General features: G+C 37.9%; 2 non-coding genes and 1 pseudogene across 2 annotated transcripts; 1 reads left to right on the forward strand and 2 right to left on the reverse strand.

Moving 5' to 3' along the window:
- Window positions 1–18,732: 18,732 nt before the first annotated feature.
- LOC112785937 (plasma membrane ATPase 4-like) lies at window positions 18,733–19,364 on the reverse strand (annotated as a pseudogene).
- An 11,824-nt stretch (window positions 19,365–31,188) lies between these two features.
- Window positions 31,189–31,296, reverse strand: LOC112788719 (small nucleolar RNA R71). The gene has a single exon (XR_003196072.1). It is a non-coding gene; the product is annotated as a small nucleolar RNA R71 (small nucleolar RNA).
- A 12,036-nt stretch (window positions 31,297–43,332) lies between these two features.
- Window positions 43,333–43,440, forward strand: LOC112787555 (small nucleolar RNA R71). The gene has a single exon (XR_003194961.1). It is a non-coding gene; the product is annotated as a small nucleolar RNA R71 (small nucleolar RNA).
- The last annotated feature ends 28,649 nt before the right edge of the window (window positions 43,441–72,089 follow it).

Consider the following 72,089-nt stretch of genomic DNA (forward strand, 5'->3'; position numbering starts at 1 on the left):
TAGGTAAATAACAATATACCATTATTTAATGGTATTTACTTCGGTATGATTGTAAATTTATACATACTAGTACGATAAAAACGTAGACAAGTAAAAATACGACGCAAGGATTATCCATGTTAGCATTTAATTTTTTAAAAAATATATATACCATTATCACTAATTTTACTAAAACATTTTTATAATTTATTTAAAAAAGACAAAACAATCTTTTACTTATTTCTATGTAATGTCTTAAACATCCTTTTTATTTTTACTTTGGACAAACACTACCCTTATAAACTTAACAAATATCAAAATTCACTCAACTTTAATTTTTGAATTTCAAATTTCAAATAGTTTAAAACAAAAGGGTCGATAAACGAGATCTAGAATTAAATAAAACTGCTCTTCAATCTTCATCTTTGTCCTCTTTCTAGCCTTGAGATGCAACCAGGATGATTGCAGTGGCGAGAGGTGGAAAGCGTTGGCAAGCGGACAACAGAGGAAAGAGGACAACCACTTTTTTCTCTCTCGTCACCATTTGTTCCTCTCTTCTTGTTGCCGCCCTTGCCCCTTGCCGCCACTGTCCCCCCTCATCTCCTTTGTCGCATCTCTGTCCAGATCCGTCTTTTGAAGCTGACTAAGCAAGGTTCTTCCTTGTTCATGGTGATCATTTTCTGTTTGTTCATGGTGATTATTAGAATAGGAGCAACTAAGTACAAAATTTTTAAAAATTTGGGGACATCGCCTACAACAATATCCTCATCAATGTGAAAGCTTTATCATGGTATCCCTATCACCCTCATATCCATTTATTTTCACAAATTGAAAATTCAGATTTTGTGTTTATAGAGAAGCTAATATACCTTAGGTCATTAATTAATAACAAAAAAGTAATTGATGTAAAAATAAAATAAGATAGAAGATTGTAAACCAACATGAGATTGCTTTGTCCCATACCTTCTTGTTAGATTCGATGGATCAATTAAGATCACCCATGCGAATGGTAGCGTCAGAGGGTGCCGCAGAGGAATTAGGAAAGGGCTTCTTCTTGTAAGAAAAGGGAAGCAGGGCCTTTTAATTAGAATGTGTGGTGTTAATAGTAAAAGTGAGATAGACATAAAGTGAAAGAGAGGATGAGGAGGAGGGATGAGTTTGATGAAAAGCATTGGAAAACCTAAGGAGGATGAAGAACAACGACTTCATTTTTTACTTTTTCCATTTGTTTTTTGTTTTCTTTTTTAAATTATTTAAAATTTGAAATATAAAATTAAAGTTAGTTGAATTTTGATATTTAATAAATTTAATAATAAAGCTCTACATCTAAGCAAAATACTTAACCAAGTCTAACCAAGTTGTTATAACAATTTTTCAAATCACGTGCTTCTTTCTCCTTCTCCTTTTCCTTCCTCATTTTCTTCTCCTTCTCCTACTCCTTCTCCCTCCCCTTTTTTTCTCCTCCTCCTCCTCCTCCTCCTTCTTCTTCTTCTAAATTCGCGCATGCAGGTTTTTCTTCTTTCTTTCTTCTTCTCCTCGTCTTTCTTCTTCTTCTTCTTCCAAATTCGCACACGCAGACTCTTTGTTATCGTCATCACCAATAATACCAATATTTTGTGAACATTTTATTAGTTTTGATTTTCTCTACTTCCATGATTAAATAATTTTGGTTCATTTCTTAATTTATTTCGGTTCATTTGTGTATTAATTGAGGTTCACTTGATGCTGCAGATAAGTATTGACCAAATTTTTTATTCCTTAAGTAATTTTGGTTTATTTCTTAGTTTAATTGAGATTCATTTGGATCTAGAAATGAATTCGATGTGCTTTTGTTAATGATTGAGTCTTTTTTTTAGCAAAAAAGAATGAAATTATTTATCATCATTTTATTCAATTGTATTAGATTTCATTCTATTCCATTCGATTTGTCTTGAAAGCCATTCCAACCATTGGGAAAAATTATTCATTGACAACACACCTGGACTGCAAATGAATCAAAAATATTATTAAAGCAAAAATATTGTATAATACTAAATGAACTGAACATTTGTCCATTATATAAATTCAATTTCAGAAACACCTACGTCTAGAATGAACCGAAAATATTATCAAAGCGAAACCATTATATAATACCAAATGAACCGAACATTTGTCCATTATATAAATTCAAATTCAATTGAAAATGTTAGTTTTTGTTAGCAAAATATTGGTGTTTTTGGTGATTACGATAACGAAAGAGATGAAGAAGAAGCGAACCCGAATTTGAAAGGAGGAGGAGGAGGAGGATGAGGAAGAGGAGGAGGAGGAGGAAGAAGAAGAGGAAACAGAGAAATAGAAGGAGAAGACGAAGACGAAAAAGTTGCGTTATTGAAACGCGCGTGTGATACACGCTGGTGTGATAAAAGTGGTTTTTGTTGAGTTTGGGCCAACTTGGTTAGAAGGATAGTTTTGTCAAAGAGAAGTAAAAGAATGTTAAAGTCTTTTTATAAAATTAAATAAAAAGATAGTTTTTGTTTTTACTAAACTATAAGAATATTTTAGTAAAAATAATGATATGATATACATTTAAAAAAATAAATAATGACGTGGATAATATAATCCACGTGTTGTGTTTTTATTTGTTTATATTTTTATCATATCAGTATATATAAATTTATCAACATATGTATCAAATTAAACACATTAGTTAATTCAAAAACTTCATCTATAAATATACCCTAAAAAAAATATTTTAAATGCACCAAATTTAAATATTTTCATTATCCTAATTCTGTGTTAAATTCTTGTGTATTATTTTTATGCAATAAAAAATTTATTCTCATAAATTATCAAATATTATATTATGAAAATATCATCAACATATACAATTCTTTAGATTTAATTTATACTCGTATATAAACTTCTACTATTATTTATCTATTTTCATCATATTTTAACAATATATTTAACTTTTGTTCCAAGTTGTACAATATCTCTCACTTTCATCTTTGATACATAATTTGTTATTGAAAAATCAATTTTATTCTTAATCAGTAAATCTATTTATTAGAATTACTCAACTGCTTTCTGTCTACGTAGTGTTGTTTAATAATACACTACAGCAGAGGCGGAGGACAGCGGCGCTTTTTTTAACGATTAGCGGCAGTTTTAAACCGCCGCAAAATCAAAGGCCGGCGGCTCTTCCAACCGCCACGGTTATGGGCGCGGGATTATATTTGGCGGCGATTTTCAATAACCGCTGGCATAACTGCCGCCAAATCAATATTTCGCAACGTTCGTTCATAAAACCGCCGCCAAACGTGGGTGACACAATTACTGGCATGTTCATCGGCGGTTCCAAAACCACCACAATTCATCTTAATCTTTGCATGATGCCGCTTGTTTTGCTGCGTTTTTAGAGCCGCCACAAAACGGTCCTGTTTTTCTGAAGCAATTTCCGGCGGTTACACTTTGACAATTTTCCAAATACTTTGTGCGATTTTCCTGCTGTTCTAAACCGCCGCTAAATTAAGAATAGTTAAAAAATAGGAAATTTGAATTTTATTTAAAAAATTGTGTAATTTTTAATATCAGAACATTTTTTTGTGGATTTTTAGATTTTTGTAATATCTTAAGTGTTAATATTTTAGACCTTAGAATGTAAAATTGTAGAAAAAACAAATAAATTATAATAAGTCAAAATAATATTTTCATAAAAATATGAAGAGTATAAATCTCTTGCAAAGAGTTGCATAGTCTAATTCAAAAAAAAATACTTGATTCGATCCAAAATATCTCTAATCCTACTATTATTGTTCACTCTTTCATTCCACGGAACTCATCCCTATAGTGATGTCTCGCGGCAGCTCCTCATCCTGTGTTTGAAAAAGATAAATCAGAGCTCTTTCCATCGCCTGCATCTTTTTCTTATCTGCTGCTGCCTCATCTTCCATCACCTTCCTCTTTAACTTCTCACCTTCCAATTCTGCCTACAGTGCAAACAACTTCCTCTGAGTCTCCTCTACTTTGACACTGTTGCCTGGCGCATGTGAATTTGAACTGAAGAGTTGGGTAGGAGTTAGACCGAAACCCACACCACGTACTCTACCCGGTTTCTCTTTACCAAAAACCTGAGCAATGGAGTCATTTTGAGACAACACTCTAGAAGATTCATCCTGTTGCTCAATCTCCTCAATTCTTTCCTACAGACACAAATTAGCAAATACAATCATAGTATTTATCGGTCTATGTCAATAAAAACTTAGTCAAATATGAGAGAAAGATATATGGTTCAAAAGTAATTCATGTAAAACAACCAAAATAACGCACGTCACATAGGATGTTGTTAACACTATAAAAAGAAATAAGGAATAACTTAAATTGAATTATTTCAATTTCAACCTAACTGTCTCTAAATTACATAGAAGTTTAAACTCTCTAGAAACAACTGAGGTAAAATAGCAAACTAAATAAAAGTAACCAGCGTTGGAAAAAGAAAATTTCCTTTGGTCCATTTTGAATTAGGATTGATAGAAACTCATCTTTCAATACCTTCTTGCTGTTTCCAACCCAAGTCCAAACAATTCAGCAAAGAAAAAACAGAACAAAATATAATAGAGAACTAAACTATTAACGCATTTGTAAACATAATTTATCGAAAATTTATGAGAAGTAGTACTTACACCAATTGCCATTGCTTCATCATTCATATAGGAGCCATCATTTTTTTGTGCACTTTTATCCATAGCTCTCCTCTACCGAGTCTCCTTCCTTGTTCTTCAGACTGTAACAACAACGTTTATGCCATTACCATATTCCACACAATCAAGGAAACTTAAGTCATATAGATAGTCCAAACAGTGAATAACAAGTGGAGTACCTCTTCTTCCATCCGCCGTGTGAAGCTTTTCGAACCGCCAGTGTGGGTATATACTTGTTTTGATCGATTAGTCGCGTTCTTCTTGCACTTCTCCTATTGGTCCATAAGTGCCAAATTAAAGTCACGATTAGATACTGATTTAATAGCACTTAATGCTACATAAAATACAGCAGAGTTTACCAATGGTATACTGCATTTCCTTCGTCTCAGGTTTTGCCCGATATTGTAGGAACTTTCTCCAATCCCCTCGATCAATTCCCGGCAGACAGTGCTCGATATTTTGCTCAAATGTGAATGTTGGCTCGTAAAAGGCATTATACAACCTCAGCCTTATTTTCTTCCAAGACCTTCCCATAATTTTCAAAATATATTTCTTGATACTGCCTTCACTATCTTCGTCAAAATGAAAAATTTGCTGCACATATAATTGAACAATAAGCAGATTTGTTAATAAAAGAAATTTGTTATAAAGGGGATTTAAATCTCTACAAAGGGGATTTAAATTGAAGCATATTTGAAAAATTTGCTGCACATATATTTCATAATACAATTTGTATATAATTGAACAATAAGCAGATTTGTTACAAAGGGGATTTAAATCTTTACCTTGACACATTCGTTATACACCTTGTCTTTAGTGGTAACCTTGTGCTAACTTTCCTTACCGATAGTAAATTTTCCAAAGTCAAATCCCAGCAGACCAAGCACCCCACTCAAGAGTCTAGCCTCGTCTCCAATTGGCTGCATTTCGTTGTTGAATCTGAGCACGATCCTTCTACCGTTAGGCCGTTCCATAGCCTCCCTCATGCTTAATCTTGTCGGATTGACTGTGCCGTCAGAATCTATAAGCCAAATATAAATCCTTATGTGTGCATCCGTTGTTGACATTATGCACGAAAAAAAGAATATAACATAGCTCAAATCGATTATGGAAAAATTATAAAATACGTTACCAATGATCTTAACTGCCCAAAACTCTGTAGTCTTGTGCCTTTTGTGACTCTGAGCTCCAGAAGCACTAAAGTGGTCGTCAACTTCATGATCACGAGATTCTACCTCTGGAGCATTACCCTCCAAAAAGGTCTTCTGGCCTAGCTCCGAGTTGTGAATGCTCTTTGCGCTCATCTGTGTAGCAGGCCTTGGTTCATTGTGCGGCGGACGAAATGGGCGAGAAGTTGGAGGGATACCGTCACCACCGGCCGGGAGGACTTGAAAGTCAGCCTGGTGGGAACCTGAGGCCAAAAGCAGAGCGGTTAGAGGTTGCTGATATACTGGTCCTAATTTTGGCTTTTTCGTGTACCGACCTTTCTTAGCCATCTTAATGCCCTAACACCAGGGGGCAGGATAAAAATCAAGTCAAATTACAATCCAATTAACATGATTTGTTAGTAACCATAAGCAAGTTCGAACAACATTCATCAACAATTATAACAGAAAAAATCACTCAAGTAGAAGGTAAATACATGTTTCATAATCTGGGTTTTTAGTAGTCAATAGCAATGATTTGCTATGAAAATTTAAAAGATGCATTTGAACAATATTGCCCGGTACTTCAAAATACTCAGCAATGTGAAAAACTAAATGATTGACACAGTTATTTGAATGCATTTACAAGTACAATACAAGTGCACCAAAATTGGAATATTGAAAATACTACAAGGTCCTAACTAAGAAAACCACTAGCATAGATCTCTATATAAGCCTAATTTGTCTGACCTATATATAAGTTACAAATATTTGCTTATCAGAAATAGCATTAATCTTGAAAAGTTAAAGAACGAAATCTAATGGAAAAAATGTCCCTGTATGACCTAATTAATCATTAAAACTCTAGTATACATGGACCAAATTTTCTATTCTTATTGTTGTGTAGCATTATATCATACCAAATTTTGGAACTGCCGAAATCCATTCTTCTTCAGTAAGCAACCTTATTTACAAATGCTCCATTTTAGTAAAAAAATAAAAAAGAAAACAAGGAAGCATACTTTGATAATATAAAAAATAAAATAATGTTTCACCCATGACTCTATTCTTGATTTGTTCATGACCAAAGTCCAAACACAAAATGCTTTTAATAATGTGTACCAATGGTAACATGTTCACAGGGGGGAAGTTACAACAGATAACACGCCTACTGTGCTAACTAAGTAACTATGTATATACCATGATATGAATATATCAAATGTACATGGAAGGGTCACAGACGTTGGTGTTTGGTGAGTGCTGTTTCTCTTTCTGTAATAATGAAGAACCTTGTTTTAGCACTTTTCCTGATGAAGTTATGATAATTTCATTACTATACAAAATTAAGTTTGGTTAGTTTAATAATTAGTTCATTAATTAATTTAAATAAATGTTAGAATTCGAATTTTATTTTGTGTATATAATAATTGGTTAATAACAAATTTTCAACCTATAGCTATGTGTTCTTAATCCCCAAAATCCCTACCCTTCATCCTTTCTTCCCAATTAGATTAAACTCCCAAGCATACTGATGAGCGGATAATTTATACCCTTTTTGGCATTGTTTTTTAAGTAGTTTTTAGTATGATTTAATTACTTTTTATTATATTTTTATTAGTTTTTATTCAAAAATCACATTTCTGGACTTTACTATGAGTTTGTGTATTTTTCTGTGATTTCAGGTATTTTCTGGCTGAAATTGAGGGACCTGAGCAAAAATCTGATTCAGAGGCTGAAAAAGGACTGCAGATATTGTTGGATTCTGACCCTCCTGCACTCGAAGTGGATTTTCTGGAGCTATAGAAGCCCAATTGATGCGCTCTCAAATGCGTTGGAAAGTAGACATCTTGGCCTTTTCATAAATATATAATAGTCCATACTTTGCTTGAGATTTGATGGCCCAAACTGACGTTCAAAGCCAGCCTAAAACTTTCTGGTGTAAAACGCCAGAACTGGCATAATTCTTGGCGTTAAACGCCCATTTTGGCACCCAGGGTGGCGTTTAACTCCAACTTGAGGCATATGCACGTGAAAGCTTGAAAGCTCAGCCCAAACACTCACCAAGTGGGTCCCGAAAGTGGATTTCTGCACTATCTGCACTTAGTTACTCATTTTCTGTAAACCTAAGTTACTAGTTTAGTATAAAAACTACTTTTAGAGATTCATTTTGCACCCTATGACATTTTACACTTCATATTGTATCTTCTACAGCATGAGTCTCTAAACCCCATAGGTGGAGGTGAGGAGCTCTGCTGTGTTTCAACGGATTAATGCAATTACTACTGTTTTCTATTCAATCACGCTTGATTCTATTCTAAGATACTAACTCGTACTTCACTATAGAGAATATGATGATCCGTGACAGTCATCATTATCCTCAACCTATGAACGCGTGCCTAAAAACCACTCCCGTTCTATCTGAGCTCAACGTAGTCATTGGGCGACAACTTGAGTGCGTATCTCTTGGGTTTTTAATCTACGGACCGAGTCCGGGGGTTAGAACTTTCGTGGTATAAGCTAGAATCATTGGCAGCATTCGTGGGATCCTGAAAGTCTAAACATTATCTGTGGTATTCCGAGTAGGATCCGGGAGGGGATGACTGTGACGAGCCTCAAACTTGCGAATGTTGGGCGCAGTGACAGTGTGCAAAAGGACAAGGGTGCTACTCTGACGCTAGCGGAAACCGACAGATGATTAGCCGTGCAGTAGCTGTACTTGGTATTTATCATCTGAGATGAGAAATTCGACAGTTGATTAGCCGTGCAGACATTGTACCTGGTATTTTTCATCCAAGAGGATCATACAGCTTGCCATTGAAGGAAGCCATGCGTGTTTGGAGAAGAAGACAGTAGGAAAGCAGAGATTCAGACGATAGAGCATCTCCGGAACCTCAACCTATTCCTCATTACTGAATCACAAGTACCTTTTAATTCATGTTATTTACTTTTCATAACAAAATCATTTTTATCATTAATCTCCTGACTAAGATTTACAGGATAACCATAGCTTGCTTCAAGCAGGCAATCTCCGTGGGATCGACCCTTACTCACGTAAGGTATTACTTGGACGACCCAGTGCACTTGCTGGTTAGTTGTGCGGAGTTACAAAGGTGTGATTGCAATTTTGTGCACCAAGTTTTTGGCGCCGTTGCCGGGGATTGTTTGAGTTTGGACAACTAACGGTTTATTTTGTTGCTTAGATTAGGAAAAATTTATCTTTTTGGTTTAGAGTCACTAAAATTGAGTCTTCTATTATTGTTTTTGGTTAAAATTTTAAAATCCTTATTTTTTTTCTAAATTATTTTCAAAAATTTTTAAAACCAATAACCTCATAATTTAGTCTTCTGTTTGAGTTTTGTTTCATGTTTTAAGTTTGGAGTCAATTGCATGATTTTATTTTTCTTACAATTTTTTGAATTATATGTTCTTAGTTCTTTCTTAATCTTCAAGTTGTTCTTGTTTATTTTCCTTGTTTGATCTTTAGTTTTTCTTGTTTTGTGTCTTTTCTTGTCTTTCTTGTGCATTTTCGAATTATTAGTGTCCAAGGTATAAAAATTTTTAAGTTTGGTGTCCTTTGTGTTTTTATTTTCTTAAAAGTTTTCAAAATTTGTTCTTGGTGTTCATCTTGATCTTCAAAGTGTTCTTGGTGTTCATCTTGACATTCAATGTTTTCGTGTTTGCTTTCTTTGTTTTGATCTAAAAATTCTATGTTTGGTGTCATTTTATTATTTTTCTCTTTCCTCATTAAATTCAAAAATTCAATAAAATATCTCTTCCTTTATTTGCTCATTATTTTCGAACCCCTTAGGTTGACTTAGTCAAAATTTATAAAATTTGGTATTTCTTGTTAGGCAAGTTAAAATTTCAATTTAAAAAATTTTTCTTCTTAAATCTTTTTCAAAATAAATTCTTTTTTTAAATTTCTTTTATTCTTTTTCGAAAATCTTTTATAAAATTTTTCAAAAACTTTTTCTTATTCATAGTTTTCGAACTACTTATAAAAGTGGTGTTAAACGCACAATGGGAAGCCAAATCTGGCGTTCAAACGCCAGAAAAGGGTGGCAATCTGGCGTTAAACACCCATGCAGCACCCACTTCTGGCGTTCAAATGCCAGTGAGGGGTCAAACACCTACAAGTGCTGATAACAACCCCTTAAGCATGCTTCTCCAACCCCTTCTATAGGAAATAAGCCTGCAGCAACTAAGGTTGAAGAATATAAAGGCAAGATGCCTTATCCTCAGAAACTCCACCAAGCGGAACAGGATAAACAATTTGCCCGCTTTGCAGACTATCTCAGAACTCTTGAAATAAAGATTCCGTTTGCAGAGGCACTTGAGCAAATACCCTCTTATGCAAAGTTTATGAAAGAAATCTTATGTCATAAGAAGGATTGGAGAGAAACTGAAAAAGTTTTCCTCACTGATGAATACAGTGTAGTCATTCTGAAAAGCTTACCAGAGAAGCTTAAAGATCCTGGATGCATTATGATACCATGCACATTAGAGGGTGCTTGTACCAAGATAGCTCTATGTGATCTTGAGACAAGTATCAACCTAATACCTGCATCCACTATCAAAAAACTTGGTTTGACTGATGAGGTTAAACTAACCCGGATATGCCTCCAACTTGCTGATGGCTCTATTAAGATTTCATCAGGCATAATTGAGGACACGATTGTCAAGGTTGGGCCATTTACCTTTCCCACTAATTTTGTAGTGCTAGAAATCGAGGAGCACAAGAGTGCAACTCTCATTCTAGGAAGACCTTTCCTAGCAACTGGACGAACCCTCATTGACGTCCAAAAAGGGGAGATAAACATGAGAGTCAATGAGGATGAATTCAAGTTGAATGCTGTCAAAGCTATGCAGCATCCAGACACATCAAAAGACTGCATGAGCACTGATATTATTGACTCCCTAGTGGAAGAGGTCAATATGACTGAGAGTTGTGAATCAGAGCTAGAGGACATTTTTAAAGATGTTCAGCCTAATCTGGAGGAACCAGAGAAAATAGAAGAACCTCTGAAAACTTCTCAGGAAGAGAAGAAGCCTTCTAAACCTGAGCTCAAGCCACTACCACCATCCCTGAAATATGCATTTTTGGGAGAAGATGACACTTTTTTCGTGATCATAAGCTCTGCTTTAGAGCCAACGGAAGAGGAAGCACTACTTCAGGTGCTAAGGACACACAAGACAGCTCTTGGGTAGTCCATAAGTGATCTTAAGGGCATTATCCCAGCCAGATGCATGCACAAGATCCTATTGGAGGATGATGCTAAGCCAGTGGTTCAACCACAGAGGCGGCTGAATCCAGCCATGAAGGAGGTGGTGCAAAAAGAGGTCACTAAGTTACTAGAGGCTGGGATTATTTATCCTATTTTTGATAGCCCCTGGGTGAGCCCTGTCCAAGTTATCCCCAAGAAGGGAGCCATGACAGTGGTTCATAATAAAAAAAAATGAATTGGTTCCTATAAGAATAGTTACAGGGTGGCGTATGTGTATTGACTACAGAAGACTCAATATAGCCACCAGAAAGGATCATTTTCCTTTACCATTCATAGACCAGATGCTAGAGAGACTAGCAAGTCATGAATACTACTGCTTTTTGGATGGCTATTCAGGTTACAACCAAATTACAGTAAATCCTCAGGACCAAGAGAAAACAGCATTCACATGTCCTTCTGGAGTATTTGCCTACAGAAGGATGCCATTTGGTCTATGCAATGCAGTTGTAACCTTTCAGAGGTGCATGCTCTCTATCTTCTATGATATGGTAGAGAAATTTCTGGAAGTCTTCATGGATGACTTCTCAGTATTTGGAGACTCATTCAGCTCCTGTCTTAACCATCTAGCACTTGTTCTGAAAAGATGCCAAGAGACTAACCTAGTTTTAAACTGGGAGAAATGTCACTTTATGGTGACTGAAGGAATTGTCCTTGGACACAAAATTTCAAACAAGGGAATAGAGGTGGATCAAGCTAAGGTAGAGGTAATTGAAAAATTACTACCACCTGCCAATATTAAGGCAATTAGAAGCTTTCTGGGGCATGCAGGATTCTACAGTAGGTTTATAAAGGATTTTTTAAAAATTACAAAACCTCTGAGCAATCTGCTAGCTGCTGACACGCCATTTATCTTTGACACAGAGTGTCTGCAGGCGTTTAAGACTCTGAAAGCTAAGCTGCTCACAGCACCAGTCATTTCTGCACCAGACTGGTCATTACCATTCGAACTAATGTGTGATGCCAGTGATCATGCCATTGGTGCAGTATTGGGACAGAAGCATAACAAGCTTCTGCACGTCATTTACTATACTAGCCGTGTTTTGAATGATACACAAAAGAATTACATAACCACAGAAAAGGAGTTGCTTGCAATGGTTTATGCCATTAACAAGTTTAGATCTTATTTAGTGGGATCAAAAGTGATTGTGTACACTGACCATGCTACTCTAAAATATCTCCTCACAAAGCAGGATTCAAAACCCAGACTCATAAGATGGGTGTTGCTTCTACAAGAGTTTGATATAGAAATAAGAGAGAGGAAATGGACAGAGAACCAGGTAGCAGATCATCTGTCCCGGATAGAACCAGTAGCAGGGGTTGTCCCTCCCTCCTACTGAGATCTCTAAAACCTTTCTGGATGAGCAACTCTTTGCCATTCAGGAATTACCATGGTTTTCAGATATTACAAACTATAAATCTGTGATATTCATACCCAAAGAGTACAATAAGCAACAAATGAAAAAATTGATTTCTGATGCAAAGTACTACTTGTGGAATGAACCATATCTCTTTAAGAGGTGTGCAGACGGAGTAATCCGTAAATGTGTGCCTAGAGAAGAGGCACAAAAGATCCTATGGCATTGCCATGGATCACAATATAGAGGACACTTTGGAGGTGAGCGAACAGCTACAAAGGTTCTCCAATGTGGTTTCTACTGGCCTACTCTCTATAGAGACTCCCAAGAGTTTATACGTAACCATGACAGTTGCCAGAGAGCTGGTAATCTGCCTCACAGTTACGCCATGCCTCAGCAAGGGATCTTAGAGATTGAGTTATTTGATGTATGGCGTATTGACTTCATGGGACCTTTCCCACCATCATATTCAAACACTTATATTCTGGTGGCAGTAGATTATGTATTTAAATGGGTAGAAGCAATTGCAACACCCACTAATGATACTAAAACAGTAATGAAGTTCCTTCAGAAGCATATCTTCAGCAAGTTCGGTGTCCCTAGGATACTGATCAGTGATGGAGGCACTCATTTCTGCAATAAATAGCTTGACTCTGCTCTGGTCAGATATGGAATTAACTATAAAGTGGTAACTCCATATCATCCACAGACAAATGGGCAGGCTAAAGTCTCGAATAGTGAACTCAAACAAATCCTAGAAAGAACTGTGAGCACTCGTAGAAGGGATTGGGCAAGAAGTCTGGATGATGCTCTGTGGGCATACAGAATAGCATTCAAGACTCCTATAGGGACCTCTCCATACCAGCTTGTGTATGGAAAAGCTTGTCATCTGCCAGTGGAACTGGAACACAAGGCCTACTGGGCAACCAGGTTCCTAAACCTTGATGCTAAGGTAGCTGGAGAGAAAAGATTACTCCAATTGAATGAGCTGGAGGAGTTCAGACTCAATGCTTTCGAAAATGCTAAAATTTATAAAGAGGAAGCAAAAATATGGCATGACAAAAGGTTGTCATCTAGAGTCTTTGAAAAAGGACAGAAGGTCCTGCTGTTTAACTCTAGGCTCAGATTGTTTCCTAGGAAAATGAAATCCCGGTGGAGGGGATCGTATTGTGATTACAAGTGTGTCACCATATGGCTATGTAGAGCTTCAAGATATTGATTCTGACAAAACGTTCATTGTCAATGGACAGAGAATCAAACATTATCTTGAAGGCAATGTTGAGCAAGAATGCTCAAAACTAAGACTAAATTAAAAAGCTCAGTAAAGTCCAGCTAAAGACAGTAAAGAAGCGCTTGCTGGGAGGCAACCCAGCCATTAACAAAGAATTAGATGCTTATAACAATTATATAAGTCCATTTAATTTTGTTGTTCGTGTTTATTAATGCTTTTTCAGTGAACAAGTCAAGGATATGAAGGTTCAGAACATAAAGCAGAAGAATCCCAGAGAAAAAGAGCTCACTGGCATCAAAATGCCAATAAAGAGGCAATTTGGGCGTTAAACACCAGAATGGCTACCATTCTGGGCATTTAACGCAAGTAAAGGTATCATTCGGGGCGTTAAACGCTAGAATGGGCAGCATTCTAGGCGTTTAACGCCAGAATTGGCAGCATTCTGGGCGTTCAGAAAAACGCCCAGTAAGGAAGGATTTCTGGCGTTTGACGCCAGCCAAGGTATCTGGCTGGGCATTAAACGCCCAAAATGGCCACCAAATGGGCGTTAAACGCCAGAATGGCTATCATTATGGGCGTTTAATGCCAGCACAGCTAGGGGAGAGGTAATTTCGTTTCCAATTCAATTTTTTTCAAATTTTCATGTTTTAAATCAAAATTTTCTACATCCAAACATTACAAGCATTCATTTTTTAATTTCCATTCACAAAAATTTATAATCTTAAAATTTTTTTTTTATTTTTTTTCAATTCTTCTCAATTCTTTTTCAAAACTCATTCATCTTTCTAATTTCTTTTCAAATCTTTTTAACTCAATTATATTATCTTTTATTTCATAGATGCATAAACAAAAATTCAGATCTAACTTCCTCAAATTTTTTTCATATCTCTTAATTTTGAAAACAATCTTCTCTTTTTCATATCATATTTATCTTTTATCAATCATATCTTTCAAATCATATCTTTTTCTAAAAATTCGAACCCATTCCCTCCCTCCCCTTTATTTATACATTTGGCCATCACCTCTACTCCATCATTCAAATCTTTCTCTCCATCTATTCATCTTCTTTCTATTTATTTTGCTTGAGGGAAAGCAAATCTCTAAGTTTGGTGTGATTTTTGTGATCCCTGAGATAAAACAAACCAATCTTATGGCACCCAAAGGAAGACAAACCGCTTCAAGAGAGAAGAAAGAAAGCAATCCAAAACCACGTTGGATGCATGAGAACTTCTGCACCAAAGAACATACAGACCATTATTTCAAAATTGTGTGTAGAAGATCAGTGATCTCAGAAGTTTTGTTCAATCTGAAAGAAGATGAATACCCGGAGATCCAAGAACAGATTCAAAACAGGGGCTGGGAAGTCCTGGCTAATCCTGAGATACATGTTGGAAGAAACCTGGTCCAGGAATTTTATGCAAATCTGTGGATGACAGAAAAGCAAAGATTAGAGGGAACTGCGTTCTACTCCTTTCGGACTATGGTCAGAGGGAAGGTTATTTACTTCCACTTTGACAAAGTGAGAGAGGTTTTTAAACTTCCTGAACTACAAGATGATCCAAAGTCCTTTAACAGGAGAATGGCCAAAGATAAAAGGCTAGATCAAGTTCTAGAGGACATATACATCCCTGGAACCAAGTGGATTACCAATTCAAAAGGTGTCCCAAACCAGTTAAAGAGAGGAGATCTCAAACCAGTTGCTAGAAGGTGGCTGGATTTCATAGGGCGATCTATACTCCCAACCAACAACCGATCTGAAGTCACTGTCAAGAGGGCGGTGATGATTCACTGTATTATGCTAGGGAAGGAGGTAGAGATTCATCAGTTGATCCCTGTTGAAATTTACATGTTTGCAAACAAGGAATCCACTGAGGCCAAATTGGCCTACCCAAGCTTGATTAGTCTGTTATGCAAAGATGCGGGGGTACAGATGGGTGTGGATGAATATATCACAGTTGAATGCCCAATCACCAAAAAAGTGATGGATGGACCTCAAATTCAAGATAACCTCATCAAGAGGGGGGCGCATGAGCTCCTCCCAGAAATTCCTCAATTTGACTACTGGGCCCGCTTAGAAGCATCTGTCACTAAACTGCAAGAAGCTGTAAATCAACTCAAAGAAGAACAGCAGAATCAAAACAGCATGCTCTGCAAAATGCTCATAGAACAAGAGAAACAAGGGCATGAGATACAGGAGCTAAAGCGTCAGAAGTTGTCCTTTAAAGAGTTGGATGTCCCACAGATTGAAGGAGCACCTATCCCTCAAAATCAAGGTTGTTGAGTCCTAACTCTGTGATAACTTTTATTATTAGAAACCTATTTTAAGAGTTACATAAGCATTAGTATTAGAGTCATTTATTTTTATGTCTTTAATTTCCTTTCTTTTATTATTATTTGTCCACTTTTTTTATGCCTTATTCTTATTCCATGATCAATAAAGTTTAGAGTCTATGCCTTAAAGCTATGAATGATTCCATGAATCTCTCACCTTTCTTAATTGAATAATATTTTTATTTGCAAAAGAAAAAGAAGTACATGGGTTTCAAAATTTACCTTGAAATTAGTTTAATTATTTTGATGTGGTGGCAATAATTTTTGTTTTCTGAATGAATACTTGAACAGTGCATGTTTTTTATTTTGTTGTTTATGAATGTTAAAATTATTGGCTCTTGAAAGAATAATGAAAAAGGAGCTCTACAAGAATATGGCCAATTAGCTACTACAAAAATAGTCGTAAAGTCATCGCTAATCTGACGCAAAATATAATTTGTGATGGATTAGATACCAATTAGCAACTAATGCTTTCCTCGCTAATTACAAGTCACAGATCAGTGAGGCAAACATAGCAGTCGCTAATTCATCGAAAAATTTTTTAGCTACCGAATAGATAGTCGCAAATTCATCACTAAAGTAAAAGCTAATTCCATAGAGAAATAGACTAAACGGTAGTCACTAATTAGTGACAAACTCTACTGCAGCAGACTCATCGCTAAATGCAAGCTAACTTCATAGAAAAAATGGAATGCATAGTTGACGCTAATTAGCGAGGAATTTTTCGGAACCTATGTCGTCGCAAATTGTCCACTAATATGATCGCAAATCTATCACATTTCGTAGCAAATCTATAGCTAATCTTTAAAAATCCTTAATCAAATTTGTAGGAATTTTGTCGCTAAACCAAAGTTATTCTAAATGAGAAAGTAAAGTTATGAAATAGTCGCTAATTTGCTAGGGAATAATATATAGTCAATTAGTTGCAATACTATCGCAAAATGTCATCTCAAATTCCTTTTAAACTAGTAATAAATCGATAGATATCTCATAAATGTTTCAGTCGCAATAAAGTCTTTAATTTGTCACCATCAATTTTTCTAGAATATTAGTTAGAATGCCAATTTCGTCACTATACTAAAAAAAAAGCTCATTATTTTTTTATTCATTGAACTAAAAGATTATAACGCATACAAATAATTTATCAAAATTATACACGTTTAAAAAAGTTCAAACCATGTTTAATGAAATTAGGTATTGAAGCTTACCCTAATAATAACCAAGCCTTAGGCTTGATCAAATGCCTATTCTATCTATTCAATAGCTCTAAAAAATACGACTTAATTAGTAAACTAATAAAGAGAAAAGCTCAATTACAATATCATATAAAAGTAAGTATTCACTTACTTATTTAGATATGTTTTAATCTGGCTACACAAATGTGATACTGCTTCTATAAAATTCATTATACATTATACATCTAAGTTCCTCATTGCACATTAAAAATTAAAAAAAACTGAAAAATACAAATAAACAACACCTAAAGCTTGGTAGTTGATACAGTGAGATAAATGTATTAAATCACATACTTGCTTCCTCAAAACTATAGGTATCTACATTAGTATCTATGTTTGCAAACATAGTTGGTTGATTTGCTGAGATCCTGGGCAAGGTAGAAATATTATTATATGAGAAGAATCATCTATTTTAATAAACCTGGAGGCATGAGCAAGAAAATGAAAAGAAGATGAGCCTACGCATTAGGTGAATCATTTTTCAAGGAATAGTGCAAGTAAATATATTCCATGTTCAACATGAAGTATATCATAATGAGTTTTTTTAGCCTAATATGTAATGATTTACTTACCAATATAGAAGTTCATGTGCTTACCATTTGGATTTGCATAATGAAGCAGCCAATTTTCAATAATTCTCATCAACATAACAAAACATGTCATCACAAGACAAAAGAAAATGAATTAGAAACGGCAGATAAAAAGCATGACATCAATGCATAAGACTTAACATTAACAAGGAGACATACACATGACATGAAGCAAAGGAAGTAGAAGCATAGTATGGTGAAGGTGTTATCCTATTTTATTATTAGATCTACAATGATGTTGGACATAAAATTTCAATATGTTCATTACAGTCTTTAAGGAGATGTTTGGCAACTTTCAAAATCTACATAACTATGTACTATAAAACAGAACCGGTGATGTAAGAAAAATGAATGCATTTCTTCATCATACAGTTTGGTTTCACAAATGAAAATTAATTGAAAACTACAAAAAGAAATAGTTATCAGCATTGTGTATATACATATATATATATTAATTACTGTTCATCCAATTTTGTTGGGGCGGAAATGGTACGAAGTTCTATATGGCTTATTTTCATGAACCATTTTGTTGTTTTTGATGCCATTACTGATGATGTTTGAGGATGTATTCTCTAATGAATTGTGCTCCATGTTACCCACCTTAAAGGTTAAAGCTAAGGAAGGTCAACAAATTAAAACCTTTATACAGTTAGAAATTAAATTACAATATGCATCTTGCAACACCTAAAGACCGAAGTCCATGCTCAACAAACTTATTAATCACTGCATGAACCTTCTTCCCGACATCTTCTTTGCAGTTGTAAAGGGTTATGAATTAAATCAAAACATTTAAATTATGAATTAAATCAAAACATTTTATCTGTATCCTTCTTGTCCTAAAGAGAGTGGTTTTAGTATATTTACCTCCTTTGGATCAGCAAGCATCCCAACAATTGTAGCACTTATAGCAACCTGATTTTCATCATATAGGCCCTTGCAGTAAGAAGGATAACATACTCCTTCTCAACACCCTTAGCAAATACCTCAATCAAGTTTCTATCAACACTGAGCTTATTCAATGCCAAGGTTACAGTTTTGTCATTGCAGAGGACATCCATCCCAACCATTTCCTCAATAGTCATCATACGTCTCGAGCAATTGAGCAAATGAAGAAGTTACCAATTGCTGTAAGCACTTTCTTGAAGTGTCCAAATTGGTTAGCGCTGTCAACCAAGTGAGCCACTTTACCAAAGAAGGTGTGCACACCAGTGGCAATCACAACTGCTTCTATCTCACCCTTCTTGACTGTTGATCCAGAAAACACTTCATCAGTGGGGTTCTTGGTCACTAGAAGAGATTCTCCTGTTAAAGCAGACTGATCAACACTTAGAGGATTGCCCTCGAGAAGACAAGCATCAGCCGGAATGATATCTCCTAATTTAATGTTGATTATGCCTCCTGGTGTGAAAATTGCAGCATGTTGTTCACTCCAGTAGCCATCTCTTAAAACACGCAATAGAAAAAACAAAACTTGCACTGAACAAATAACAAAGTAACAATAACTAGTTGACCATTCATTTAGATCTAAAATCATTCTAGATTCTGACAAAGAAAATAAGAAATATTTTAAAAGTAAAAGTAAATTTTTCATAAGGTTTTAATTTGTTAAGAAAGCATATGTGACTACATGCGCCAAAAGCAAACAACTTCATCTCGTGCACTGATGAGCGGATAATTTATACGCTTTTTGGCATTCTTTTTACATAGTTTTTAGTATGATTTAGTTAGTTTTTACTATGTTTTGATTAGTTTTTATGCAAAATTCACATTTCTAGACTTTACTATGAGTTTGTGTGTTTTTCTGTGATTTCAGGTATTTTCTGGCTGAAATAGAGGGACCTGAGCAAAATCTGATTCAGAGGCTGAAAAAGGACTGCAGATGCTGTTGGATTCTGACCTCCCTGCACTCGAAATGGATTTTCTGGAGCTACAGGAGTCCAAATGGCGCGCTCTCAATTGCGTTAGAAAGTAGACATCCAGGGCTTTTCAGCAATATTTAATACTCCATACTTTGCCAGAGTTTAGATGGCGCAAATTGGCATTCAACGCCAGCTCTCTACCCTATTCTGGCGTTAAACGCCAGAAACAGGTTACAAGTTGGAGTTAAACGCCCGAAACAGGTTACAACCTGGCGTTTAACTCGAGAAACAGTCTAGGCACGTGTAAAGCTTAAGTCTCAGCCCCAGCACACACCAAGTGGGTCCCAGAAGTGGATTTCTGCACTATCTATCATAGTTTACTCATTTTTTGTAAACCTAGGTTACTAGTTTAGTATTTAAACAACTTTTAGAGATTTATTTTGTATCTCATGACATTTTAGATCTGAACTTTGTACTCTTTGATGGCATGAGTCTCTAAACTCCATTGTTGGGGGTGAAGAGCTCTACTGTGTCCCGATGAATTAATGCAATTATTTCTGTTTTCTATTCAAACACGCTTGTTTCTATCTAAGATGTTCATTCATCACCATTCCCAAACTATGAACACGTGACTGACAACCACCTCCGTTCTACCTTCGATTGAAAGAGTATCTCTTGGATTTCTTAATCGGAATCTTCGTGGTATAAGTTAGAATACATTGGCAGCATTCTTGAGAATCCGGAAAGTCTAAACTTGTCTGTGGTATTCCGAGTAGGATTCAGGGATTGGATGACTGTGATGAGCTTCAAACTCACAAGGGTTGGGCGTAGTGACAGACGCAAAAGGATCAATGGATCCTATTCCAGCATGAGTGAGAACCGACAGATGCTTAGCCGTGCGGTGACAGCGCACCTGGACCATTTTCACTGAGAGGATGGATGGTAGCCATTGACAACGGTAATCCACCAACACACAGCTTGCCATAGGAGGAACCTTGTGTGCGTGAAGAAGAAGACAGGGGGAAAGCAGAGATTCAGAAGACAAAGCATCTCCAAAACTCCAACATATTCTCCATTACTGCATAACAAGTATTTAATTCATGCTCTTTTATTTTTCGCAATCCAAACTAATAATTATAATTGATTTCCTGACTAAGAAATACAAAATAACCATAGCTTGCTTCAAGCCGACAATCTCCGTGGGATCGACCCTTACTCACGTAAGGTATTACTTGGACGACCCAGTGCACTTGCTGGCTAGTGGTACGAGTTGTGAAAAGTGTAATTTACAATTCGTGCAACAAGTTTTTGGTGCCGTTGCCGGGGATTGTTCGAGTTTGGACAACTGACGGTTTATTTTGTTGCTTAGATTAGGAAAAATTTTTCTTTTTGGTCTAGAGTCTTCTATTATTGTTTTTGGTTGAAATTTCTTTTTTTAAATCCTTATTTTCTCTTTTTAAATTTTTCAAAAATTTTATAAACTGATAATTGAGTTTTTCTGTTTGAATTTAGTTTCATATTTTAAGTTTGGTGTCAATTGCATGTTTTTGTTTTCTTTTAAATTTTTGAATTTGTGTTCATTGTTCTTTCTTAATCTTCAAGTTGTTCTTGTTTATTTCCCTTATTTGATCTTTAGTTTTCCTTGTTTTGTGATTTTTCTTGTTTTTCTTGTGCATTTTCGAATTATTAGTATCCAAAAAAAAATTTTTTTTTAAATATTTTATATATTAAATACCTTTATTAAAACACTTTCAATTTATAGCTCAATTGGCTAGAGCGTTGTGCTTATGTTCTTGGTGATTGGGTATCCTCCTTTTAAAACTTTTTCAAAAATAATTTTTCTTTGATTAAATCTTGTGTCAAGTTTCAAGTTTGGTGTTTTCTTGTTAGTTCTTATTTAATTTTCGAAAATTTATTTTTGGTTTTCTAAAAATTTTAAGTTTGGTGTTCTTTTTTATGTTCTTGAGTCCTTTGAGTCTTTGACTTTTTGTTCTTCGTGTTTGTGAGTCTTTCTTGTGTTTTGATCTTAAAATTTTTAAGTTTGGTATTCCTTGGTGTTTTTCCTCCAAATTTTCGAAAATAAGGAGCATTAGATCTAAAAATTTTAAGTCTTGTGTCATTTTATTGTTTTTCTCTTTCCTCATTAAATTCAAAAAATTTTTTCTCTTTATTTTAAATTTAATTTTCAAAAATTACTTTTAAAAATTCAGATTTTTATTTTAAAATCAAATCCTTTCAAAATTTAAAATCTTTTTCAAAAATCATATCCAGAGTTTTTCAAATCTTCTCAATTAAGCAATTATTTTCATTTTCAAATTTATTTTTCCCTTGGTTTTCAAAATTTACATTTTAATTTCTAATTATTTTATTTTATTTTATCTTATTATTTTTATTTATCTTAATAATTTGGTTTGTTCTACTTCAATAAAATAAAAACAAAAATATACCTTCTTTGCAATTCACATCAATTTCATTTTATCCATCATGGATCTAAATGGAAATGAACAGTCCAAAAGGACTCTGGGATCATATGCTAATCCCACTACTGCTGCATATGGGAGTAGTATCTGTATACCCCCCATCAAAGCAGGCAGTTTTGAGCTAAATCCTCAGCTCATTGTCATGGTACAGCAAAACTGCCAGTATTCCGGTCTTCCACAGGAAGAACCTACTGAGTTTCTGGTACAATTCTTGCAAATTGCTGACACAGTACGTGACAAGGAGGTAGATCAGGATGTATACAGACTGTTACTATTTCCATTTGCTGTAAAAGATCAAGCTAGAAGGTGGTTAAATAACCAACCCACAGCAAGCATAAGGACATGGAAACAATTATCAGACAAATTCCTGAATCAATATTTCCCTCCAAAAAGGATGACACAGCTAAGGTTGGACATCCAAGGCTTTAAACAAGAGGATGACGAATCCCTTTATAATGCCTGGGAGAGGTACAGAGGGATGCTAAGGAAATGCCCCTCTGAAATGTTTTCAGAGTGGATGCAATTAGACATCTTCTACTATGGGCTTACAGAAGGAGCTCAGATGTCCTTAGACCACTCAGCTGGTGGATCTATACACATGAGAAAAACTATTGAAGAGGCTCAAGAGCTTATTGATATAGTTGCTAGAAACCAGCATCTGTACATAAGTAATGGGTCCTCCATAAAAGAAGAAGCCAAAGCAGTGTCTACTGAACTTGGACCACCAGAACAAGTTGCTGAACTCAATCAACAATTGTGTTTTCTAACAAAACAGCTAGCAGAATTCAAGGAGATGCTACAAGACATTAAAAATGCTAATAAAAATATCGAAGCACAATTGAATCAGACAAAACAGCAGTTATCAAAGCAGATAACAGAAGAGTGCCAGACAGTTCAATTAAGAAGTGGGAAAACATTAAATACCTCAGTTCAGAGCAGCAGAAAGCCAAGGAAAGAACAACTGACAGAGGATGAAGAAAAAATTATTCAAAATTCCTCTGAGGACAGTAAGAGCCCAAAGAGGAACAATTCTGGCGTTCAAACGCCAGAAACAGGCAAGGAGCTGGCGTCAAATGCCCAATGAAAGCTTAGATCTGGCGTTCAAACGCCAGAAACAGCTAAGAAATCTGGCGTTCAACACCAATCAAACTTCTAACCCTGGCATTCAAATGCCAGTGAGGGATCAGACACACACAAGTGCTGATAACAACTCCTCTAAAAAGGCTTCTCCAACCACCTCTGTAGGAAATAAACCTGCAGCAACCAAGGTTGAGGAATACAAAGCCAAGATGCCTTATCCTAAAAAACTCCGCCAAGAGGAGCAGGATAAGCAATTTGCCCGCTTTGCAGACTATCTCAGGACTCTTGAAATAAAGATTCCGTTTGCAGAGGCACTTGAGCAAATACCCTCTTATGCCAAGTTCATGAAAGAGATCTTGAGTCATAAGAAGGATTGGAGAGAAACTGAAAGAGTTCTCCTCACTGAAGAATGCAGTGCAGTCATTCTGGAAAGCTTCCCAGAAAAGCTTAAAGATCCCGGGAGCTTTATGATACCATGCATATTAGAGGGTAATTGCACCAAGACAGCTTTATGTGATCTTGGGGCAAGCATCAACCTAATACCTGCATCCACTATCAGAAATCTTGGTTTAACTGAAGAAGTCAAACCAACCCGGATATGTCTCCAACTTGCTGATGGCTCCATTAAATACCCATCAGGCGTGATTGGAGACATGATTTTCAGGGTTGGGCCATTCGCCTTTCCCACTGACTTTGTGGTGCTGGAAATGGAGGAGCACAAGAGTGCTACTCTCATTCTAGGAAGACCTTTCCTAGCAACTCGACGAACTCTCATTGATGTCCAAAAGGGGGAAGTAACCCTGAGAGTCAATGAGGATGAGTTTAAGTTAAATGCTGTCAAGGCCATGCAGCATCCAGCCACACCAAAAGACTGCATGAAAGTTGATCTTATTGACTCTTTAGTAGAGGAGATCAGCATGGCTGAGAGTCTCGAATCAGAGCTGGAAGACATCTTTAAAGATGTTTAGCCTGATCTGGAGGATTCAGAGGAATTGAAAGAGCCTCTGAAACTTCCTCAGGAAGAGGAAAAACCTCCTAAACCCGAGCTCAAACCATTACCACCATCCCTGAAATATGCATTTCTGGGAGAAGGTGACACTTTTTCAGTGATCATAAGCTCTGCTTTAAATCCCCTGGAAGAAGAAGCACTACTTCAAGTGCTAAGGACACACAAAACAGCTCTTGGGTGGTCCATAAGTGATCTTAAGGGCATCATCCCAGCAAGATGCATGCACAAGATCCTATTGGAGGACGATGCTAAGCCAGTGGTTCAACCACAGAGGCGGCTAAATCCAGCCATGAAGGAAGTGGTGCAGAAAGAGGTCACCAAGTTACTGGAGGCTGGGATTATTTATCCTATTTCTGATAGCCCCTGGGTGAGCCCTGTCCAAGTTATCCTCAAAAAGGGAGGCATGACAGTGGTTCATAATGAAAAAAATGAACTGGTTCCTACAAGAACAGTTACAGGGTGGCGCATGTGTATTGACTACAGAAGGCTCAATACAGCCACCAGAAAGGATCATTTTCCTTTACCATTCATAGACCAGATGCTAGAAAGACTAGCAGGTCATGATTATTACTACTTTTTGGATGGCTATTCAGGCTACAACCAAATTGCAGTAGATCCCCAGGATCAAGAGAAAATAGTATTCACATGTCCATCTGGAGTATTTGCCTACAGAAGGATGCCATTTGGGCTGTGTAATGCACCTGCAACTTTTCAGAGATGCATGCTCTCTATTTTCTCTGACATGGTGGAAAAATTTCTGGAAGTCTTCATGGATGACTTCTCAGTATATGGAGACTCATTCAGCTCCTGTCTTGATCACCTGACACTGGTTCTGAAAAGATGCCAAGAGACTAACCTGGTTTTAAACTGGGAAAAATGTCACTTTATGGTGACTGAAGGGATTGTCCTTGGGCACAAGATTTTGAACAAGGGAATAGAGGTAGATCAAGCTAAGGTAGAGGTAATTGAAAAATTACCACCACCTACCAATGTTAAGGCAATCAGAAGCTTTCTAGGGCATGCAGGATTCTATAGGAGGTTTATAAAAGATTTTTCAAAAATCGCAAAACCTCTGAGCAACCTGCTAGCTGCTGACACGCCATTTGTGTTTGACATAGAGTGTCTACAGGCGTTTGAAACTCTGAAAGCTAAGCTGGTCACAGCTCCAGTTATTTCTGCACCAAACTGGACATTACCATTCGAACTAATGTGTAATGCCAGTGACCATGCCATTGGTGCAGTATTAGGGCAGAGGCATGACAAGCTTCTGCATGTCATTTATTATGCTGTCTGTGTTTTAAATGATGCCCAAAAAAATTACACAACCACAGAAAAAGAATTGCTTGCAGTGGTTTATGCCATTGATAAGTTTAGATCATACTTAGTAGGATCAAAAGTGATTGTGTACACTGACCATGCTGCTCTTAAATATCTACTTACAAAGCAGGATTCAAAACCCAGACTCATAAGATGGGTGTTGCTTCTGCAAGAGTTTGATATAGAAATAAGAGACAGAAAAGGGACAGAAAACTAAGTGGCTGATCATCTGTCCTGGATAAAACCAGTAGAAGGGGCGTCCTTTCCCTCTATTGAGATCTCTGAAACCTTTCCGGATGAGCATTTGTTCGCCATTCAGGAAACACCATGGTTTGCAGACATTGCAAACTATAAAGCTGCAAGGTTCATACCCAGGGAGTACAGCAGGCAACAAAAGAAAAAATTAATTACTGATGCAAAGTACTACTTGTGGGATGAACCCTATCTCTTTAAGAGATGTGCAGACGGAATAATCCGTAGGTGTGTGCCTAGAGAAGAACCATAGAAGATCTTATGGCATTGCCATGGATCACAATATGGAGGCCACTTCGGAGGTGAGCAAACAGCCACCAAGGTCCTCCAATGTGGCTTCTACTGGCCTACCTTCTATAGAGATTCCCGAGAGTTTGTACGTAACTGTGACAGTTGCCAAAGAGCTGGTAATCTGCCTCATGGTTACACCATGCCTCAACAAGGAATCTTGGAGATTGAGTTGTTTGATGTATGGGGTATTGACTTCATGGGCCCTTTCCCACCATCATACTCAAACACTTATATTTTGGTGGCATTCGACTACGTATCCAAATGGGTAGAGGCCATTACCACACCCACTAATGATACTAGAACAGTGTTGAAGTTCCTCTAGAAATATATCTTCAGCAGGTTTGGTGTCCCTAGAGCACTAATCAGTGATGGGGGCACTCACTTCTGCAATAAACAGCTTTACTCTGCTATGGTTCGGTACAGAATTAGCCACAAGGTGGCAACTCCATATCATCTACAGAAAAACGGGCAAGCTGAAGTCTCTAATAGAAAACTAAAAAGAATCCTGGAACGGACTGTAAGTACCCGTAGACAGGATTGGGCGAGAAGCTTGGATGATGCTCTATGGGCTTATAGAACAGCATTCAAGACTCCTATAGGGACCTCTCCATACCAGCTTGTTTATGGTAAGGCCTGTCATCTGCCCGTGGAACTGGAACATAAGGCCTACTGGGCAACCAGATTCCTAAACTTTGATGCCAGATTAGCTGGAGAAAAAATATTGCTCTAGCTAAATGAGCTAGAGGAATTCAGACTCACTGCTTTCGAAAATGCCAAGCTTTACAAAGAGAAAGCAAAAAGGTGGCATGACAGAAAGCTGTCATCTAGAGTCTTTGAACCAGGATAGAAGGTTCTGCTATTTAACTCTAGACTCCGGCTATTCCCCGGGAAACTGAAATCCCGGTGGAGGGGACCATATGTGATTACAAGTGTGTCACCATATGGCTATGTGGAGCTTCAAGACATTGATTCTAATAAGAAGTTCATTGTTAATGGACAGTGAATCAAGCATTATCTTGAAGGTAATGTTGAGCAAGAATGCTCAAGGCTGAAGCTAGATTAAGAGCTCAGCAAGGTCCAGCTAAAGACAATAAAGAAGCGCTTGCTGGGAGGCAACCCAGCCATTAGCAAAACTTTTTCTGTTATTTTATTTTATTCTATTCTTCATTTTATTTATTTTTAAATTATACAAGATCAATATTAATAATCTTCATGGTAAAGAATCAATTGCATAAGTTCACAGGGTTACAGAAGGATTCAGAGCACAAAACAGGGAAAAGGAGCTCACTGGCAAGAAAACCCCAGTAAGAGGTACAATTGGGCGTTAAACGCCCAAAAGAAGCATCTACTGGGCATTTAACGCCAGTAATGATACCTTTCTGGGTGTTAAACGCCAGAATGGGTACCTGATGAGCGGATAATTTATACGCTTTTTGGCATTATTTTTAGTATGTTTTAAGTAGGATCTAGTAACTTTTAGGGATGTTTTTATTAGTTTTTATGTTAAATTTACATTTCTGGACTTTACTATGAGTTTGTGTGTTTTTCTGTGATTTCAGGTATTTTCTAGCTGAAATTGAGGGACTTGAGCAAAAATCAGATTCAGAGGTTGAAGAAGGACTGCTGATGCTGTTGAATTCTGACCTCCCTACACTCAAAGTAGATTTTCTGGAGCTACAGAACTTCAAATGGCGCGCTCTCAACGGCGTTGGAAAGTAGACATCCAGGGCTTTCCAGAAATATATAATAGTACATACTTTGCCCAAGTTTAGATGATGCAAAAGGGCGTTGAACGCCAGTTCTACGTTGCAGTCTGGAGTTAAACGCCAGAAACACGTCACAAACCAGAGTTGAACGCCAAAAACACGTTACAACTTGGCGTTCAACTCCAAAAGAAGCCTCTGCACGTGTAAACTTCAATCTCAGCCCAAGCACACACCAAGTGGGCCCCGGAAGTGGATTTATGCATCAATTACTTACTTCTTTAACCCCTAGTAGCTAGTCTAGTATATATAGAACTTTTTATCATTGTATTCACGGTCTTGGTTACTCCGGTTCCCCTCTGGGGCCGAGACCAATGAACTCCATTATCACTTATGTATTTTCAATGGTAGAGTTTCTGCACTCCATAGATTAAGGTGTGGAGCTTTGCTGTTCCTCATGATTTAATGCAAAGTACTACTATTTTTCTATTCAATTCAACTTATTTCGCTTCTAATATATCCATTCGCACCGAAGAACATGATGAATGTGATGATTATGTGACGCTCATCATCATTCTCACTTATGAACGCGTGCCTGACAAACACTTCCGTTATACATGCAAACAAGCTAGAATGAGTATCTCTTAGATATCTAATACAGAGGACCGAGTCCGAGATATTAGAATCTTCGTGGTATAAGTTAGAACCCATGGATGGCCATTCCTGAGATCCGGAAAGTCTAAACCTTGTCTGTGGTATTCCGAGTAGGATCTGGGAAGGGATGGTTGTGACGAACTTCAAACTCGCGAGTGCTGGGCGTAGTGACAGACGCAAAAGGAGGGTGAATCCTATTCCAGTATGATCGAGAACCTTCAGATGATTAGCCGTGCAGTGACAGCGCATTGGACCATTTTCACAGAGAGGATGGGATGTAGCCATTGACAACGGTGATGCCCTACATAAAGCTTTCCATGGAAAGGAGTAGGAATGGTTGGATGAAGACAGCAGGAAAGCAGAGGTTCAGAGGAACGAAAGCATCTCTATACGCTTATCTGAAATTCTCACAAATGAATTACATAAGTATCTCTATCCTAGTTTATGTTTTATTTATCTTTTAATTATTAAAACTCTATAACCTTTTGAATCCGCCTGACTGAGATTTATAAGGTGACCATAGCTTGCTTCAAGCCGACAATCTCCGTGGGATCGACCCTTACTCACGTAAGGTTTATTACTTGGACGACCCAGTGCACTTGCTGGTTAGTTGTGCGAAGTTGTGACAAAGAACTAAGATCATGAACGTGCGTATAAAGTTTTCAGCGCCGTTACCAAGGAATGGAACCGTCACGATTTCTGCGCACCAAGTTTTTGGCACCGTTGCCGGGGATTGTTCGAGTTTGGACAACTGACGGTTCATCTTGTTGCTCAGATTAGGTAATTTTATTTTAATTTTAAGCTTTTTATTTCTTATTTTCGAAAAATACAAAAAAAATATTTTCTTTTTCGTTTTTCCCAATTAATTTTCGAAAAATACAAAAAAATTTACAAAATCATAAAATCAAAAATATTTTTTTGTGTTTCTTGCTTGAGTCTAGAGTCAACTTTTAAGTTTGGTGTCAATTGCATCTTTTTAATTTTCTAAAAATTATTTTCAAAAATTTCATGCATTGCATTCTTCATGATCTTCAAGTTGATCTTGGCCAGTCTTCTTGTTTGATCTTCATATTTTCTTGTTTTGTGTCTTTTCTTGTTTTTCATATGCATTTTCAATTTGTTAATGTATAAAGAATAAAAAATTTTAAGTTTGGTGTCTTGCATATTTTCTTTTCTTGAAAAATTTTCAAAAATAAGTTCTTGATGTTCATCTTGACATTCAAAGTATTCTTGGTGTTCATCTTGACATTCATAGTGTTCTTGCATGCATCACATGTTTTGATCCAAAATTTTCATGCATTGAGTCTTTGGGTTGTTTTTCTCTTTCTTCATTGAAAATTCAAAAATCAAAAAAATATCTTTCTCTTATTTCACTCATAATTTTTGAAAATTTGATTTGATTTAGTCAAAAATTTTTAAAATTTAGTTATTTCTTATGAGTCAAATCAAATTTTCAATTTAAAAATCTTATCTTTTTCAAATCTTTTTCAAAAATCAAATCTTTTTCATTTTTCTTTCATAATTTTTGAATTATATCAATTTTGTTATAATTCAATTTTTTTTATTGTTTTTTTTTTTTTTTTTTTTTTTTTTTTCTTGTTAGTCAAGTAATCAACTTTAATTTTCAAAATCAAATCTTTTTAAATTTCTTTTTCAAATCTTTTTCAAATTAAGTTTCAATCACATCTTTTTCAAAATTTGATTTCAAAATCTTTTTTTTTACTTCTTATCTTTTTCAAAATTTGATTTTCAAATCTTTTTCAATTAACCACTTAACTTTTTGTTTGATTCTTATCTTTTTCAAAACTACCTAACTAACTCTCCACCTTTAATTTTCGAAAACCCCTTCCTCCTTTTTCAAAATTTCATTTTAATTAAATAATTATTTTTAATTTTAATTTAATTCAATTTCAATTTTAATTTTCGAATTTTCAATTTAATTTTTAAATATTCTTATTTTATTTTATTTAAATTTTCAAATTTTTCTCTCTCTCATCTCCTTCAAATTATTTATTTATTTATTTACTAACACTGCTCTTCATCTCAAAATTCGAACCCTCTCTTCCTCTTGGTGTTTGAATTTCTCTTCTTTTATTCTTATCTTCTTCTACTCACATAAAGGAATCTCTATACTGTGACATAGAGGATTCCATATTTTCTTTTGTGTTCTCTTTTTTTTCATATGAGCAGGAACAAGGATAAGAACATTTTTGTTGAAACTGATCCTGAACCTGAAAGGACTCTGAAGAGGAAGCTAAGGGAAGCCAAAGCACAACTCTCTGGAGAAAATCTGACAGAAATTTTTGAAAAAGAAGAAAACATGGCCGAAAATAACAACAATGCAAGGATGATGCTTGGTGACTTTACTGCACCTAATTCCAATTTACATGGAAGGAGCATCTCAATTCCTGCCATTGGAGCAAACAACTTTGAGCTTAAACCTCAATTAGTTTCTCTGATGCAACAGAACTTCAAGTTTCATGGACTTCCATCTGAAGATCCTTTTCAGTTCTTAACTGAATTCTTGCAGATCTGTGATACTGTTAAGACTAATGGAGTAGATCCTGAAGTCTACAGGCTTATGCTTTTCCCGTTTGCTGTAAGAGACAGAGCCAGAATATGGTTGGACTCTCAACCTAAGGATAGCCTGAACTCTTGGGATAAGCTGGTTACGGCTTTCTTAGCCATGTTCTTTCCTCCTCAAAAGCTCAGTAAGCTTAGAGTGGATGTTCAAACATTCAGACAGAAGGAAAGTGAATCCTTCTATGAAGCTTGGGAGAGATACAAGCAACTGACCAAAAAGTGTCCTTCTGATATGCTTTCAGAATGGACCATCCTGGATATATTTTATGATGGTTTATCTGAGCTATCAAAGATGTCATTGGATACTTCTGCAGGTGGATCCATTCACCTAAAGAAAACGCCTGCAGAAGCTTAAGAACTCATTGACATGGTTGCTAATAACCAGTTTATGTACACTTCTGAGAGGAATCCTGTAAGTAATAGGACGCCTCAAAGGAAGGGAGTTCTTGAAATTGATACTCTAAATGCCATATTGGCTTAGGATAAACTATTGACTCAGCAAGTCAATATGATTTCTCAGAGTCTGAATGGAATGCAAGCTGCATCCAACAGTACTCAAGAGGCATCTTCTGAAGAAGAAGCTTATGATCCTGAGAACCCTGCAATAGCAGAGGTAAATTATATGGGTAAACCCTATGGAAACACCTATAATCCCTCATGGAGAAATCACCCAAATCTCTCATGGAAAGATCAACAAAAGCCTCAACAAGGCTTTAATAATGGTGGAACAAATAGGTTTAACAGTAGTAAACCTTTTCCATCATCCACTCAGCAAAAGACAGAGAGTTCTTAGCAGAATCCATCTAGCTTGGCAAATATAGTCTCTGATCTATCTAAGGCCACTATAAGTTTCATGAATGAAACAAGGTCCTCCATTAGAAATTTGGAAGCACAAGTGGGCCAGCTGAGTAAAAGAATCACTGAAACCCCTCCTAGTACACTCCGAAGCAATACAGAAGAGAATCCAAAAGGAGAGTGCAAGGCCATTGAATTGATTACTATGGCTGAACCTGTAAGGGAGGTTAAGGACGTGAATCCCAGTGAGGAAGACCTCCTGGGACATCCAGAGATCAATAAGGAGTTTCCCTCTGAGGAACCAAAGGACTCTGAGGCTCATCTGGAGACCATAGAGATTCCATTGAACCTCCTTATGCCATTCATGAGCTCTGATGAGTATTCTTCTTCTAAAGAGAATGAAGATGTTACTGAAGAGCAAGTTGCCAAGTACCTTGGTGCAATCATGAAGCTGAATGCCAAATTATTTGGTAATGAGACTTGGGAAGATGAACCTCCCTTGCTCATCAATGAACTAAGTGATCTGGATCAACTGACATTGCCTCAGAAGAAACAGGATCCTGGAAGGTTCTTAATACCTTGTACCATAGGCACCATAACCTTTGAGAAGGCTCTGTGTGACCTTGGGTCAGGGATAAACCTCATGCCCCTCTCTGTAATGGAGAAACTGGGAATCTTTGAGGTGCAAGCTGCCAGAATCTCATTAGAGATGGCAAACAACTCAATAAAACAGGCTTATGGACAAGTAGAGGACGTGCTAGTAAAGGTTGCAGGCCTTTACATCCCTGCTGATTTCATAATCCTAGATACTGGGAAGGATTAGGATTAATGCATCATCCTTGGAAGACCTTTTCTAGCCACAGCAGGAGCTGTGATAGATGTTAACAGAGGTGAATTAGTCCTTCAATTGAATGGGGACTCCTTTGTGTTTAAAGCACAAGGTTATCATCCTATAAACATGGAAAAGAGGCACGATAAGCTTCTCTTAGTATAGTGTCAAATAAAGCCCTGATGGGAAGCAGAAGCTGGTGAATTAAAAATTTATTAAAATGGTTACATTGCGAGTATAGTTCTTAACTCACCGAAAATCTGCCTATGAATTTAGAAATATGTCACAGAGAGTTTAAATTAAAATTACTGGGAGTTTTAAGTCCCAGGTCGTCTCCCAACGAGTTGCAGAAAAGTGTGCTGTTTTATTAATCAGATGTTCCAAGAAGTTGAGCTAAGTAAATTGGAATTTAAATTAAGGAATTTTAAATAATATAAATAAAAGCCTTGATTGGGAATTGATTAGTTAGAATCTCTATCATTGATGGTGTGATTTTTAAGATTGATTTATAATTAACAGTTACTCTGTTTGGTTATCCTTTACTAGGTAAGGGAAAGTCAAACAAGTTGGACTGCCAGATATATTCACGAGTTACAACCCACTTAGTTCAAAGGGATTGGCGTTGGTGACAGGATAGCAATCCAACATTTAACCCAACTATAAATTTCTCCTTCAATCCTTCCAACTCAAGAATTCCTTTTAATCAACTCCCTATCAAGTAATGAAACTACTCACGTATTGTAAATAAAGAATCCATGGTATATGAAAGGGAATTAAAAGAAGACATGATTATTGGAATTGAAATTAAATTAAAGAGAAATAATCCTTGCATTAATAAATCATAAAAGTATCTGAATGACAAAATTGAACATAACAAAGAACATGGAAGAATAAAACCAAGTTAAGAGAACAAACTAGAATGATGATGTCTTGATGAGGAAATAACTCTTCTCAATGTTCCAATGCTAAGATCAATTGAAAATTAAAATTCTAAAAACTAGAGAGAAAAACCTAAGAGGGTGAAAAAACTCGATCAAAAACTACTGAATGAATGTGTGTGTTGTTTCTGCATATTCTCTGACTCTAGTCTGCTGTTCCGGGCCAAAAACTAGGCCGAAATAAGGTCCAAAATCGCCCCCATCGAATTCTGCAGATCGCACATGTCACGCGATTGCGTCGTCCATGTGAGCGCGTCGCTTGCGCTTTTTCCTCGCCACGCGTTCGCGTCGTCCACGCTACCGCGTCGCTTGCGCTTTCCAATCCGCGCGGCCGCGCAAGCCATGCGGCCGCGTCGCTGCGATTTGCGCTCCTTCACGCGGTCGTGTGAGCCATGCGACCGCGTCACTTCTCGCTGGTTATCTCCTCAAATTCTTGTTTTCCTTCCATTTTTTCTAGCTTCCTCTCCAATCTCCATCTTATTCATGCCCTATAAGGCCTGAAACACTTGACACACAGATCACGACATCGAATGGAATAAAGGAGAATTAAAAGTAATTAATTAAAGTCTCTAGGAAGCAATTTTCAAACATGTACTGAATTTAGGAAGAAAATCTAAATGCATGCTAAATTGATGAATAAGTGGGCAAGGATCATGACAAAACCACACAATTAAACACAATATAAACCATAAAATAGTGGTTTATCAACCTCCCCACACTTAAACATTAGCATGTCCTCATGCTAAATTGAAGGAGACAAGGAAATAAGTATGAACATGCAGAAACTCATGAAATACAATACAATCCTACGTATATAAATAAATGCAACTATATGATTATTGTCCACTTGATCAAAAGTAAATAAGCCCTTCAAAACAGTTACAAATCAAATTCCACTAATTCTATCATTATACAATAAAACTGATAAAAGTGCAAAAAGATAGCTTATGAAGGCAGGAAACATGAAAATTCAAGCATTGAACCCTCATTGATAATGTATGTACGCTCTAATCTCTAGTGTATAGGGTAATCACTCAATCTTTTCTAGTCATGTTTTCTAACTTTTGTTTTTCTCTTAACCAATCAACAACAGTTAATATACCAATGCAAACATCATGAGGTCTTTTCAGGGTTGTAATGGGGCCAAGGTGCAGGTAAGGATATACATATGGCTAAGTGAGCTTTATAAATTGAATCTTTAATTAACCTAAGCTCTCACCTAATATACATATATTCTATATACTTTTAAATTCATGCTTAGCTACCCATAATTCCCTTTTTCAACCCATACTCATGTTTCAACTTTGTATTTTAATTCTATCATATGTGCATTGATCTTTGAATTCTGAATTTAACATTGGGGTAATTTTGTCCCCTTATTTATTGATTTTTTTTTAAATAAATAAAGCTTATCAATGCACATAGATTTTTCATTCTCATATCTTCACATGAGTAGGTATCCAAATTCCCTTTAAATTTTCATGACACGTTCCCTCAACAACTTTTATTCCCACAATTTCCCATACTTAACTAGCACACACAATTCTATCTTAAGCTAACCAAAGATTCAATTTGGGATATATAATTGCTTTTCAGCTTAAGGTTAGTAATGTGGTAAAATATAGAACAAATGGGGTTTCAAAGGCTCAAAGTGGTTAACAAGGGTAATTAAAAAGGGTAGGCTTGATTTGGATAAGTGAGTTTAAACAAATAATGGCCTCAATCATGTGCAAGCGTGTAAATATAAAAAATATTGGACATATAAGATAAAACAAAATATAGATTACAATCATAGAGAAGTAAACACACAAGAATAAAATGATTATGGTTAAATAATGTAACCATACATAAAGGCTCAAATCTTTCACAGGTTGTGTGTTCTTTAGCTCAAACATCATGTTCCAAATACAACTCAAGCAGATTTATCATAAAAATTTTGAAAAATTAGTGAAATTTTGTTCCAAAGATAGATTTTTAAAAGAAACTTATTGTCTTTTTAATCAAGTAGAACATGCATGCAACTATTCTAACCTATGCAGTTTATTCTATTCTATAAAAGAAAGAAAATCTAACTGAAATATCCTAATTATTGGTGCCAGAGAAGAGAATTTACCTCAGGAAGTCAGGTACTGACCGACCTCCCCACACTTAAGGCTTTGCACAGTCCTTGGTGCCATCTGCCAGGAACAGGGGTGGGCTGGTGGCAGTATCTCCACAGTCGGGATCATCATGGCTCCCGGTGTTGGTAAAAGAAGTGGAGTCCGGGGTGTCTGAGTCTCTGAAGCGTCCCTTGAGTAGCTCCTTGAGGTGTTTGAATCGGCGCTCGTTACGGCGCTCTCTTATCTTAGTTTTCAGTTCATGCCAATCCAATTTTTCAAGTATCTGCTGGAGTAATTTCTCGGTTGTAGATGCTTGTGGTGTTGAAGAAGGAATATCTTTAACTGGCTCAGTAGGCTGGCTTGTAGTGGCTGCTGAAAGTCTGAGGTATTTCCCGTGAGGGATATATTGATCATCCCGTGGAAGCATGGCTTAGGTGTCCCCAACTTTGTAGGAGACTCCGGCTGCTGAGACAAGATCTGAGACCAAGGCGGGAAAAGGTAGGTTGCCCGCGATTTGTACATGCTCCATAGCATTCCGGATGTGTCTTGAAAGATTCAGAGGTTGGTCTGTAAGGATGCACCATAGTAGAACAGCCATGTCTGCAGTGAAGGAGGACTCATAAGTGCTCAGAAAGACGTAATGGGACATGATCTGTGCCCATACGCGAGCCTCCAATGTAAGTGCGGAAGACAAGATTCCCTTAGGGCGGGAACGGTGGTATCCGTAGATCCAACGGCTGCCAGGTAAAGCGATGACTCCGAGAACGGAGTCCCAGTCAAATTGGTATCTCTGGCGCTGAAGGGTGGCTTCTTGAAAAGCGTCCATTCCTGCAGGAATAGGGGGAAGACTCAGAACTTGCTGAATGGCTTCTTCTGTGATGGAGACTTGCTTCTGCCGGACATAAACAGACTGCAGGGTCGGCATGTAGAAGTTGGAGTAGAACTCAACTACCCAAGAAAGATTGACCTGCCTTGGCTGTTTCTGTAGGAAACCCCATTGTTTTTGCTCAATTTGTGGCTCAAAAAGGTGGCAATATTGGATGGGAGGATAAGAAGGTATTCATTGTTATAGTTCCTTTCTGCCAGGATGGGGAATATCTGCTCACAGTAGCGATTGGAAAATCGCGCAGCGTCCTTTGCTGGAAAGGTTTTCTCCTTTTCGTCAACCTTTATTATCCTCTTGACTCGTTTTGTTGAGGGCTTGACTGCGGTTGAAGAAGGCTCTGCCACTAATGCTCTTTTAGTTCCCCTTCTTGCTGGTGGTCTGGAAGTTGCTTTCTCCTTTCCTTTCTTGGTGGCTATCCTGAAAGAAGGGAAGAGAAAGAAAATTAAATGCAAAGAGAGATACAGCAAGGAAGGAAACGGAAAAGAGGATGAATGATGCACAGTAAAATGTAGATGACATTAACACATGCTCTCGAGTACATATGAAAAGCCATCAATGGGAAATAGCTAGTGCATAAAAAGACAAGTGAATGCAAGGTGTTTATTAGCATGCTGGCAAAGGGCATGAGTAGCATAGGCCAAGCATTACTTTGTAACAAACCATCACGTTTGTATTGACAATTGAATTCAATTAATAAAATAATAGGGGAAAGTTGTGAAAAGCAAGCATTGAATAGTATAGGAACATAGAGAAGTGCATAATGCCACATGGGCTTTTTCACAAACACATAGCATGCATGTTAAACAAGATGTAAAAAGTATGAAATTGAACGTGCAAGCAATCCCCTAAAATAAAAATAATAATAATTGTCAAATAAATTGTAACAAGTCACAAGCATATGGTGAGGGATAATGACTCAAAAAAATTTCTAACACCATGTAAAAAGGGAAAAGAAGAATAGAGAAAATAAAAGTTTGAAAAGAAAAAGAAAAGAAAACGAAAATAATAATATATACATAATATAATAAGAATGATAGAAAAGAGAAGAAGGAAGAAGAAGGTAAAACCTTGTTAATGGAGGAGAGAGAGAGAGAGAGTGAGATAGAAAGGAGAAGGGGGAAAGAAGAAAGAAGGAGGGAAAAGAAAAATTAGGATTTGGAGGAAAGAAAGATAAGATAATTTGGCAATTGGGGTTTAGCTGGGCGGCGCATGCGACGCGGCCGCCTGTGGCACGCGTTCGCGTGGGGACGCGTCAGGGAAGGGGACGCGATCGCCTCTGTCCCGCGGTCGCGTGACCTATGTTGCGCTGCTGGCGCGAGTGCAGCCTCGCTCCAGCACAACACTCTGTTCGATTCATTTCAATGGCCAAAATTGGGTGACGCGATCGCGTGGGTCACGCGATCGCATGAGTGTGCGTTATAAAATGGGGGACGCGGCCGCGTCAGTGACGCGGTCGCGTGACAAGGATTGTGCTTCCAGCACCAATCCAGCACCATTCTCGCACAATATAGCACTGTGCACCACTTTACGTCGAAAATGCAAGGCACGCGGCCGCGTGAGGCACGCGGTCGCGTGGGAGGCCATGATGTCCAAGCGACGCGGTCACGTCCGCGACGCGGTCGCGTAGAGTAGTTTGTGCCATTGGCACGACTCCAGCGCTCCTCCTGCGTAACTTTCTGTTCATTTTTATTTTTCTTTATTCCTCCTGCCACGCGGACGCGTCGCTGGTGCGATCGTGTCGCGCGGCGAAATTTTAATTTTTTTTTTTAGAGAAATATGAAGACATGTAATTGAAAGAGCATGGAAGCACTAATAAAGAGAAGAGTTATTAAAGAAGAAAAACTAAAAGTGAAGAAAGGAACGATCATACCGCGGTGGGTTGTCTCCCACCAAGCACTTTGCTTTTCCGTCCGTAAGTTGGACGCTCCACTAGCTCAATCTGCTGCTATGTGGGGATCTTCCAAGTGGAAGATCTCAAGCTCCTTATTTTTCTACACCTTCTCACCATGGTACAGCTTTAGGCGGTGCCCATTAACCTTAATAAGTTCAGAACTTGAAGGACGGCTTAGGTGATAAACTCCGTACGGTTCAGCCTTCTCTATTCTGTATGGACCTTCCCATTTTGATCTCAACTTACCGGGCATGAGCCTCAGTCGAGATTTGTAAAGGAGAACAAACTCTCCAGGTTGGAACTCTCTCTTCTTCATGTTTTGATCATGCACAGCTTTCATCTTTTCCTTGTATATTCTGGAGTTCTCATAAGCTTCTAGGCGAAGGTTCTCCAGTTCCTGTAGTTGCAACTTTCTTTCAGTTTCGGCTTTCTCAATTTCCATGTTGCACTCCTTAACTGCGCAGAAGGCTCTGTGTTCGATTTCAACTGGAAGATGGCAAGCTTTTCCATAAACTAGGCGAAAGGGACTCATCCCAATAGGTGTCTTGTATGCTGTTCTGTATGCCCACAGTGCATCTTGTAGTCTGGTGCTCCAGTCTTTTCTATGAGGCTTTACTATCTTCTGCAGGATACGCTTAATTTCTTTGTTTGACACCTCGGCTTGCCCATTAGTTTGGGGATGGTAAGCTGTTGCAACTTTATGGATTATCCCATGCTTCTTCATCAATCCTGTTAGTCTCCTGTTACAAAAATGGGTGCCTTGATCGCTCACGATCGCTCGTGGTGATCCAAAGCGGCATATAATATGGTTTCTCACAAAGAAAACAACAGTGTTAGCATCATCAGTGCGGGTAGAAATTGCTTCCACCCATTTGGAAACATAATCCATAGCTAACAATATATAAAAATATCCACTAGAATTTGGAAATAGACCCATGAAGTCAATGCCCCAGACATCAAAAATTTCACAGAAAAGCATATATTGTTGAGGCATCTCATCCCTCTTGGATATGTTACCAAATTTCTGGCATGGGTGACAAGATTTACAAAACTCAACGGCATCTCTAAAAAGAGTAGGCCACCAGAATCCGCAGTCTAAGATCTTTCTAGCTGTTCTTTGAGGGCCAAAGTGTCCTCCACTCTCAGATGAGTGACAGGCCTCTAAAATGGACTGGAATTCTGATTGAGGTACACAACGTCTAATTATCTGGTCAGCGTCACATCTCCATAAATATGGGTCATCCCATATATAATATTTAGACTCGCTTTTCATCTTGTCTCTTTGATGTTTAGAGAAATGTGGAGGAAATGTGCGGCTAACTAAATAATTAGCAACCGGTGCGTACCAAGGGACTACCTCAGATACTGCTTTCAGGTTGTCAAAAGGAAAATTATCATCTATAGGAGTAGAATCATCCTTAATATGTTCAAGGCGACTCAAGTGGTCCGCTACTAAATTTTGATTACCACTCCTATCCTTTATTTCTAAATCAAATTCTTGTAACAGCAGTATCCAACGTATAAGTCTTGGTTTGGATTCCTTTTTAGCTAATAAATATTTTAGAGCTGCATGGTCCGAATACACTACCACTCTAGTACCAAGTAAATAAGCTCGGAATTTATCCAGAGCGAAAACAATAGCAAGTAGCTCTTTCTCAGTAGTAGTATAATTGGATTGGGCAGTGTCTAAAGTCTTAGACGCATAGGCAATAACAAAAGGATCCTTACCTTCACGCTGAGCCAGCGCTGCTCCTACTGCATGGTTGGAAGCGTCGCACATGATTTCAAACGGCTGGCTCCAGTCGGGTCCTCTCACAATTGGGGCTTGAGTTAGAGCAGTCTTCAGCTTATCAAATGCTTGTTTGCAATCTTCACTGAACTCGAACTCAATGTCCTTCTGCAGTAATCTGGATAAGGGAAGTGCCACCTTACTAAAGTCCTTAATAAATCTCCTGTAGAAACCTGCATGGCTAAGGAACGAACGGACTTCCCTCACAGAAGAGGGGTAAGGTAAACTAGAAATAACATTCACCTTTGCTGAGTCTACAGAAATGCCATTATTAGATACCACATGTCCCAATACAATCCCTTGCTTTACTATAAAGTGGCATTTTTCGAAATTCAATACAAGGTTTGTATTAATACATCTATATAATACTCTAGATAATCCATCTAAGCAAAGGTTAAAAGAATCACCATAAACGCTAAAATCGTCCATAAAAACTTCCATACAGTCCTCAATAAGATCAGAGAAAAGGCTCATCATGCACCCTTGGAAAGTAGCTGGTGCATTGCACAAGCCAAAGGGCATTCTCTTATAAGCATAGGTCCCAAAAGGACATGTAAAAGTAGTCTTTTCCTGATCCTCAGGAGCTATATGAATTTGGAAATAACCTGTGTAACCATCTAAAAAGCAATAATGTGATTTACCTGACAGGCGATCCAGCATTTGATCAATGAATGGAAGTGGGTAGTGATCCTTACGGGTAGCTTGGTTGAGACGCCTGTAATCAATGCAGACTCTCCAAGCATTCTGAACTCTAGTTGCTATGAGCTCTCCATGCTCATTCTTCACGGTAGTGACTCCGGACTTCTTGGGCACCACTTGTACTGGGCTTACCCATTCACTGTCTGAAATGGGATATATGATACCGGCTTCAAATAATCTGGTTACTTCCTTTTTGATAACTTCCAAGATGGTGGGATTCAATCTTCTCTGGGGTTGACGGACAGGTCTTGCTCCCTCTTCTAAAAATATTCTGTGCTCGCATACTTGAGGGACGATTCCCACTATGTCTGCCAAACTCCACCCAATTGCTTTCTTATGCTTCCTCAGCACATCAAGTAACTGCTCTTCTTGTTGAGAAGTCAGTTCTCTTGCAATAATAACCGGAAGCTTCTGCTCATCCTCAAGGTAAGTATATTTGAGATGTGGAGGTAGAGGTTTCAATTCTAACTTTTGATCATGGGTAGGCTCTGGATTATCTGGGGCTTGCGAAAATGGCGAAGTGTCCTCATTGTCAGTTAAGAGGGTCCCCACACTTGGATCTTGTCTAGTGTGCCTCTCTTCAAACTCTTCTTTTTGAACTTCAGCCACACTCTCGTCTATGACATCACACTGGAAGATAGAACGATCTTCTGGGGGGTTGTCAATGACTCCATTCAGATTGAAGATCACTATGCGGCCATCTATTTCAAAGGAGTATGTTCCTGAAAAAGCATCCAATTTGAATTTTGATGTCTTCAGGAATGGTCTTCCAAGTAGGATTGATGATGGCTTATCTGAATCATTATGGGGCATCTCCAAGATATAAAAATCAGTGGGAAATGTGAGCCCTTTAATGTTCACCAAAACATCTTCAGCAACTCCAGCCACTGTAATAATGCTTTTATCTGCTAACACAAAACGAGCTGCCGACCTTTTTAAGGGAGGGAGCCTTAAAACATCATATATATACAAAGGCATTATACTGACACATGCTCCTAAATCACACATGCAATTATAAGTTACTACACCACCAATAGTACAACTAACTATGCAAGGACCTAGATCACTACATTTTTCAGGTAATCCTCCCATTAAAGCAGATATAGAATTACCTAAAGGAATAGTTTCTAATTCATTAATTTTGTCTTTATGGATACATAAGTCTTTTAGAAACTTTGCATATTTAGGTACCTGCTGAATAACATCAAAAAGGGGAACAGTTACCTCAACCTTTTTGAATATTTCTACCATTTTAGGATCAGGTTCCAGCTGCTTCCTGAGCTTCCTTGCAAGTTGTGGAAATGGAATGAGGGTAGTGTTTTCTGTGGTGCCTGTGCCTTTTGGTGCTTCTTCCTGTGGTTGAGCTATCTCTTCTTCATCCATGTCCTGTATACCCTCTTCCTCTTCGACATCTTCGATTTCCACCACTTCTTCAGCTGAGGCGTATTCTGGTGAGCTTAGTTCCTCCTGATTTCTCTCCTGCAGTGTGGTTCCGGACCTCAGGGTAATGGCATTAATGCCTCCCTTCTGATTGGGTAATGGTTGAGAGGGGATTCCAGTGGTGACAATAAAGCTTGTAGAATAGAGGTGACAGCATTCAGACTGGCGTTAATATTGTTCACGATGGTATTTTCCATGGCCAGTTGTCTTTTCTCAAAAGCTTGTAATAAATCTTCATTAGAAGATACAGAAGAATGAGTAAACTGAGAGGTTTGCTGCGGATTGTTCGGTGGTCCTTGGTTTTGCCTCAGGTGAGGTGCTCGGTAAGGTTGATTTTGCTGCCTGTTGTTGTTATTATTCCACCTCTGATTTCCCTGATTATCTCTGCCTCCCCTATTATTGTTGTCCCTCCAATTCTGGTTTGAATTGTCCTGCCATCCATGGTTATTATTTCCACTTTAATTGTACCCTTGGTTGGGGCGGTCATAGAAGTTGTGAGTGGATGCCACCATGTTGTCTTCTTGTTGGAGCTGCAGGCATTCATCAGTGTAGTGGCTGTAATCAGCACAAATTCCGCAAATTCTTTGTGGAACTAGTTGTTGGTTTTGCTGCGGTTGAGTTTGCTGAGCTTGTTGACTCAACTGCATTTGCTTCAGTAGGTTGGTCATCTCACAGATGCTTCGATTTAGAGCAGCAGTCTCTATGCCAGAAGATACTTCTGCAACGGCTTTTGAACGACCTTGTTTCTGTCTGTGGTTCTGAGTAGATTCAGCTAAATCACTGATCAATTGCCAAGCTTCATCAGTGGTCTTGTACTTCTTCATAGACCCATTGCTGGCACTTTCCAACGTGGTCTTATCTTGGGGCCTCATACCTTGTGTGATATAGCTGAGTAGCACGATCTTGTCAATCATGTGGTGGGGGCATACTTCCAAAAGATTATTGAAGCGCTCCCAGTATTCAAAGAGAGTCTCATTGTCATCCTGAACAATTGTAGAGATATCCTTCCTCAGTTTATCAGTAACTTCGGATGGAAAGAATTTCTCCAGAAACTCCTTTCTGAGTGTATCCCAGTTGGATACATTTGCTAGAGGTTGAGTGTAGTACCACTCTCTTGCTTTTCCCTCAAGAGAGAATGGAAAAGCTTTCAGCAGAATTGAAGTTTCATCAGTGCCATCACGCCTGACAGTAGAATAGGCTGCCTGAAAATCTCTCAAGTGCTTGATAGGCTCTTGAGCAGGTAGGCCATGAAACTTGGGCATCAAATTCAGCAGTGCGGTCATTATTTCAAAATCGGTAGCTACCGCTGGATGATGCGCTTGAAACGGTTGCATTGTAAAATCAGGAGCTGCTTCCTCCTGAATGGTAACTCTTCTAGCTGCCATGTTTTCTGCGCGTAAAACAACCGAATCAGTAGAACGGGGGTAGGTTTCTTCCTCAAATTCACTTTCAGATCCGCCCTCAGAGTGGGCTAACCTACGCTGTTCTCGCCTTATTCGTGAAATAGTCCTTTCAATTTCAGGATCGAATATTAGCAAGCGCGGATCAGGAAGTGAACGCGTCATTTGACGGAAGAAACATGCAGCTCATAGTAGCAAAATTAAATAAAATGCAAATAAATAAATTCTAATTAATAAAATTAGCACTCTATTGCAACTCCCCGGCAACGACGCCAAAAATTCAAAATCGCCCCCATCGAATTCTGCAGATTATGCAGACCGTACATGTCACGCGATCGCGTCGCTTGCGCTTTTTCCTCTCCACGCGTTCGCGTCGTCGACGCTACCGCGTCGCTTGCGCTTTCCAATCCGCGCGGTCGTGCAAGCCATGCGGCCACGTCGCTGCGATTTGCACTCCTTCACGCGGTCACGTGAGCCATGCGACCGCGTCACTTCTCGCTGGTTATCTCCTCAAATTCTTGTTTTCCTTCCATTTTTGCTAGCTTCCTCTCTAATTTCCATCTCATTCATGCCCTATAAGGCCTGAAACACTTGACACACAGATCACGGCATCGAATGGAATAAAGGAGAATTAAAAGTAAATAATTAAAGTCTCTAGGAAGCAATTTTCAAACATGTACTGAATTTAGGAAGGAAATCTAAATGCATGCTAAATTGATGAATAAGTGGGCAAGGATCATGACAAAACCACACAATTAAACACAATATAAACCATAAAATAGTGGTTTATCAAGCCCCCACAATCAAACTTTAAGTTTGGTGTTGGGAGGCCTCAGCCAAACTCTAAGTTTGGTCTTGAATCCCCACATCCAAACTCTAAGTTTGGTGTTGGGAGTCTACAACATTGACCTAATCACCTGTGTGGCTCCGTGAGAGCCCACTGTCAAGCTATTGACATTAAAGAAGCGCTTGTTGGGAGGCAACCCAATTTTTATTTATTTAATTTTATTTTTATTTTTATTGTTCTTTCATGTTTTATTAGGTTCATGATCATGTGGAGTCACAAAATAAATAAAAAAAATAAAAAACAAAATCAAAAATAGCAGAAGAAAAATCACACCCTGGAGGAAGGACTCACTGGCGTTTAAACGCCAGTAAGGAGCATCTGGCTGGCGTTCAACGCCAGAACAAAGCATGGAGCTGGCGCTGAACGCCAGAAACAAGTATAGAGCTAGCGTTCAACGCCAGAAATATGCTGCATATGGGCGTTGAACGCCCAGAACAAGCATCACTTCGGCGTCTAAACGCCAGAAATGCATGCAAAGGCATTTTACATGCCTAATTGGTGCAGGGATGTAAATCCTTGACACCTCAGAATCTGTGGACCCCACATGATCCCCACCTAACCCTATTCTCTCCTTTTCACACCTTTTCATAGCTCTCTTCCCCAAATGCCCTTCACCAATCACTTCAATCACTCTTTCCGATCACCCCTCACCACTCACATCCATCTTCTCTTCCCCATAAACACCACCTACCTTCAAATTCAAAATAATTTCCCTCCCAAACCCAACCCTAAATGGCCGAACCCTAAACCCCTCCCCACTTCTATATAAACCCCTCATTCCTTCTTCTATTTCACACAACACAACCCTCTCTTCTTCCACTTGGCCGAAACCTACTCTCTCTCCCTCTCATCCATTTCTCTTCTTCTTCTACTTATTTCTTTCTTCTTTTGCTTGGGGATGAGCAAACATTCTAAGTTTGGTGTGGTAAAAGCATAGCTTTTTGTTTTTCCATAACCATTAATGGCACATAAGGCCAGAGAAACCTCAAGAAAGAGGAAAGAGAAGGCAATTGCTTTCACCTCTGAGTCATGAGAGATGGAGAGATTCATCTCAAAAGCTCATCACTAAGAAAAGAATAGAGCAAATAAGAGATCATGGACCTCAACAAGAGCATGAGGAAATCCCCCATCATGAAATCCCTGAAATGCCTCAAGGGATGCACCTTCCTCCACAAAACTATTGGGAGCAAATCAACACCTCCCTAGGAGAATTAAGTTCCAATATGGGACAACTAAGGATGGAGCACCAAGAGCACTCCATCATCCTCCATGAGATTAGAGAAGATCAAAGAGCAATGAGGGAGGAGCAACAAAGACAAGGAAGAGACATAGAAGAGCTCAAGGACATCATTGGTTCCTCAAGGAGGAAACGCCACCATCACTAAGGTGGACTCATTCCCTGTTCTTAAATTTTCTATTTTTCGTTTTCTTATGTTAAATGTTTATCTATGTTTGTGTCTTTATTACATGATCATTAGTGTCTAAGTATCTATGCCTTAAAGTAGTGAATATGAATCCATCACCTCTCTTAAATGAAAAATATTTTAAAAACAAAAGAACAAGAAGTACATGGTTTCGAATTCATCCTTGAAACTAGTTTAATTATCTTGATGTGGTGACAATACTTTTTGTTTTTTGAATGAATGCTTGAACCGTGCATATGTCTTTTGAAGTTGTTGTTTATGAATGTTAAATATGTTGGCTCTTGAAAGAATGATGACAAGAAGAAATGTTATTTGATAATCTGAAAAATCATAAAAATGGTTCTTGAAGCAAGAAAAAGCAGTGAATACAAAACTTGCAGAAAAAAAATAGCGAAAAAAAAAGAAAAAGAAAAAGAAAAAGCAAGCAGAAAAAGCCAAAAGCTCTTTAAACCAAAAGGCAAGAGAAAAAAGCCAATAGCCCTTAAAACCAAAAGGCAAGGGTAAATAAAAAGGATCCCAAGGCTTTGAGCATCAGTGGATAGGAGGGCCTAAAGGAATAAAATCCTGGCCTAAGCGGCTAAACCAAGCTGTCCCTAACCATGTGCTTGTGGCGTGAAGGTGTCAAGTGAAAACTTGAGACTGAGCGGTTAAAGTCAAGGTCCAAAGCAAAAACAAGAGTGTGCTTAAGAACCCTGGACACCTCTAATTGGGGACTTTAGCAAAGCTGAGTCACAATCTGAAAAGGTTCACCCAGTTATGTGTCTGTGGCATTTATATATCCGGTGGTAATAATGGAAAACAAAGTGCTTAGGGCCACGGCCAAGACTCATAAAGTAGCTGTGTTCAAGAATCAACATACTGAACTAGGAGAATCAATAACACTATCTGAACTCTGAGTTCCTATAGATGTCAATCATTCTGAACTTCAATGGATAAAGTGAGATGCCAAAACTATTCAAGAGGCAAAAAGCTACTAGTCCCGCTCATCTGATTGGAGCTAAGTTTCATTGATATTTTGGAATTCATAGTATATTCTCTTCTTTTTATCCTATTTTATTTTTAGTTGCTTCGGGACAAGCAACAATTTAAGTTTGGTGTTGTTATGAGCGGATAATTTATACGCTTTTTTGCATTGTTTTTAGTATGTTTTTAGTAGGATCTAGTTACTTTTAGGGATGTTTTTATTAGTTTTTATGTTAAATTCACATTTCTGGACTTTACTATGAGTTTGTGTGTTTTTCTATGATTTCAGGTATTTTCTGGCTGAAATTGAGGGACTTGAGCAAAAATCAGATTCAGAGGTTGAAGAAGGACTGCTGATGCTGTTGAATTCTGACATTCCTGCACTCAAAGTGGATTTTCTGGAGCTACAGAACTCCAAATGGCGCGCTCTCAACGGCGTTAGAAAATGTCGACATCCAGGGCTTTCCAGAAATATATAATAGTCCATACTTTGCCCAAGTTTAGACGACCTAAAAGGGCGTTGAATGCCAGTTCTACGCTGCAGTCTGGAGTTAAACGCCAGAAACACGTCACAAACCAGAGTTGAATGCCAAAAACACGTTACAACTTGGCGTTCAACTACAAAAGAAGCCTCTGCACGTGTAAACTTCAAGCTCAGCCCAAGCACACACCAAGTGGGCCCCGGAAGTGGATTTATGCATCAATTACTTACTTTTGTAAACCCTAGTAGCTAGTCTAGTATATATAGAACTTTTTATCATTGTATTCATGGTCTTGGTTACTCCGGTTCCCCTCTGGGGCCGAGACCAATGAACTCCATTATCACTTATGTATTTTCAATGGTAGAGTTTCTGCACTCCATAGATTATGGTGTGGAGCTCTGCTGTTCCTCATGATTTAATGCAAAGTACTACTATTTTTCTATTCAATTCAAATTATTCCACTTCTAAGATGTCCATTCGCACCGAAGAACATGATGAATGTGATGATTATGTGACGCTCATCATCATTCTCACTTATGAACGCGTGCCTGACAAACACTTCCGTTCTACATGCAAACAAGCTAGAATGAGTATCTCTTAGATATCTAATACAGAGGACCGAGTCCGAGATATTAGAATCTTCGTGGTATAAGTTAGAACCCATGGATGGCTATTCCTGAGATTCGGAAAGTCTAAACCTTGTCTGTGGCATTCAGAGTAGGATCTGGGAAGGGATGGCTGTGACGAACTTCAAACTCGCGAGTGCTGGGCGTAGTGACAGACGCAAAAGGAGGGTGAATCCTATTCCAGTATGATCGATAACCTCCAGATGATTAGCCGTGCAATGACAGCGCATTGGACCATTTTCACAGAGAGGATGGGATGTAGGCATTGACAACGGTGATGCCCTACATAAAGCTTGCCATGGAAAGGAGTAGGAATGGTTGGATGAAGACAGCAGGAAAGCAGAGGTTAAGAGGAACGAAAGCATCTCTATACGCTTATCTGAAATTCTCACTAATGAATTACATAAGTATCTCTATCCTAGTTTATGTTTTATTTATCTTTTAATTATTAAAACTCTATAACCTTTTGAATCCGCCTGATTGAGATTTACAAGATGACCATAGCTTGCTTCAAGCCGACAATCTCCGTGGGATCGACCCTTACTCACGTAAGGTTTATTACTTGGACGACCCAGTGCACTTGCTGGTTAGTTGTGCGAAGTTGTGACAAAGAACTAAGATCATGAACGTGCGTATAAAGTTTTCAGCGCCATTACCAAGGAATGAAACAATCACGATTTCTGCGCACTAGTACCATTCTGGGCGTTTAACGCCATACTTGCAGCGTCCTGGGCGTTCAGGAAAAATGCCCAGTGAGAAAGGAATTCTGGCATTTAACGCTAGCCAGAAGCAGCAGCTGGGCGTTAAATGCCCAAAAGAAGCTACAGAGGGGTGTTAAACGCCCAAAACATGCAGCAGTTGGGCGTTTAACGCCAGGATTGTGGAGGGGAGGAAGTTTTTGTTCCCTACTTGGATTTTTTTCAAAATTTCATGTCCATCCATTTTTCTTGCATAAACATTTTCCCATATTTTCATTTCTCAAACTTTTTTCCAAAAAAAAAAAATTTAATATCTTAATCCTAAAATTAAATCTTTCTCAATTTTTCTTCAACCTCTTCTCTATTTTTTTCAAAACAAATCTATCTTTTTCAAAAAATTTTCCAAACTCATTAATATCTTTTTCAAATCTTCACAATTTTTTTAGAACAAATCTATCTTTTTAAAATATCTTTCATATCTTTTCAATTTTAAATTACATCTATTCCTATCATACTTATCTTTTCCAAATCACATCTTCTATCATATCTTTTTCAAAAATTTCGAAAACCCACCCCCCTTCCCTTTAAATCCTCGTTCGGCCTCCCCCTCTCTTCCACAATTTGAACTTGGCTCTCCCTCTATCCCTCTCCTTTCTTTTCTTTTGCTTGAGGACAAGCAAACCTCTAAGTTTGGTGTGTTTATCCGTGATCACTAAGCCAATACCCACCAAGATCATGGCTCCTAAGGAAAAATAAACCAACTCAAGAGGCAAGAAAGAGAATATTCCAAAACCACTTTGGAATCAAGGGAAGTTCTTAACCAAAGAACATTTAGACCATTACTACAAAATAATGGGTCTAAGGTTAGTGATCCCGGAAGTTAAATTTGATCTGAAAGAAAGGTGGGAAGAAACATGGTTCAGGAATTCTACTCTAATCTGTGGCAAACAGACAGGCAGAGAATAGCTGGAACCGCATTCTTTGACTATCGAACTCTGGTCAGAGGAAAGATTGTTCACACTCACCCTGACAAAATAAGGGAGATCTTCAAGCTGCCTCAATTACAAGATGACCCAGACTCCTTTAATAGGAGAATGATGAGACCAAATCAAAGCTTGGACAAAATCCTAGAGGACATATGCCTCCCTGGAGCCAAATGGACAACCAACACAAAGGGTGTCCCAAACTAACTCAAAAGATGAGATCTCAAACCAGTTGCCAGAGGCTGGCTGGACTTTATTGGGCGCTCTATACTGCCCACTAGCAACTGCTCTGAAGTCACCATCAAAAGAGCAGTGATGATTCATTGCATTATGCTGGAAAAAGAAGTGGAAGTTCATCAGCTGATTTCTTGTGAGCTTTACAAAATTGCAAACAAGAACTCCAAAGATGCCAAATTGGCTTACCCAAGCTTGATCTCTCTGTTATGTAATAATGCTGGGGTAAAAATGGGAGTAGATGAGTATATCTCAGTTGAGCAACCAATCACCAAAAAGTCAATGGAAGGACAAGTGCAGGACGACCCCATCAAGAGGGGAGCACAGGAGTTTCTCCCGGAAATTCCTCAATTTGAATACTGGGGGCGCCTAAAAGCATCTATCACCAAGTTGCAAGAAGTTATGGATCAACTGAAGGAAGAACAGCAAAATCAAAACAGCATGCTCGAAAAATTGCTTAGGGAACAAGAAGAGCAAGGGCGTGAACTGAAAGAACTGAAGCGCCAGAAGCTATCTCTTGAAGGGCCAAGCACCCCACAAACAAAAGAGGCATCTACCTCCCAAAGCAAAGGTTGTTGAATCCTAACTCTGTGATAAATTTTTATCTATTAGTATATGAGTATTAAAATTAGAGTCAATTGTCTTTATGTCTTTAGTTTCTTTTCGTTTATTGCTAAGTGTCTGCTTTTATGCCTAATTTATATTAATTCCATTAAATAATAAATAAAGATTAGAGTCTATGCCTTAAAGTATGAACATCCTATGAATCCATCACCTCTCTTAAATGAAAAATGTTTTAATTACAAAAGAACAAGAAGTACATGGTTTCGAATTCATCCTTGAAACTAGTTTAATTATTTTGATGTGGTGACAATACTTTTTGTTTTCTGAATGAATGCTTGAACAGTGCATATGTATTTTGATATTGTGGTTTATGAATGTTAAATATATTGGCTCTTGAAGAATAAGGAAAAAGGAGAAATGTTATTTGATGATCTGAAAAATTATAAAAATGATTCTTGAAGCAAGAAAAAGCAGCGAATACAAAAGAAAGATGGCAAAAAAAAAGGGAAAAAGAAAAAGAAAAAGCAAGCAGAAAAAGCCAAAAGCTCTTTAAACCAAAAGGCAAGAGCAAAAAGCCAATAACCCTTAAAACCAAAAGGCAAGGGTAAAAAGGACCCAAGGATTTGAGCATCAGTGGATAGGAGGGCCTAAAGGAATAAAATCCTGGCCTAAGCGACTAAACCAAGCTGTCCCTAACCATGTGCTTGTGGCGTGAAGGTGTCAAGTGAAAACTTGAGACTGAGCGGTTAAAGTCAAGGTCCAAAGCAAAAAAAGAGTGTGCTTAAGAACACTGGACACCTCTAATTGGGGACTTTAGCAAAGCTGAGTCACAATCTGAAAAGGTTCACCCAGTTATGTGTCTGTGGCATGTATGTATCCGGTGGTAATGCTGAAAAACAGAGTGCTTAGGGCCGCGGCCAAAACTCATAAAGTAGCTGTGTTCATGAATCAATATACTAAACTAGGAGAATCAATAACACTATCTAAAATCTAAGTTCCTATAGATGCCAATCATTCTGAACTTCAATGGATAAAGTGAGATGCCAAAACTATTCAAGAGGTAAAAAGCTACTAGTCCCGCTCATCTTATTGGAGCTAAGTTTCATTGATATTTTGGAATTTATAGTATATTCTCTTCTTTTTATCCTATTTGATTTTCAGTTGCTTGGGGATAAGCAACAATTTAAGTTTGGTGTTGTGATGAGCGGATAATTTATATGCTTTTTGGCATTGTTTTTACATAGTTTTTAGTTTGATTTAGTTAGTTTTTACTATGTTTTGATTAGTTTTTATGAAAAATTCACATTTCTGGACTTTACTATGAGTTTGTGTGTTTTTCTATGATTTCAGGTATTTTCTGGCTGAAATTAAGGGACCTGAGCAAAATCTGATTCAGAAGCTGAAAAAGAACTGCAGATGCTGTTGGATTCTGACCTCCCTGAACTCGAAATGGATTTTCTGGAGCTACAAGAGTCTAAATGGCGCGTTCTCAATTGCGTTGGAAAGTAGACATCCAGGGCTTTCCAGAAATATATAATAGTCCATACTTTGTCCGAGTTTAGATGACGCAAACTGGCGTTCAACGCTAGCTCCCTGCCCTATTCTGGCGTTAAACGCCAGAAACAGGTTACAAGTTGGAGTTAAACGCCCAAAATAGGTTACAATCTGGCGTTTAACTCCAGCAACAGCCTAGGCACGTGTAAAGCTTATGTTTCAGCCCCAGCACATACCAAGTGGGCTCCGGAAGTGGATTTCTGCACTATCTATCATAGTTTACTCATTTTCTGTAAACCTAGGTTACTAGTTTTGTATTTAAACAACTTTTAGAGATTTATTTTGTATCTCATGACATTTTAGATATAAACTTTGTACTCTTTGATGGCATGAGTCTCTAAACTCCATTGTTGGGGATGACGAGCTCTGCTGTGTCCCGATGAATTAATGCAATTATTTCTGTTTTCTATTCAAACACGCTTGTTTCTATCTAAGATGTTCATTCGCACTTCAATATGATGGATGGGATGATCTGTGACATTCATCACCATTCCCAAACTATGAATGCATGACTGACAACTACCTCCGTTCTACCTTCGATTGAATGAGTATCTCTTGGATTTCTTAATCGGAATCTTCGTGGTATAAGCTAGAATCCATTGGCAGCATTCTTGAGAATCCGGAAAGTCTAAACCTTGTCTGTGGTATTCCGAGTAGGATTCAGGGATTGGATGACTGTGACGAGCTTCAAACTCACAAGGGTTGGGCGTAGTGACAGACGCAAAAGGATCAATGGATCCTATTCCAGCATGAGTGAGAACCGACAGATGATTAGCCGTGCTGTGACAGCACACCTGGACCATTTTCACTGAGAGGACGGATGGTAGCCATTGACAACGGTGATCCACCAACACACAGCTTGCCATAGGAGGAACCTTGCGTGCGTGAAGAAGAAGACAGGGGGAAAGCAGAGATTTGGAAGACAAAGCATCTCCAAAACTCCAACATATTCTCCATTACTACATAACAAGTATTTAATTCATGCTCTTTTATTTTTCGCAATCCAAACTAATAATTATAATTGATTTCCTGACTAAGAAATACAAAATAACCATAGCTTGCTTCAAACCGACAATCTCTGTGGGATCGACCCTTACTCACGTAAGGTATTACTTGGACGACCCAGTGCACTTGCTGGTTAGTGGTACGAGTTGTGAAAAGTGTAATTTACAATTCGTGCACCATGCACCCAACCAAAGAAAACAACAAATTTGTATGCAATTCAATTTACTAACCATAGAATAACTAAATTTGCAGTACAGTTCACCTTACTTATCAATCCTTAGTATGAAAAACTATAATACCTGAAGATGATGACGCAGCAAACAGTACAATATTGTTTATGCTTGAGGAGAGGGCTCAAAACATGGAAATTCTGAACCAACTGAAAATGACATTTTCTGAGAAACACCAACTACTACACCAGCATTTGGAAGAAATCCTAGAAGGTGTACTTCACAATCAAACTCAAGCTCTGGATCCAACTAAAATAATGAGTCCCAAATCAGCAAATTTAACTGATTCCAGAATAAAGGAACGGTTGAATTTTTTCAATGGCTAAAAGTATTGTTTATCTTTATAGTAAATATATCTAGCAAATATATTTAAGTTGATGAAAGAATCTTTTAATAAACATAAGCAGAAAGAAACAGAACAACACAACTTCCTAACCAAGTGAATAGCAGCGATCAGAATAGCAGTGAAGATAAAGTAAATTAAAATCAAGAACAAAAACAATAGCAGGAGCAGGAGCAATCAGCCAGCCACATTATATTGTCAGCTTCGATATCCATTGCTTTATTCTCCTCGATCATTCGTGGAGGAATACACTTTTCTCCTCCTCCCATTACTCTCTACTAAACAAACAACAAGAAGGTGAAATAAAATGTTGTTCAGCAATAATCAGTAACAAATCAGAAGTTCAGACCACAGAACAATAATTAGAAATATTATAACAACAATAATCTGAAAAATCAACAATAATCACATCAACTGAAATAAGAACAAATCAGATGAAAATAAGAGGAGAAACCTTATAATAACAATAATCAAAACAACAAATTCACCTTATAATAAAAAGTTCAGAACAAACAACCAGAAGAATAATCAGTTTACTGGTAATCAGAATTCAAAACAATAATCAATTTACTAATAATCAGAACAATTATCTGAAATTCAAAATAATAATGGAAACAATAAACAAAACTTTGGTCCCAAGCTCAACCCAAATAATCATTAATTTAGAACATCAATCAGAAGTTCAGAATCAACCTTAATTAATTTCTTTTTTAAAATGAAAAAAGAAAACATTGGTTAACCTGAGTTTGAGAACAGAGGAAGGGGCGGTCAAGCAGAGGTGATGGCTGACTGAGCTTCACAGGGGTTTCTAGTGGTGGCTGGGTTAACCTATGCTTGATTGGTGGTGGCAGCGAGGAAGAAGGGGGCAGCGCCGGTGCATTGACCATCGCACCTTGCAGCCACTGTTGGTGGCATCGTCATTGAGGGTCACTGGGGAGCAGTGCAGCGCGTAAAAGCAATGCAGTGCCTAGAAGCATCTTTGACGCAGAGAAGAAGATTCTACCCATTATTTGACGCAAAAAAAAAAATTTTGAGGAGCTTTGATGCGATGAAGACTCTGAGGCTGGAAGCACAATGGAGTGAGTGAGAGAATGCTGAGATAAGATAAGAGACGATTGAGACTCTTGAGAGAGGGCAAGGGCGTGAGTTGAGAGATTGAAATTTAGGGCACGATTTTAAGCTTTTAGCCCTTGCCCTAAATTATAAGGATGTTTATTTTGTAACTCAATAGTCCATCGTATACATTGTATAATCTTATATTAAAATAAAAAAATTAAAATAATTTGTATTACTCTTTTAATTTAAGAATATTTTTATATTTTATAATTTATGTTTTCATGACTAAAATCTTACAAATTAGTTTAATTTAAATATATATTATTAGATATTTTGTATATAATAAAAAATTTTTAAAATATAATTTATAGAACAATATATATCATATAAACAAATAGTAAGCAAGTATTCGACATTTGAATCTCATTTCATGTATGCAACAATCATTGACTAGTGACAAATTGTTAAACAAACTGTTAAATAGTAAGCAAGTATTAGGCTTGCATTTTTACGAGGAAGACGACAGAACACACTAGATGGCGAGATGATGGAGATGATGGGGCTGGTAACGGAGATACGATAGCACGTCAGTGGCTACGAAGACGAAACACTACAGGGACGTCACGACTTCAACGACGTATATGCAAGGTCACACGAACAGCATGGCTTCAACGATGGCAAACCAAAAACCAGAGACGAAAGCCCAGATGGCTGGAGTATGATGGCAATTCAGTTGTCGGAGATAGAAGGTGCAAGAAGAAGGGCTCGCTTAGTTGCTCTCTGTGCGTGACAGCAGTGGCAGCAGTGCTGCTTGTGGCAACAGTGGCGTTGTGTGCATGCAACACTCTGAGTGAGAAAATGATTGTGAGTGAGTGAGTGAGGGAACGATTGTGAGAGCGAAGAGGGTGATATGTGTCATTTGTGAGTGCGGCATTGTGTGTGTGTGTTAATGATGTGTTAGGGTTAGGTTTAGTTAGGGAAAAGGTATTTTTTGGAATTTTGTTGGTTCGGTTCCTCAGTTTGTAAGTTATTAGTTATTAAAAACTAGCTATCTAATTGTTAGTCACAACTTTGGGACTTTAATTATTTCCTCGTTTAAAATAACTTTAGATTAGTGACAAAATTGTGACAAATTACATTAGAGTGTTTGGTAAATTTGCTTCAAACTTTTCAAGAATTTTCCAAGGATTTATATAGAGGTTAGGGATTAGTAGAAATATGAAATGAGGATAGAAGAAGGACGACTAACGTGTTTCCTCACAAATTAGTAGTAACATGAAATAAGTGAGGAAAGTCTATCAGTTGTTAAGCGGTCGCTAATTCCTCACTAAATAAGCTTTTGATTAGTAACTCAATTGTGACCAGTTACTTCCAACATTTTCTCAGTTAGCTTTGGATTTGTTATAACTCTGCAACAGATTCTAACGAAATTAGCGGGTAATTTGCTACAAAATAGGTAGGATATGGCTTTTCCTTTGTGACAATATTGCAGTTGCCAAGTCGCTCGCTAAATTAAACTTGTGACAACTTAGCGACAATTATATTTTGCCTGCTAATCAGCGACTTGAAATCAGCGAACGAAGTGTGTCAGTTGTTAAACGGTCACAAATTTCTCGCTACTTAGGTCCTAGGCGCTCAATATTTGTATTTCCACTTTAGCGACTAATTAGCAATGAACACTTTCCTAGCTGAATGATTTATCCATTGCGATGAGTTAGCGACGAATATTTTCTGTCGCTACCCTAATTTTAAATTTTACAATATTATGTGACAAATTAGCTAGGAAATTGTCCATCACAAAATGCATTTCAAGTCTTTGTGGCGGATTAGCTAGTAACATTATTCCTCGCTAATTAGCCTTTTCACACAAGTTTTTTTTAGCGACGAACTAGTGTGTGAATTGTTTCTCGCTAATTGTATATCAAACACTTGCGACAGAATAGTGACAATAATATCCCTCGCTACTTTACTTTTATTGGATTGAACCCCTAAGTGACTGATTTGCTAGAACATTGTCACTCGCTAATTAATTTGTGACAAATTAGTGAGAAAATTTTTCCCGCTCTTTTTTTAGCTATAAAAGTCAATTTCCGAGAAACAAACTTTCTCGTGGATCTCTCGCTAATTAGTCGCTTTTCTCAAGTTCGGATATTTTGTGATCGCTCATTAATTTTGTCGTCAGTGTGTCACTAATTCCTCGCAAGTTAGTGACAGATTAGTGACAAAAAATATTTCTCGCAAAAGTTCGTCACTAATTCGTCAAATTCTTGTAGTAAATGTTATTGATAATCTGAAAAATCATAAAATTGATTCTTGAAGCAAGAGAAAACAATGAAAAGCTTGTAGGAAAAGAAAGAGACAGAAAAGAAAAAAAGTGGCGAAAAAAAAAGAAAAGAAAAAGAGAGAAAAAGAAAGAGCAAGCAAAAAAATCCAATAACCCTTTAAACGAAAAGGCAAGGGTAAAAAAAGGATCCAAGGCTTTGAGCATTAATGGATAGGAGGGCCCAAGGGAATAAAATCCTGGCCTAAGCGGCTAAACCAAGCTGTCCCTAACCATGTGCTTGTGGCGTGAAGGTGTCAAGTGAAAAGCTTGAGACTGAGCGGTGAAAGTCATGGTCCAAAGCAAAAAGAGTGTGCTTAAGAGCTCTGGGAACCTCTAACTGGGGACTCTAGCAAAGCTAAGTCACAATCTGAAAAGGTTCACCCAGTTATGTGTCTGTGGCATTTATGTATCCGGTGGTAATACTAGAAAATAAAATGCTTAAGGTCACGGCCAAGACTCATAAAATAGTTGTGTTCAAGAATCAACACACTGAACTAGGAGAATCAATAACACTATCTGAATTCTGAGTTCCTATGGAAGCCAATCATTCTGAACTTCAAAGGATAAAGTGAGATGCCAAAACTGTTCAGAAGCAAAAAGCTACTAGCTCCGCTCATCTAATTAAGACTAATCTTCATTTATAATTTTGAAATTTATTGTATATTCTCCTCTTTTTATCCTATTTTTTTAGTTGCTTGGGAACAAGCAACAATTTAAGTTTGGTGTTGTGATGAGCGGATAATTTATACCCTTTTTGGCATTGTTTTTACATAGTTTTTAGTATGATTTAATTACTTTTTATTATATTTTTATTAGTTTTTATTCAAAAATTATATTTCTGGACTTTACTATGAGTTTGTGTATTTTTCTGTGATTTCAGGTATTTTCTTGCTGAAATTGAGAGACCTGAGCAAAAATCTGATTCAGAGGCTGAAAAAGGACTGCAGATGCTGTTGGACTCTGACCCTCCTGAACTCAAAGTAGATTTTCTGGAGCTACAAAAGCCCAATTGGCACGCTCTTAAGTGCGTTGGAAAGTAGACATCTTGGGCTTTCCAAAAATATATAATAGTCCATACTTTTCTCGAGATTTGATGGCCCAAACTGACGTTCAAAGCCAGCCTAAAACTTTCTGGCGTAAAACGCCAGAACTAGCTTAATTCTTGGCGTTAAACGCCCATTTTGGCACCCAGGGTGGCGTTTGACTCCAACTTGAGGCATATGCACGTGAAAGCTTGAAAGCTCAGCCCAAACACTCACCAAGTAGGTCCCAGAAGTGGATTTCTGCACTTAGTTACTCATTTTCTGTAAACCTAAGTTAGTAGTCTAGTATAAAAACTACTTTTAGAGATTCATTTTGCACCCTATGACATTTTACACTTCATATTGTATCTTCTACAGCATGAGTTTCTAAATCCCATAGGTAGGGGTGAGGAGCTCTGCTGTGTTTCAATGGATTAATGCAATTACTACTGTTTTCTATTCAATCACGCTTGATTCTATTCTAAGATACTCACTCGTACTTCACTATAGAGAATATGATGATCCGTGACAGTCATCATTATCCTCAACCTATGAACGTGTTCCTGACAACCACTCGCGTGCTTGACAGCTTGAGTGCGTATCTCTTGGGTTGTTAATCTACGGACCGAGTCCGGGGGTTAGAACCTTCGTGGTATAGGCTAGAATCATTGGCAGCATTCCTGGAATCCGGAAAGTCTAAACCTTGTCTGTGGTATTCCGAGTAGGATTCGGGAGAGGATGAATGTGACGAGCCTCAAACTTGTGAATGTTGGGCGCAGTGACAGTGTGCAAAAGGACAAGGGTCCTATTCCGATGCTAGCGGGAACCGACAGATGATTAGCCGTGCGGTAGCTATACTTGGTATTTGTCATCCGAGACAAGAAATCCGACAGTTGATTAGCCGTGCAGACATCGTACCTGGTATTTTATTCATCCGAGAGGATCATACAGCTTGCCATTGAAGGAAGCCATGCGTGTTTGGAGAAGAAGACAGTAGGAAAGCAGAGATTCAGGCGACAGAGCATCTCCAGAACCTCCACCTGTTCCTCATTACTGAATCACAAGTACCTTTTAATTTATGTTATTTACTTTTCATAACAAAATCATTTTTATCATTAATCTCCTGACTAAGATTTACAAGATAACCATAGCTTGCTTCAAGCCGTCAATCTCCGTGAGATCGACCCTTACTCACGTAAGGTATTACTTGGAGGACCCAGTGTACTTGTTGGTTAGTTGTGCGAAGTTGCAAAGGTGTGATTGCAATTTCGTGCACCACATACCCTAAGAGAATATTGACACAGTAAGGAAAAGCCATCTCAATATCAACACATAAATGGAATAATGATATAAAGAACTCCTAAACTCTAGCACTACTCATGAAAACATCAGCAATATAAAATGCTTTAAGATTTTAAAGCCACTTATGAGAATCAAATTCATTCAATGCCCTCCAGACACCCACCAAGTTGATCAAAATGGCATATATGATAAATCAAGTTATAGACGGCATAAATGCAAGCTTATGATGATCCAAAGTTCATCAAAACATATTAAAATATGAATCTTCAAGGGAACATGAGAATCAAGATAATCACAGTAGTAGTAATGAACCTATAGTCAACCTCTCATCCTAAATTGTGAAAGTAAACACACCACCTATTTCCCAACAACTATTGACAGATAGCAAGAAGCAATCACATTAGAACATCACAAATGTTATTGAAAGAAATTGGGGTGGTTACCGTAACAGAGAGGGCAGGCCTAACAGCAGTCCCGAACCGACGACTACCAAAATAATAGAGAGAGCGACGTGACCGGCAGTTTATGGAACCTGAAAATCAAGGATACAGATGAGCAGTTCTCTTTGTCGACAACAAAGACAGGCCAGATTAGTGAGCTAGGGCTTCGTGGGTTATAAAGTGTATAAGGAGCGAGGAGAAGAGGTAGGGCGCAGCAGCTGGGGTTTTTGAAATTGGGTAGAAACAGATCCACTATTTGTTATAACGAGTAAATATTGCCCAAAAAAAAGAAAAAATTAAGTGAGACGCAGGAATGATTATAGCAAGAGGAAACTGAAACACTAAAAATATTGTAGAATCTAAATTTGTTACTGATTCTTTAATTTTGAAATAATAATAATAATAATAATAATAATAATAATAATAATAATAATAATAATAATAATAATAATAATAATTTTTTATCATTAAATTTTGCTTTCTAAAATATCCTTTAATAAATTATTCTTTTATTGATTAAATTATATTTTTAAAATAATTTAATAATTATATAATTTTTTTAAAATACGCTTCAATAATTTTTTAATTTTGGCAAATTATAATTTTATCAAAATTTCCGTTAACAGTGATAAGATTTTTTTATTTAATATTAAAATAATATATATTGATATCAAAAAATTAATAGAAAAAAATAAAAATAATTGTTAACAATAAAAATAGTAAGCACATCGGACACTTTTCATTCAAAACTGAAACATCTTATCATATTAAAGTTCATATATATCTTATTTCATATTATAGTTATTCTATTAAAGTTCATATATATCTTATTTCAACATTTTGGTATGGACTTATTGTCCATTTCAGGATCTATCCCATAATTTATGCCATCCCTATTGTCTTGGTTCTTGATCCAAATTTCTTCCCACCCGATTGGAAACCTATCCTAAAGAACTGGACTGCTGCTCAAGCAGAAAGACTCAATGATGGGAATTGCTTGTGTTCCTTACATAATCTATTAAAATGCATACTTACCAGGAAGAGGCTGTTGTTTGGACTGGTTTTGGCAGCAATTTTCTCCTTATTTACTGGTTTATCCTGTTATTTATATGGATGAGAATTCTTACATGAGGCCACTACGATACCACCATACTAGAACAGACCCAAGGCACAGCTTCTCTATCTATTTCTATCACATCTATCTTCACTATGGTTATGATATTTCACTGGTGGAGAAGCTTTTCTCATTTTTGCCCAAGTTCATGGTGCAGCTGGTTCTTATTTTTCTGTTTTGTAAAGGATTTGCCATTCTGTCTATTTGCTCAGACTGTTGCATTTGTAGCATTCAACAAGGTTTGCACTTAATATTTCCACTAGTTATTATTCCCATTTAATTGTTTGCAAGGACTTTGCACTTAAACATAAGCATTCAACACCGTGAACTTGAAATAGTGACAATTTCATGGCACTTGAAACCTTGATTTTTGTGTGTATCTTGAATGATACAAATGCAGCAAAGATATTATGCAGTGCCTGGAAAATCAAATTGGGCTTGTTGATCATTTGGCATAATTTTATTGCCAATAACAATGTACTTGAATTTGACATAATTTCAGGGTTGTATATTCTATGTGGAACAGAGAGCAGGAATCATAGCAAAACAGGTCACTTATTGTCCCAAAAAATTTATATTAATCAGCATCTTGAAGTAGTCAAAATAAAAAAATACAGAAATAGGTAAAACAGTAGACTAATGGCCTTCAATGCAACATACTAACAATCCCTAAAAATAATATGAAGAGTTATAAAGTCATGACAACTTCAAAACACAAGTCTTGGGCATCCTATAAATCTGAAACCAAATTCTTCAATTATACTATTGCAATATCCTCAAGGGTTTAGGTATCATGTCGCCCACATAGCTAGGTGCCAGGCATTCTTCTTATCAGGAGACATTCCACTATATGGATATTCATTCTCATCCGGCATTTTATTGAGGTTATATAATAGCATCGAGGCCTTTTGTCCAGCAGAATCAGCCTCTTCAGAGCTATCGGAGGAAACAACGGCCTCTTTCTCCACTGAATCCGGAACCACCCCCCCCCCCCCCCGTTCATAGCCAAATATAGGCGTAGAATATCAAGAATTACTTCATGAACAAAATCATATTAATTCAACAACCAAAAAGTTGATAATGTTACGTTCCCATAGTCGTTCAAGTCCATGTTCTATGAGTTTGAATTCCTCTTGTGCTGCAATATCCAGTTCAACAACAAGAGTATTTTCATAGCGTACCTGCACAACATACCACCAAAATAATGTAGAAAAACTTTTTGTAAAAACCTGAGACAATGTAATCCCTTACAATATATGATGTATAAAATTATTCAAATCATTCCGAACCTAAAAATTAGAATACTGGTGACTCGCTAGTTCATTACTATACATTTTTTTTAAATAGCAAACAGATTAAATCGCAAGAAGACTATGGCATCAAAGAAAGAGAACATAAGTAACAGCAGCAAAATACCAAATCTTTGGGGTTGCTCCTTCTACTCAAGTCAAAATAAAAAAATTAGCATCATGCACACAGTTGAGTTTATGACGTAAAATTAAAAGAGAATCCACCTTCAGCAATATTCGTTAATGATACATACATACATACATACATACATACATACATACATACATACATACATACATACATACATACATATATATATATATATACATACATACATACATACATACATACATACATACATACATACATACATACATATATATATATATATATATATATATATATATATATATATCTTCCCATATAAAGAAGCATGCGTTAATCCCAGGCATTACCCTTCTAGAAGAATCAACCATTTGTACTTTATAAGGAAAATTACTATTAAAATAGGATAAGGATAATAAGCCTAAGTAATCCCAGAGGTCAGATTCATAACAGGGTTGAGAATTTCGCATTATATATATATAACAGTTATCATCATGACTTTATCTTCATGTAGTTTCAGAATTTCCTTTAATTTATTACACCCGCATAGATTAGAAAAGGTTTTTGGGTGCAGTTTGACAATTTCTTAAGAAAAAAGACTTAAAAGAATGTAATATCATAACCATCTAGCTAAATATAGCTTCTCCTGTAACATGGCATTTTGAAACCACAAGAGGGCCTATATTATATGATTGAGTACGACAATAGGGTCTCTATTATATGCTATTAAGTTTCTTCTAGCAAACATATCTCATCAAGTTTATCTTGCAATACAAAATACAATTAAACTACCCAACCTTAAAAGTGATTCGGCTTAATGAACCAAATTTATTAATTTTAGAAAGTAAATATCATGGTTTAGTTTTATATACCTTAGATAAATAGCAAGGAAAAACACCACTATTTTACCTCCGCCTCGTCAAGTATTTCCTGTGAGCACCATGTTTCGGTACTTGTTATAAACTCAAACCCAAATTTAGCCCGGTACTTTTGGTCCCAATGAAGCAATTTCTAAAATTTAAACATAACCATGTGAATATGGGTTTCATTCACGAATAAGAAAAGGATTTACAAAATTAAATTGGGTAGCAGCAAACAAACCCTCATCATTGAAGCCAAGGCATAACGAATGGCTCGATAGAGGTGACTATGTCCAGAGAAGGCATCCAACCATGATTGTATACGGGACTCTTTGAACCACAACTGCCTTGCAAATGAGGTTGCATCCTCCAACGAAGAGAAAGGAGACGCATCTATCATCTTCTTTGCGAACCAACGGCTTCTGGAAATGAGAAAGAAGTCTCTGCTCTCCAATTTCCCTAAAAGTCAATGGAGATAGAAAGTCAATGGCCCAAAACATCTTGTCGGATGCCTCTCCCCGATGTGGTATTGATAAACCAATATTTTATAGTTTATATTGTGTTCAATTGTGTGGTTTTGTCATGATCCTTACCCACTTATTCATCAATTTAGCATGCATTTAGATTTCCTTCCTAAATTCAGTACATGTTTGAAAATTGCTTCCTAGAAATTTTAATTATTTAATTTTAATTCTCCTTTATTCCATTCGATGCCGTGATCTGTGTGTCAAGTGTTTCAGGCTTTATAGGGCATGAATGAGATGGAGATTGGAGAGGAAGCTAGCAAAAAATGGAAGGAACACAAGAATTTGAGGAGATAACCAGCGAGAAGTGACGTGGTCGCATGGCTCACGCGACCGCGCGAAGGAGCGCAAATCGCAGTGACGTGGCTGCATGGCTTGCGCGGCCGCACGGATTGGAAAGCACAAGCGACGCGGTAGCGTGGACGACGCGAACGCGTGGAGAGGAAAAAGCGCAAGCGACGCGTCCGCATGGACGACGCGATCGCGTGACATGTGCGATCTGCATAATCTGCAGAATTCGCTGGGAGTGATTTTTGGACCTTATTTCGGCCCAATTTTTGGCCCGGAACAGCAGACTAGAGTCAGAGAATATGCAGAAACAACACACACATTCATTCAGTAGTTTTAGATCTAGTTTTTCACTCTCTTAGGTTTTTCTCTCTAGTTTTTAGAATTTTAATTTTCAATTGGTCTTAGCATTGGAACATTGAGAAGAGTTATTTCCTCATCAAGACTTCATCATTCTAGTTTGTTTTCTTAACTTGGTTTTATTCTTCCATATTCTTTGTTTTGTTCAATTTTATTATTCAGATACTTTTATGATTATTTAATGCAAGGATTATTTCTTTTTAATTCAATTTCAATTCCAATAATCATGTCTTCTTATAATTCCCTTTTTCTGTGTTATGGGTTTATTATTTACAATGCGTGAGTAGTTTCATTACTTGATGGGGAATTGATTGAAAAGGAACTCTTGAGTTGGAAGGATTGAAAGAAAATTTGTAATTGGGTTAATTGTTGAATTGCTATCCTGCCACCAACGTCAATCCCTTGAACTAAGTGGGTTGTAACTCGTGAACGGATCTAGTAATCCAACTTGTTTGACTTTCCCTTACCTAGTAAAGGATAACTAAACAGAGTAACCGTTAATTATAAATCCATCTAAAAAATCATTCCATCAATGATAAAGATTCTAACTAATCAATTCCCAGTCAAGGTTTTTTTTATTCATATCATTTAATTTTCCTCAGTTTACATTCCAATTTACTTACCTCAACTTCTTCGAACCTCTGATTAATAAGATAGCACCCTTCTCTGCAACTTGTTGGGAGACGACCTGGGACTTAAAACTCCCAGTAATTTTGATTTAAACTCTTTGTGACACATTTCTAAATTGATAGGCAGATTTTTGGTGAATTAAGAACTATACTTGCAACGTATCAAATTTAATAATTTTTTAATTCATCAGCTTCTGCTTTCCATCAATTTTTGGCGCCGTTGCCGAGGAGTTGCAATAGAGTGCTAATTTTATTAATTAGAATTTATTTATTTGCATTTTATTTAATTTTGCTACTATGAGCTGCATGTTTCTTCTGTCAAATGACGCGTTCACTTCCTGATCCGCACTTGCTAATATTCGATCCTGAAATTGAAAGGACTATTTCACGAATAAGGCGAGAACAGCGTAGTTAGCCCACTCTGAGGGTGGATCTGAAAGTGAATCTGAGGAAGAAACTAGCCCCCGTTCTACTGATTCGGTTGTTTTACGTGCAGAAAACATGGCAGCTAGAAGAGTTACCATTCAGGAGGAAGGAGCTCCTGATTTTACAATGCAACCGTTTCAAGCGCATCATCCAGCGGTAGCTACAGATTTTGAAATAAAGACCGCACTGTTAAATTTGATGCCCAAGTTTCATGGCCTACCTGCTCAAGAGCCTATCAAGCACTTGAGAGATTTCCAGGTAGCATGTTCTACTGTCAGGCATGACGGCACTGATGAAACTTCAATTCTGCTGAAAGCTTTTCCGTTTTCTCTTGAGGGAAAAGCAAGAGAGTGGTACTACACTCAACCTCTAGCAAATGTATCCAACTGGGATACACTCAAAAAGGAGTTTCTGGAGAAATTCTTTCCATCTGAAGTTACTGATAAACTGAGAAAGGATATATCTACGATTGTTCAGGATGACAATGAGACTCTCTTCGAATACTCGGAGCGCTTCAATAATCTTTTGGAAGCATGCCCCCACCACATGATTGACAAGATCGTGCTACTCAGCTATATCACACAAGGTATGAGGCCCCAAGATAAGACCACATTGGAAAGTGCTAGCAATGGGTCTATGAAGAAGTACAAGACCACTGATGAAGCTTGGCAATTGATCAGTGATTTAGCTGAATCTACTCGGAACCACAGACAGAAGCAAGGCCGTTCAAAAGCCATTGCAAAAGTATCTTCTGGCAGAGAGACTGCTGCTCTAACTCAAAGCATCTGTGAGATGACCAACCTGTTGAAGCAAATGCAGTTGAATCAACAAGCTCAGCAAACTCAACCGCAGCAAAACCAACAACTAGTCCCACAAAGAATTTGCAGAATTTGTGCTGATTACAGCCATTACACTGATGAATACCCGCAGCTCCAACAAGAAGACAACATGGTGGCATCCACTCACAACTTCTATGACCGCCCCAACCAAGGGTACAATCAAAGTGGAAATAATAACCATGGATGGCAGGACAATTCAAACCAGAATTGGAGGGACAACAATAACAGGGGAGGTAGAGATAATCAGGAAAATCAGAGGTGGAATAATAACAACAACAGGTAGTAAAATCAACCCTACCGAGCACCTCACCTGAGGCAAAACCAAGGACCACCGAACAATCAGCAGCAAACCTCTCAATTTACTCATTCTTCTATATCTTCTAATGAAGATTTATTACAAGCTTTTGAGAAAAGACAACTAGCCATGGAAAGTACCATCGTGAACAGTATTAACGCCAGTCTGAATGGTCTCACCTCTACTCTGCAAGCTTTTATGACACAGCTTGGTTCAGCACAAAATTCCAGTAACCAACCTTCAAGCACCACTGGAATCCCCTCTCAACCATTACCCAATCCAAAGAGAGGCATTAATGCCATCACCCTGAGGTCTGGAACTACACTACAGGAGAGGAATCAGGAGGAACCAAGCTCACCAGAATACGCCTCAGCTGAAGAGGTGGTTGAAATCGAAGATGTTGAAGAGGAAGAGGATATACAGGACATAGCTGAAGAAGAGATAGCTCAACCACAAGGAGAAGCACCAAAAGGCGCAGGCACCACGGAAACCACTGTTCCCACTCTATTTCCACAGCTTGCAAGGAAGCCCAGGAAGCAGCTGGAACCTGATCCTAAAATGGTAGAGATATTCAAAAAGGTCGAGGTAACTGTCCCCCTTTTTGATGTTATTCAGCAGGTACCTAAATATGCAAAGTTTCTAAAAGACTTATGTATCCATAAAGACAAGATTAATGAATTAGAAACTATTCCTTTAGGTAGTTCTATATCTGCTTTAATGGGAGGATTACCTGAAAAATGTAGTGATCCATGTCCTTGCATAGTTAGTTGTACTATTGGTGGTGTAGTAATTTATGATTGCATGTGTGATTTAGGAGCATGTGTCAGTATAATGCCTTTGTCCATATATGATGTTTTGAGGCTCCCTCCCTTAAAAAGGTCGGCAGCTCGTTTTGTGTTAGCAGATAAAAGCATTATTACAGTGGCTGGAGTTGCTGAAGATGTTTTGGTGAACATTAAAGGGCTCACATTTCCCACTGATTTTTATATCTTGGAGATGCCCCATAATGATTCAGATAAGCCATCATCGATCCTACTTGGAAGACCATTCCTGAAGACATCAAAATTCAAATTGGATACTTTTTCAGGAACATACTCCTTTGAAATAGATGGCCGCATAGTGATCTTCAATCTGAATGGAGTCATTAACAACCCCTCAGAAGATCGTTCTATCTTACAGTGTGATGTCATAGATGAAAGTGTGGCTGAAGTTCAAAAAGAAGAGTTTGAAGAGAGACACACTGGACAAGGTCCGAGTGTGGGGACCCTCTTAACTGACAGTGAGGGCACTTCGCCATTTTCACGAGCTCCAGATAATCCAGAGCCTGCCCATGATCAAAAGTTAGAATTGAAACCTCTTCCTCCATATCTCAAATATGCTTATCTTGAGGATGAGCAAAAGCTTCCGGTTATTATTGCAAGAGAACTGACTCCTCAACAAGAAGAGCAGCTACTTGATGTGCTAAGGAAGCATAAGAAGGCAATTGGGTGGAGCTTGGCAGACATAGTGGGAATCAACCCTCAAGTATGTGAGCACAGAATATTTTTAGAAGAGGGAGCAAGACCTGTCCGTCAACCCCAGAGAAGATTGAATCCCACCATCTTGGAAGTTGTCAAGAAGGAGGTGACCAGACTATTGGAGGCCGGTATAATATATCCCATTTCAGACAGTGAATGGGTAAGCCCAGTACAAGTGGTGCCCAAGAAGTCTGGAGTCACTACAGTGAAGAATGAGCATGGAGAGCTCATAGCAACTAGAGTTCAGAATGCTTGGAGAGTCTGCATTGATTACAGGCGTCTCAACCAAGCTACTCGTAAGGATCACTACCCATTTCCATTCATTGATCAAATGTTGGATCGCCTGTTAGGTAAATCACATTATTGCTTTCTAGATGGTTACTCAGGTTATTTCCAAATTCATATAGCTCCTGAGGATCAGGAAAAGACTACTTTTACATGTCCTTTTGGGACTTATGCTTATAAGAGAATGCCCTTTGGCTTATGCAATACACCAGCTACTTTCCAAAGGTGCATGATGAGTTTTTTCTCTAATCTTACTGAGGACTGTATGGAAGTTTTTATGGACGATTTTAGCGTTTATGGTGATTCTTTTTACCCTTTGCTTAGAGGGATTATCTAGAGTATTAGATAGATGTATTAATACAAACCTTGTATTGAATTTCGAAAAATGCCACTTTATGGTAAAACAAGGGATTGTATTAGGACATGTGGTATCTAATAATGGCATTTCTGTAGACCCAGCAAAGGTGAATGTTATTTCTAGTTTACCTTACCCCTCTTCTGTGAGGGAAGTCCGTTCGTTCCTTGGCCATGCAGGTTTCTACAGGAGATTTATTAAAGACTTTAGTAAGGTGGCACTTCCCTTATCCAGATTACTGCAGAAGGACATTGAGTTCGAGTTCAGTGAAGATTGCAAACAAGCATTTGATAAGCTGAAGACTGCTCTAACTCAAGCCCCAATTATGAGAGGACCCGACTGGAGCCAGCCGTTTGAAATCATGTGCGATGCTTCCAACCATGCAGTAGGAGCAGCGCTGGCTCAGCGTGAAGGTAAGGATCCTTTTGTTATTGCCTATGCGTCTAAGACTTTAGACACTGCCAGTCCAATTATACTACTACTGAGAAAGAACTTCTTGCTATTGTTTTTGCTCTGGATAAATTTCGGGCCTATTTACTTGGTACCAAAGTAGTAGTGTATTCGGACCACGCAGCTCTAAAGTATCTATTAGCTAAAAAGGAGTCCAAACCAAGGCTTATACGTTGGATACTGCTGCTATAAGAATTTAATTTAGAAATAAAGGATAGGAGTGGTAATCAGAATTTAGTAGCAGACCACTTGAGTCGCCTTGAACATATTAAGGATGATTCTACTCCTATAGATGATAATTTTCCTTTTGATAACCTACAAGCAGTATCTGAGGTAGTCCCTTAGTATGCACCTGTTGCTAATTATTTAGTTAGCCGCACATTTCCTCCACATTTTTCTAAACATCAAAGAGACAAGCTAAAAAGTTAGTCTAAATATTATATATGGGATGACCCATATTTATGGAGATGTGGCGCTGACCAGATAATTAGCGTTGTGTGCCTCAATCAGAATTCCAGTCCATTTTAGAGGCCTGTCACTCATCTGAGAGTGGAGTACATTTTGGCTCTCAACGAACAGCTAGAAAGATCTTAGACTGTGGATTCTGGTGGCCTACTCTTTTTAGACACGCTGCTGAGTTTTGCAAATCTTGTATCCCATGCCAGAAATTTGATAATATATCCAGGAGGGATGAGATGCCTCAACACTATATGCTTTTCTGTGAAATTTTTTATGTATGGGGCATTGACTTCATAGGTCCATTTCCAAATTCTAGTGGATATTTTTATATATTGTTAGCTGTGGATTATGTTTCCAAATGGGTGGAAGCAATCCCTACCCGCACTGACGATGCTAACACTGTTGTTTCCTTTGTGAGAAACCACATTATATGCCGTTTTGGATCACCACGAGCGATCGTGAGCGATCAAGACACCCATTTTTGTAACAGGAGACTAACAGGATTGATGAAGAAGCATGGGATAATCCATAAAGTTGCAACAGCTTACCATCCCCAAACTAATGGGCAAGCCGAGGTGTCAAATAGAGAAATTAAGCGTATCTTGCAAAAGATAGTGAATGCTTATCGAAAAGACTGGAGCACCAGGCTACAAGATGCACTGTGGGCATATAGAACAGCATACAAGACACCCATTGGGATGAGTCCCTTTCGCTTAGTTTATGGAAAAGCTTGCCATCTCCCAGTTGAAATCGAACACAGAGCCTTCTGGGCAGTTAAAGAGTGCAACATGGAAATTGAGAAGGCCGAAGCTGAAAGGAAGTTGCAACTGCAGGAACTGGAGAACCTTCGCCTAGAAGCTTATGAGAATTCCAGAATTTGCAAGGAAAGGATGAAAGCTGTGCATGATCAAAACATCAAGAAGAAAGAATTTCAACTTGGAGATTTCGTCCCCCTTTACAAATCTCGACTAAGGCTAATGCCCGGTAAGTTAAGATCAAAATGGGAAGGTCCATACAGAGTAGAGAAGGCTGAACCGTACGGAGTTTATCACCTAAGCCATCCTTCAAGCTCTGAACTTATTAAGGTTAATGGATACCGCCTAAAGCTGTACTATAGTGAGAAAGTGTAGAAAAGCAAGGAGCTTGAGATCCTCCACTTGGAAGATCCCCACAGAGCAGCAGATTGAGCTAGTGGAGCGTCCAACTTACGGACGTTAAAGCAAAGTGCTTGATGGGAGACAACCTACCACGGTATGATCGTTCTTTTCTTCACTTTTAGTTTTTTAGTTTTTTTTTTAAAAAAAAAAAAATTTCGCCGCGCGACCTGCAATCGCGTCGGCGTGGCAGGGGGAATAAAGAAAAATAAAAATAAACAAAAAGTTACGCAGGAGCAACGCTGGAGTCGTGCCAATGGCACAAATTACCCCACGCGACCGCGTCGCTGACGCGACCGCGTCGCATGGAAATCATGGCCTCCCATGCAACCGCGTGCCCCACGCAGCCGCGTGCCCTGAGTTTTCGACGTAAAAGGGTGCACAGTCGCACTCTGTGCGAGAGTGATGCTGGATTGGTGCTGGAAGCACAATCCTTGTCACGCGACCGCGTCGCTGATGCGGCCGCGTCGCTGACGCGGCCGCGTCACCCATTTTATAACGCACACTCATGCGATCGCGTGACCCACGCGATTGCGTCACCCAATTTTGGCAATTAAAATAATCGAACAGAGAGTTGTGCTGGAGCAAGGCTGCACTCGCGCCAGCAGCGCAACATAGGTCACGCGACCGCATGACCGACGCGATCGCGTCATCTTCCCTGGAGCGCAACCACGCGAACGCGTGCCTTCCGCGGCCACATCGCATGCGCTCCACAGCTCAACCTCAGTTGCCAAATTATCTTATCTTTCTTTCCTCAAAATCCTAATTTTTCTTTTCCCTCCTTCTTTCTTCTTTCTCCCTTCCCCTTTCTATCTCACCTTTCATTCTCTATCTTTCTCACCCCCATTAACAAGGTTTTTTCTTTTCTTCTTTCTCACTTTTCTACTATTCTTCTTATTTTCATATGTTATCTTCTTATCTTTTCTTCATTGTTCTTATTTTCTTTTCTTTTCTTTTCCTTTTTACTTGGTGTTATCTATTTATGTGAGTCATTATTTATCTTTATATGCTTATGGTTTGTTATAAATTTGTTTGGCAATCATATATATTACTTTTTAAGGGATTGCTTGTATATTCAAATTCATACTTTCAAGAGCTTATTCTACATGCATGCTATGTGTTTGTGAAAAAGCCCATATGGCATTATGCACTTCAAATTATTTTACTCTAATATGCAATGCTTGCTTTTCACAAATTCCCTTTCATATTTTATTAATTA

The sequence above is a fragment of the Arachis hypogaea genome, chromosome 20 (genome assembly GCF_003086295.3).
Source record: "Arachis hypogaea cultivar Tifrunner chromosome 20, arahy.Tifrunner.gnm2.J5K5, whole genome shotgun sequence".
Classification (NCBI taxonomy): Eukaryota; Viridiplantae; Streptophyta; class Magnoliopsida; order Fabales; family Fabaceae; genus Arachis; species Arachis hypogaea.